This window comes from Triticum aestivum, chromosome 5B (genome assembly GCF_018294505.1).
Source record: "Triticum aestivum cultivar Chinese Spring chromosome 5B, IWGSC CS RefSeq v2.1, whole genome shotgun sequence".
In the NCBI taxonomy this organism is placed as follows: Eukaryota; Viridiplantae; Streptophyta; class Magnoliopsida; order Poales; family Poaceae; genus Triticum; species Triticum aestivum.
In genome coordinates this window covers 411247627-411319715 of record NC_057807.1, presented here as the reverse complement: position 1 = coordinate 411319715, position 72089 = coordinate 411247627, and the positions used below count along the sequence as shown (strand labels likewise).

General features: G+C 46.6%; 2 protein-coding genes across 2 annotated transcripts; one reads left to right on the top strand and one right to left on the bottom strand.

Annotated features, from left to right (window-relative positions):
• Nucleotides 1–12749: 12749 nt before the first annotated feature.
• LOC123116255 (cytochrome P450 76M5) lies at nucleotides 12750–14506 on the top strand. Its single transcript, XM_044537236.1, has 2 exons — nucleotides 12750–13690; nucleotides 13774–14506. Exons 1-2 carry the CDS (start codon nucleotides 12806–12808, stop codon nucleotides 14407–14409), a joined length of 1521 nt encoding a protein of 506 aa, XP_044393171.1. The 5' UTR covers nucleotides 12750–12805; the 3' UTR covers nucleotides 14410–14506.
• Nucleotides 14507–33181: 18675 nt separating this feature from the next.
• LOC123116254 (cytochrome P450 76M5-like) lies at nucleotides 33182–36831 on the bottom strand. The gene is made up of 2 exons (XM_044537235.1): nucleotides 35941–36831; nucleotides 33182–33861 (listed from the first exon to the last, which is right to left on the bottom strand). The coding sequence occupies exons 1-2, from the start codon at nucleotides 36829–36831 to the stop codon at nucleotides 33247–33249; spliced, it is 1506 nt and encodes a 501-aa protein (XP_044393170.1). The 3' UTR covers nucleotides 33182–33246.
• Between the last annotated feature and the right edge of the window lie 35258 nt (nucleotides 36832–72089).

Below are 72089 nucleotides of genomic sequence, written 5' to 3'. Positions count from 1 at the left end.
GCTTGTGTTGTATCTGTGGTTCCAATAGCCTTTGCTTCATCATTGCTTTTGCTTGATGTCATTGATGCTCGATGGCATCCTCATGAAATCTCTCGACAAATGTGTCGTGATCATCATCAACATTCTGAGCTATTCCAGGATATCAATCGAATTCGTGATGAGAAATACCATCCTTGCCCGTCATTGGTTTGTGTTATCATCGACAACATTCTTATCTCCCCCCAACACAAACTTATTCATAAATTTTGGAAATACATCCTTTTTGACATGTCGGTGGATTGCTGCTGAATCCTCGGCCACCTCCTCATATTTTCCTTGCTGAAATTATATGACTTATTTTATAAGTTGTTCCGGATGAATCCTTTTGTGTTTCCGAAGTCCGACCTTTACCTGTTGACCATATCGATGCTATCTTGAAGAATGAGGTGGTACTCAAACATCAACCAGAACATTGAAAGCACAATGCTAAATGTTTCTTGATTAGTTACCCTAACACCACTGTATGGGTAATATCATGATTCTTCCCTCTCCCCATTATTTAAATGCTTTTGAACTTGTTGTCCTATCATGTATATCCTGCTCCGCTTTTCCTTGGGAAGGATATACTCCCAACTCTTATGTGTAAATACATCTTCCTTTCCATTGGGTTGTTTGATTTGATAATCATATTTTTCCTTTCCATTGGTATGTTTAACCCTTCTTGTGATCTATATGATATAAGAAGTAATAATTCCCTGCTTAAGTAAACGCCTCGGTGTACAACTCTATCAGTAAGACCCCGTTACTATTGCTGATGACATTTCGGTAACCACCAATGGACGAGAACCTTGCCTATAGGTCCGCCTCATTCAACGTGCAGGAAAATGGTTCTCTTCGTCCCTCGCCCTTGGTACCAACATTGTTGCCAACATAACAGGCATGCTATTCTTTGACATGCCTCGCTATCATGGCCATGCAAGATGTTAGCGTCCTTCCTACTTTTGAACCACATGGTGGGCCCATAACCCACAGTTCCACAGGATTGAAACCTGACTCCTGTACATCCTTGATTCCGAAGTATCCTTTTTCATTTGCCTTCGTATGTAATTCATGAGCTACCTTCCTAGTGATCTATTCTAGTATCAGACGCAATAATTTTTGTTGTTATTGTTTCTCTGAACCCCTTTCCCCTTTTGATTAGGCATCGAATGATTGCCTGCCCGTTAAAACTTCTCATGGCACCTTCTGAAGGAAATATGCCCTAGAGGCAATAATAAAGTTATTATTTATTTCCTTATTTCATGATAAATGTTTATTATTCATGCTAGAATTGTATTAACCGGAAACATGATACATGTGTGAATACATAGACAAACATATAGTCACTAGTATGCCTCTACTTGACTAGCTCATTAATCAAAGATAGTTATGTTTCCTAACCATAGACATGTGTTGTCATTTGATTAATGGGATCACATCATTAGGAGAATAATGTGATTGACATGACCCATTCCGTTAGCCTAGCACTTGATCGTTTAGTATGTTGCTATTGCTTTCTTCTTGACTTATACATGTTCCTGTAACTATGAGATTATGCAACTCCCGTTTACCGGAGGAACACTTTGGGTGCTACCAAACGTCACAACGTAACTGGGTGATTATAAAGGAGTACTACAGGTGTCTCCAAAGGTACATGTTGGGTTGGCGTATTTCGAGATTAGGTTTTGTCACTCCGATTGTCGAAGAGGTATCTCTGGGCCCTCTCAGTAATGCACATCACTATAAGCCTTGCAAGCAATGTGACTAATGAGTTAGTTGCGGGATGATGCATTATGTAACGAGAAAAGAGACTTGCCGGTAACGATATTGAACTAGGTATTGGATACCGACGATCAAATCTCGAGCAAGTAACATACCGATGACAAAGGGAACAACGTATGTTGTTATGCGGTTTGACCGATAAAGATCTTCGTAGAATATGTAGGAGCCAATATGAGCATCCAGGTTCCGCTATTGGTTATTGACCAAGAATAGTTCTAGGTCATGTCTACATAGTTCTCGAACCCGTAGGGTCCGCACGCTTAAGGTTTCGATGACAGTTATATTACGAGTTTATGAGTTTTGATGTACCGAAGGAGTTCGGAGTCCCGGATGAGAATGGGGACATGATGAGGAGTCTCGAAATGGTCGAGACGTAAAGGTCGATATATTGGACGACTATATTCGGACTTTGGAAAGGTTCCGAGTGATTCGGGTATTTTTCGGAGTACCGGAGAGTTACGGGAATTCGCCGGGGAGTATATGGGCCTTATTGGCCCATACGGGAATAGAGGAGAGAGGCCTAAAGGAAGGAGGCGCGCAGCCCCCCTCTGGTCTGAATTGGACAAGGGGTGCGGCCCCCTTTTCCTTCCTCCTCTCCCCCTCTTCCCCCTTCTCCTACTCCAACAAGGAAGGAGGGAGTCCTAATCCCGGTGGGAATAGGACTCCCCTTGGCGCGCCCCTCCTAGGCCGGCCGCCCCCTCCCCCCTTGCTCCTTTATATGTGGGGGCAGGGGGGGCAGCTCTAGGAACAACACAAGTTGATCTACGGATCGTTCCTTAGCCGTATGCGGTGCCCCCCTCCACCATATTCCACCTCGGTCATATCATCGCGGAGTTTAGGCGAAGCCCTGCGCCGGTAGAGCATCATCATCGTCACCACGCCGTCGTGCTGACGGAACTCATCCCCGATGCTTTGCTGGATCGGAGCCCGGGGATCGTCATCGAGCTGAACGTGTGCTGAACTCGGAGGTGCCGTACGTTCGGTGCTTGGATCGGTCGGATCGTGAAGACGTACGACTACATCAACCGCGTTGTGCTAATGCTTCCGCTTACAGTCTATGAGGGTACGTGGACAACAATCTCCCCTCTCGTTGCTATGCCATCACCATGATCTTGCGTGTACGTAGGAATTTTTTTGAAATTACTACGTTCCCCAACAGTGGCATCCGAGCCTAGGTTTTATGCGTAGATGTCATATGCACGAGTAGAACACAAGTGAATTGTGAGCGATACAAGTCATACTGCTTACCAGCATGTCATACTTTGGTTCGGCGGTATTGTGAGATGAAGCGGCCCGGACCGACATTACGCGTACGCTTACGCGAGACTGGTTTCACCGTTACGAGCACTCGTGCTTAAAGGTGGCTGGCGGGTGTCTGTCTCTCTCACTTTAGCTGAATCGAGTGTGGCTACGCCCGGTCCTTGCGAAGGTTAAAACAACACTAACTTGACGAACTATCGTTGTGGTTTTGATGCGTAGGTAAGAACGGTTCTTGCTAAGCCCGTAGCAGCCACGTAAAATTTGCAACAACAAAGTAGAGGACGTCTAACTTGTTTTTGCAGGGCATGTTGTGATGTGATATGGTCAAGACGTGATGCTATGTTTTATTGTATGAGATGATCATGTTTTGTAACCGAAGTTATCGGCAACTGGCAGGAGCCATATGGTTGTCGCTTTATTGTATGAAATGCAAACGCCCTGTAATTGCTTTACTTTATCACTAAGCGGTAGCGGTAGTCGTAGAAGCAATAGATGGCGTAACGACAACGATGCTACGATGGAGATCAAGATGTCGCGCCGGTGACGATGGTGATCACGACGGTGCTTTGAAGATGGAGATCACAAGCACAAGATGATGATGGCCATATCATATCACTTATATTGATTGCATGTGATGTTTATCCTTTATGCATCTTATCTTGCTTTGATTGACGGTAGCATTTTAAGATGATGTCTCACTAATTATCAAGAAGTGTTCTCCCTGAGACACCACGTGATGATCGGGTGTGATAGGCTCTATGTTCAAATACAATGGGTGCAAAACAGTTGCACACGCGGAATACTCGGGTTAAACTTGACGAGCCTAGCATATACAGATATGGCCTCGGAATGCGGAGACCGAAAGGTCGAGCGTGAATCATATAGTAGATATGATCAACATAATGATGTTCACCATTGAAACTACTCCATCTCACGTGATGATTGGACATGGTTTAGTTGATTTGGATCACGTGATCACTTAGATGACTAGAGAGATGTCTGTCTAAGTGGGAGTTCTTAAGTAATATGATTAATTGAACTTAAATTTATCATGAACTTAGTCCTGGTAGTATTTTGCAAATTATGGTGTAGATCAATAGCTTGCGTTGTTGCTTTCATATGTTTATTGCGATATGTTCCTAGAGAAAATTGTGTTGAAAGATGTTAGTATCAATGATGCGGATTGGATCCGTGATCTGAGGTTTATCCTCATTGCTGCACAAAAGAATTATGTCCTTAATGCACCTCTAGGTGACAGACCTATTACAGGAGCAGATGCAGACGTTATGAACGTTTGGCTAGCTCAATATGATGACTACTTGATAGTTTAGTGCACCATGCTTAACGGCTTAGAATCGGGACTTCAAAGACGTTTTTTAATGTCATGGACCATATGAGATGTTCCAAGAGTTGAAGTTAATATTTCCAGCAAATACCCGAATTGAGAGATATGAAGTCTCCAACAAGTTCTATAGCTAAAAGATGGAGGAGAATCGCTCAACTAGTGAGCATGTGCTCAGATTGTCTGGGTACTTCAATCGCTTGAATAAAGTGGGAGATAATCTTCCAGATAAGATAGTGATTGATAGAATTCTCTAGTCACCATCACCAAGTTAGTAGAACTTTGTGATGAACTATAGTATGCAAGGGATGACGAAAACGATTCCCGAGCGCTTCGTGATGTTGAAATCAACGAAGTTAGAAATCAAGAAAGAGCATCAAGTGTTGATGGTTGACAAGATCACTAATTTCAAGAAAAAGGGCAAAGGGAAAGAAAGGGGAACTTCAAGTAGAATGACAAGCAAGTTGTCACTCCCATGAAGAAGCCCAAAGCTGAACCAAAGCCTGAAACTGAGTGCTTACACTGCAAAGGAAATGGTCACTAGAAGCGGAAATGCCTTGAATATTTGGTGGATAAGAAGGATGGCAAAGTGAACAAGGGTATATTTGATATACATGTTATTGATGTGTACCTTACTAGTGTTTATAGTAACCCCTGAGTATTTGATACTTGTTCGGTTGCTAAGATTAGTAACTCGAAACAGGAGTTACAGAATAAACAGAAACTAGTTGAGGGTGAAGTGACGATGTATGTTGGAAGTGGTTCCAAGATTGATATGATCATCATCGCACACTCCCTATACTTTCGAGATTAGTGTTGAACCTAAATAAATGTTATTTGGTGTTTGCGTTGAGCATGAATATGATTTGATCATGTTTATTGCAATACGGTTATTCATTTAAAATCAGAGAATAATTGTTGTTCTGTTTAAATGAATAAAACCTTTGATGGTAATACACCCAATGAAAATAGTTTGGTGGATCTCGGTCGTAGTGATACACATATTCATAATATTGATGCCAAAAGATGCAAAGTTGATAATGATAGTGCAACTTATTTGTGGCACTGCCGTTTGGGTCATATCGGTGTAAAGCGCATGAAGAAACTCCATAAAGATGGATTTTCGGAATCACTTGGTTATGAATCATTTGATGCTTGCGAACCGTGCTTTTTGGGCAAGATGACTAAAAACTCCGTTCTCCGGAACAATGGAACAAGCTATTGACTTATTGGAAATAATACATACCGATGTATGCGATCCAATGAGTGTTGATGCTCGTGGCAAGTATCGTTATTTTCTGACCTTCACAAAATGATTTGAGCAGATATGGGTATATCTACTTGATGAAACATAAGTCTAAAATAATTGAAAGGTTCAAAGAATTTCAGAGTGAAGTGGAAAAATCATCGTAACAAGAAAATGAAGTTTCTACGATCTAATCGCGGAGACGAATATTTGAGTTACGAGTTTGGTCTTCAGTTAAAACAATGTGGAATAGTTTCACAGTTCACGCCACCTGGAACACCACAACATTATGGTGTGTCCGAACGTCGTAACCGCACTTTATTGGATATGGTGCGATCTATGATGTCTCTTATCGGTTTTACCACTATCGTTTTGGGGTTGTGCATTAGAGACAACTGCATTCATGTTTAAAAGGGCACCATCTAAATCCATTGAGACGACACCGTATGAACTATGGTTTAGCAGTAAACCTAAGCTGTCGTTCCTTAAAGTTTGGAGTTGCGATGCTTATATGAAAAAAGTTTCAACCTGATAAGCTCAAACCCAAATCGGAGAAATGCGTCTTCATAGAATACCCAAAGTTAACTATTGGGTACACCTTCTATCACAGATCGGAAGGCAAGTTATTCATTGCTAAGAATGGATCCTTTCTAGAGAAGGAGTTTCTCTCGAAATAAGTGAGTGGGAGGAAAGTAGAACTTGATGAGGAAAGTTCACTACCAATTCCAGAAAATACTTTAATCTTTAAAAATTCATAGAAATTAAACCGTAACTCGGATGAAAATGTTTTCTATATGAAAGTTGCTTAGAAAAATCCAACGAATCCGAATAAGCGGTCCGTTCATCTGTCACATGCCCCTAGCATGCTGAACATGGAACTTTCCCCCTTAGGCCGTGTGTCTGACACAGGTCCAAAACCGGGAAAACATTCCCGGTTGACTTCCCCCCTCGCCAGTATCGTGTAGCACCACGTTAGAACACGTCTAGCTCTGCTTGTTGTCCTGTTATGCTATGTTTGCTTTATATTTACTGTTTCTTCCCCCTCTTCTCTCCGGTAGACCCCGAGACCGATGCTGCCCCTGTGATCGACTACGTCAACGACGACCCCTCCTTGCCAGAGCAACCAGGCAAGCCCCCCCCCTTTTTGATCATCCCGATATCGCCCATTCCATCTCTCATGCTTGCATTAGATTTTGCTACTGTTATTGTTTGCTCCTATTCTGATGCATAGCCTCCTTTTGTATCTGCTGTTATACCTTACCTGCTTATCCTAAACTGTTTAGTATAGGTTGGTTAGTGATCCATCACTTACCCCTACCTTGTCCTTGTTGCCCCTGCTTCATCATTGAAGACCCGATCAACGGGATTGAAGACCAGGCCCCGGCACCGCACATCACTTTCCCCTTAGTTGCTCGACACTGCTGGGTTACTATCAAGTGCCGAGGGTGAGACCTCTACATCACTTCTGATGTTAACCCTGTAGTGTAGCTAGTCGGTCGTGGTCATCGAGGGCGATTCCGCCTTAACCACTTCCGATATGACTCTGTCGTGCAACCCCTCAAGTGTGAACCTCGGGGGTGATTCCTCTTACGTTCACCTTGTTGATTACATCGAGTGGAATTCACCGGGGGTGATTCCTCGGGTTTTCCCCTTGATGTTTGAACACACGGTTACTATGGTTACTATGTTACACTAAACCATGTTACTAAAGACGGGTCGACCCTGAGGGGTACCTGCGCGAGCATAATTGCGAGTGATGTGGAGACGGGTTGACCTGGAAGGTGCCCGAGAGATAATTACGAGGCATGGTTGGGCATTCCTAGCCCTTGCCGCAAGTCCTCGAGACGGGGCAACGGGGTCACATCTTTCGTGAGTCTCTGCTTGTTACCGCGCGTTCCTAATCCACTACAATTTGGATATTTGATCCGAGGGGCCTCTGGCCTGATAGCACTAACCATCACGTGGGCATAGTATGGGCGTTCTGCGTCGTATACATCAGACGAAGCTTATTAGACGTCAGCGACTGAGCGGCGCGCGCCGGGTTGGACTGGTAAGCACCTACCTTTTTAAGGAGGTAGCTAGGTCTGCTCTCCGGCCGCGTTCGCAACGTGCAGGAGTTCCCGGGGAGATGGCCCATGACCCCTGGGGGCATAGGTTTAGTCCGTCGTGCTGGCCTCTCTATTAAGCCTAGGTCGGGTTGCGGCGTATTGTTTGGCCGAGGCCGGGCATGACCCAGGAAAGTGTGTCCGGCCGGAGTTAATCAAGCGTGGTGGGTAAGTTGTTGCACCCCTGCAGGGAAGAAAACATCTATCGATAGCCTGTCCTATGGTAACGGACACTCGGAGTTGTATCCCGATCGATACAACTAGAACTGGATACTTGTGATGAGAATTGGATTGTGATGACAATTGGATAGTATGGCTCTGGGATTGCTTTCTCGCAGGGAGTCGAGAAAGGATCTCTGGCCGAGGTTGATAACACTACTACTACTTTACTTTATGCTACTCTACTCCCTCCTGTTTGCTGCAAGATGGTGGTTTCCAGAAGATGCTAGTCTTCGATAGGACTAGGCCTTCTCTCTATTCTGGCATTTCTGCAGCCCAGTCCACATATACAGCCTTCCTTTGATAATGTTGCATATTTAGTGTAGATCCTTGCTTGCGAGTACTTTGGATGAGTACTCACGGTTGCTTTGCTCCCCCTTCCCCCCTCTTTCTTCTTTCTGGTTGTTGCAACCAGATGGTGAAGTCCAGGAGCCAGATGCCACCTTTGACGACTGCTGCTACCCAAGGGTGCCCACTACCACGTGACGGACGCTGACGACCAGGAGTAGTTAGGAGGCTCCCAGGCAGGAGGCCTTGCCTTTTCGATCGATGTTGTTTTTGTGCTAGCCTTCTTAAGGCAAACTTGTCTAACTTATGTCTGTTCTCAGATATTGTTGCTTCCGCTGACTCTTGTGTATTCGAGCCCTCGAGGCCCCTGGCTTGTAATATAAAGCTTGTATTATTTTAATTTGTGTCTAGAGTTGTGTTGTGATATCTTCCCGTGAGTCCTTGATCTTGATGTACACATTTGCGTGTATGATTAGTGTACGATTGAATCGAGGGCGTCACAGATGTGTTGTCTCGTTCGAAGGCTTGATCATGCTAACTTCTGTGTGAATAACATGAAGGGAAAAAGTTGTTGAAACAAATACCAGTAAGTTCTTTTCCAATGGCAATGATAATTTACGCACAACAGACAAGATATTTTATCGAGAGTGTCCTCGTAAATGAGGTTTAGGCTGCTGCCTCCATCCATAAGCACCTTGGTTAATCTGAAGCCGTCCACGATGGGGTCGAGGACTAATGCGGCAGGTGCTCGGCTGGTTCGCGCCCTTGGTTCATCCTCCGCATCGAAGGTGATCGGGGTGTCCGTCCAGGAGCTTGATGTTGTGACCTGGTGGACTTGACTGAGTTCTCACAGGGCTCTTTTTCTCTGATTATTCAAGGAGAAAGTTTCATAGATTGTTAGGACACTATTGTCATTGAGTGGGGGTGTTTATAATCCTCTACTGGGAGTTTGAAGGCGGAGTATGGCTTCACCACTCTTGGCAACCTGTCTAACAACCCAACAAGTTCGAAGCCTATGAGTTGAATTTGCGTTTAACATGGTCGAGTGTATGGGACATAGCTTGTCCAGTAGCTCGTCCAGGACCGATCTGGATCCGGTGAGGGATATGTTTCTTTTTTCAGCGGGCTCATGCTCGGGCGACTGCTGTGCGCATGCACGCTTGTCCCGGATTGCGCTTGACTATTCGGCGTGATTTGACTCCACACGCATTTGCTGTTCCTTCCAGGTTCTCTCCATGGCGCAATATTTGCGTACCAGGTCCGATAGATCGGTGAGGCTTTGCATGTGTCGACGAGCGAGGGTGTTTAGAATCCCTTCGTCTCAACAATTAGACCGAAAGGCCATAATTATGTCTTGGTCACGGTAGCTTGTGATTTATTCTTTTACTAAGAGGAATCTAGCCCAGTAGTGGTGGACCGTCTCTCCAGGCTGCTGCTTCACGTACATCAAATCCCAGATGTCCGGAGGACCCGAATTGTCTGGGGAGTACGCGACATGGGGGGTGGGTGGGAGAAGATTTCGTATTGCCCCAAGTTGTATGTCCGGAACTCTAGTGAGGGTATCTATGACCCCTGAAGCACTTCACATGTTGGGTCCGACATCCGCACCGTCAGCGGGCAGCGTCGGGGACTTGAAGTCATGTTTTGGACCGGCGTTTGGCTCTGGGCCTTCTTCGTGGCTTGAAGCCCGATTATTGATCCAGACGTAACTTGTTTTGAGCTTCGGCAATAGCGATCCTTCGGCCAATTCTTTAATGGTGGCGATGAGGTGCGTGACAGGCGGGGTGAGAATATCCCTGTTGTCGGGTTTGAGCCCAATCGGTCGTAGACCAAGGATTGACTGTCGGAGACTCCCATGGCCTGAATCTGATCTAGAAGATCGTTTGCGAACGAGAGGTCCAGCGGGTCCAAGCTTCCCGACTGTTCGGGGCTGATTCGAAGTGTGGCTGCTCCGGATTTGTTCGTGACAGTGTCCAAACGGTGTTCGACCGACGAATTGACAGAATTCGGGTCTAAGGCCAGGTTTCGTACATCGTCGATCTCCGTCTCCGAAGTCAAAGCGTCGGGATCGATGGGTTCCCAAGGGGAAACAACGACTTACCAAGAGTAAGATCTCCCCGGCAATCGGCGGCGAACTCTAGGCTCCCGAACCTGATTTTTTGATCGAGGGTGAAACTCCCATCCTGGCCTGGGGGGCTGGACGGATCAGTATGCGGCTCAATGCCGCCGGGCGCAAGAGCCCGGCCAGGAGATAAGACGTCCCTGACATCGGTGACCATCGATGCTTCGGCGATCTGACAACGGAACTCTCAATGAAAGCTCCAATGTAGGTGTCAAAATCGGCGGATCCCGGGTAGGGGGTCCCGAACTGTGGGTCTTGGATCGATGGGTAACAAGGGACGTAGAACACGATATTTACCCAAGTTCGGGCCCTCTCTAAGAGGTAATACCCTACATCCTGCTTGAATATATTGCTTGTGTATATGGGGGTTACAGAGTTGATCTACCTCGAGATTAGAGTAACTAAACCCTAACTAGTAGGATGGTGATTGTTCTCCTAGCCTCTATGGACTAATCCCTCTAGTTTATATAGACAACAGGGGTGCTAGGGTTTACAGATAGACGGTTACATCAAGGAAAGACCGAATCTTCCATCTTGACTTGGGGTACACACCAAGGCACAAAAGGTCTTCGATCCGGATACGATGCGGCCCAACAGTCTGGCCCACGTGAGATGGGCCGACACCCCGAGGACCCCCTAGTCCAGGACTCCCTTAACGACGATGGTGTTTCACCTCGATTCCGGTGACAACGACGGTGGACGAATGGGTTGGGCGTCTGGAATAAGGGCGGCAAAGGCCAAATGAGGTAACGCGGTAGCGGCGGGGCCGGCGGGCGGTCATTGGTGAAGAGGCAGTGGCGGGGGAGAGACGACACAACGCGCGAGACTTTGCACCGAGCGGTAGGGGCGGAGTAAAAATAGGGGTGGGATACACGAGGGAGGATAATTTACCCTCCGCTAACGCATGGGTGGTTCAGAGATTTTGGGGGCCCGGGGCGGAACTAGAGCACGGGGCCCCTTAATATAAACCTCTCTCAGGACATTTACAGATCACACATCAGTTTACGCAAATATGTTGCTATCTTAAAGATGCATATGCTTCTTCTAGTATGACAAGAACAATAGGCATCAATGCATACCTCTGGCCATCATCAACCCATCATGGGCCTCCTTATAAATGTTCTTCTTGACAATTATTTTTGCTTTTTGATGAAGAATTAGAACCATCTCCTACATACAATGAATGCAGTGAGTTAAATTTCATTAACTATATGAGAAAATCATTGAATAGAAATTTCAATAAATTCACTACATTACTTGTTATCATATGCAGGTCCAAATACATAAAAATCTAAGATGAATTTTTCTATGGAGAAGAATCATATGAATGCCTTTGAGATAGTGCCATCACAGCACCACTGCACAAAACCAAAATACTGATTATCTAGTTAACCAAACGTATTCATAAAGAGTTAGACACAACTTAGTGGTTAATCCCAATTCAGTAGACATCATCCCATGCTCCTAATTGTTGTAATCAAACAACAACACCATGGCTCCTAATTTTCGCTTGCAAAGCGAAGATCCTGTTCACGGTGACAACTGTTTGTTCCGCCTAGAGCAAGGAAGAGTATAAATCTCAAAATCCATACAGCCCTAGAGGATTCAATAAAAAAGAAGCAACAGGATCCGTACCAGAATCTGAAGACAAGCCTACTGGCGTGCTCCTCCGTCTCTACCCTGCGACACTGGCGGCGATGACCCTACGGTGATTGGGGAATGACGTGGGCGTTCGACCCTGGGGGGCCGACCGTGTGCAGGGCCAGGCCCAATCTCGGCATGTCGTGTGATCGCAAGAAAACAGCAGAACGTACGTACTGCAGCTACTGCTCCTCATGTGTCGTCTCGCCAGCTAACCTGCTGCCTCCCTACCTCGTGGGCCATGGCTATCGCAAACCTTAGGGGGGGCCTCCGGACCGGCCCTTTGCTAACGGCTATTGGGGATCGGCTAGGTGCATGTTAGAAGAGGAAAACCGAATTTATCCTCCTCTAACAATGGATAGGGGATCGGTTAGAGTTGCCCTAACTGAAATGGTATAAATATAATTATGTGTGCTAATAGAGACAAATCTAGATACATCATTTATCTAAGAAATTTGCACTCCAAGTTGGAACATAGAAAACTCGAATACTTACTCAACTTGTCTTCCACGACTTCTCAAAGCAATAGAAAACTGCATTGCCAAATTCATGTTCTCTTTCCCAACTTGATCGAAACAGCGCACGCTTTGCAACTTGCAACTATTGAAAATGTTTAATTTAGTACTTGGATGTTTGAACCTTGTGAAACAAGTTATGTGCAACCTTTTTATGTCACAAAATCGTGCAATTTTGCAAACATATGTAACTGAGATAGCTCGGAATCTTGGCAACGAAACCTTACAAGTCAAAATACATCTTCAGATCTTGTGTGTCATTCAGTCATGGAGCCCACACCCTTGTCAGCGTGCATCTCGCTGCTCTGTATCGCGCTGCTGTGCCTCCTATGGCACAAGTCAACGAAGCCCCCCGCCGGTGCGCCTGCACCGCCACCTCCGCCGGGCCCAACGCCGTTCCCGGTCATCGGCAACATCCCGGACCTGGTCCGCAGCGGCGAGCTACACCGCGCGCTCGCTCGCCTGTCGGCGTCCTACGGCCCCGTCATGTCGATGAGGCTCGGCATGGCGAGCCTCGTTGTGCTGTCGTCCCCGGCTACGGCGCACGAGGCGCTCCACAAGAAGGAGGGTGCCGTCTCCTCCCGGTGGGTCCCCGACAGCGCCAGCGTCATGGGCCACAGCGACATCTCCATGGTGTGGCTCCCGAGCTCCAGTCCGCTGTGGAAGCACCTGCGCACCGTGGCGAGCACCCTGCTATTCACGTCCCGGCGGCTCCGCGCCAGTCGCGCCATCCAGGAGCGCAAGGCCCGGGAGCTGGTTGACCACTTACACGCGTGCTCCGGGCGCCCGGTGCGCGTCGCGCTCCCTGTGTTCAGCGCCGTGCTCAACATGCTGTCTAGCGTTCTGTTCTCGGAGGACGTCGTCGAGCTGGGGTCGGTGTCCGGGCAAGAGTTCATGGAGCTCATCGCAGACTCTAGCGCGGAGACGGCCAAGCCGAACATCTCTGACTTCTTCCCATTCCTCAGCTCGCTAGATCTCAGCCGCCGCCGCCGCGCGGTCGCCGCGAATCTCAGTAGATTCTATCAGTTTTTCGACGCTGTCATAGACCGTCGGTTGAACAACGCCGAGAAGCCCGGCGACCTGCTGGAGTCGCTGCTCGAGCTCCCCGCCAAGTCCCAGCTCGAGCGGCCGGTGATCCGAGCTCTCCTAACGGTACGTCACATCTTCCGAGACGATCCACGACTCACGAAATTAAAGCTGTAACCGTAGTAATTAATCTTGCTGTCATGAACCAGGATCTGTTCATCGCTGGGAGCCACACGACCACGACCACGGTGGAGTGGGCGATGGCGGAGCTGCTCCGCAACCCGACCAAGATGGCGAAGGCGCGCGCCGAGCTCAGGGAAGCGTTCGGATCCGGCAACGCAGAGGAAGGTGACCTCGCCAACCTCCCGTACCTCCAGGCCGTGATGAAGGAAACGATGCGGCTGCACCCCCCAGCGCCGCTGCTGCTGCCGCACGAGGTGTCGGAGACCGGCGTGACGCTCGGCGGCTTCTCTGTGCCGAAGGGCGCCCGTGTCCTGATCAACGTGTGGGCCATCGGAAGGGACCCCGAGGTGTGGGCCGAGCCGGAGGTATTCATGCCGGAGAGGTTCTTGGACAGGGAGGTGGACTTCCGTGGGAGGGCGTTCGAGTTCATACCGTTCGGATCGGGGCGGAGAGCGTGCCCAGGGATGCCGCTGGCCGTGACGGTCGTGCCCATGGTGTTGGCATCGCTGCTCCACGAGTTCGAATGGAGGCTGCCGGATGGGATGGTGCCGGGTGATGTTGATCTCAGCGACCGGTTTGGCGCCGCGCTAGAGCTCGCCGTTCCTCTAAGGGCCGTGCCGGTTTGGACGAAAGGCGCGGAGGATTTGAGTTTTTCTTCGTGACGAACTCGTTACTCGCTGACTACTTTTTCTTGATTTATTTTCACCAATGTACTAAACATTTCACATTTGCATTCTTATTATAAGTGCACATTTTGTTCGTGTGAGTACTGTGTTGTAACTTTCTTTCATAGGAGGAGCTATGTTTATTTATGATTTTGTTATTAAAAAAAAGATCGGGGGCCAAACCGGTATGCACGCTCTAGCGGCCGAACCCACGCTCTCCACTCTCCACCCGACCGACCGCTGCCGCCACTGCCACCGCAGATCTGTCCGTTGACCGAGCTTGCCATGCCACTGTGTCGCGCCGCGTCTTATCGAGATGTCGTCTATCGCCATCTCCCCAAGGGAAATGACCATAACATCTCTCCATCTTTTCCAATATCGATGGGAGATCATGAAGAGGGGGATCCGATCTCGGACCCCATGGAGGATTTGGGGAAGCCCATGCCGCCAGGCCACCTGCCGCTAGCGGCGAGACTTCGCAGGATTCACAACATCATTAGGCGGGAGGAGGCGTATGATAACATCCCACTGGCCATGAAGCTTGCTCAGATCTATCGACATAAGGAGATGGAAGCGGAATAGAATTCAAGTACATGAAGAAATTAGAGTGATCTGTTGCACCACGCTGAAGGAGATGAGGAGGTTGCACATGGAGCCCCCCCCCCCCCCCCAACGTCGATCAACGAGATTCTTTTATGGGCAACCAGAAGGGACATGTCTTCGATTCTGGCAAGGAGGGAAAGGTGGTTGGATTTCTGTCATGGAAGGGAGCCGATGGAGGTTAGATGATGCTCATCACAACTATCTCATCAACAAGGGTAGTCCTCATGGATCATGTGTTTCTAGGGTTGATGTACCTAGGGTTTCAACTTTCTCCAATAGGCATACATGTTGGCAAGGGGGGGCTAGCTTTCCTACCTCGGTGGTGATAGATCCTTCACATTTGTCGTCAGTGAATCAGGATGTTAAGTTGCAGGATCCCCATCTGGATTGTTGGTTGTGTTGGCCAAGCGGGTCCTATGGCTATCTTCAAGAAGGGGAGGAGGACATAAGATTGAATGTAGGTGTGTATGATGATCAATCTAATGTTAAGCATGAGGATCATGTTACAAAATGTGCGGAGAATGATCCTTTGCATCCTCTCTTAGCAATTTCTGAAAATCTTTTGGGTAAGCTTCAGTCTCGTGATATCAGATTAAGGGGATTATACCTACCTGCCATAACAGGTGCTCTGAGAATGTGTTTTCCCAGAAGCATGAGTTTAAGTTGCAGCAAGTGATGGGGTTATGTACCTAGGGTAGGGTCATGGACCTGATCCAAGTAACTTACCCCAGGACATCCTTAGAAGAGGTCGCCTTCCAGTCGACCAACGAGGATTCACTCGACTGGCCTGAAGGACTCGACCACGAAGACTCACTCGACCACCAGGAGGTCAAGAGGCACTCTGCACTGCAACGGCCTGTAATCAAGTAGACTTTATGATAGTAAAGGCACTTTATGTGGGGCGTTACCAGTAACGCCCCAGACTTAACTCACCTTAAACCCTCTCCTACGTGGGCTGGCTGGGGTCCTGGCGCACTCTATATAAGCCACCCCCCTCCACAGGCAGAAGGGTTCGGCACCTTGCAGCTCATATACACATAATCCACTCGACCGCCTCCGGGCTCCGAGACGTAGGGCTGTTACTTCTTCCGAGAAGGGCCTGAACTCGTACATCCTTTGTGCTTACAACCTCTCCATAGCTAGGACCTTGCCTCTCCATACCTACCCCCCACTCTACTGTCAGGCTTAGAACCACGACAGTTGGCGCCCACCGTGGGGCAGGTGTTTTAGCGATTTTGTGGAGAAGTTGCGATTCTTCCGAGTACTTTCATCATGGTGTCTGCTGGAGTTTTGGTCGAGGGTCAAGAGATCCGTCTCGGCACTCTCACCTTCATCGCCGACGACTCCGCATGGCTCCAGGAGGCTCCACTCGACGTAGATGCGCTCCCCGTCCGTGGTGCGACGCATTTTCGCGCATTTGTCCGTGGCGTTCTGCTGCGGCAACCGTCGATCCAGTATCGGTCGACTCCTCCATCGTCCACCCTCCCGGTCTCCCGCCAGCGCAAGCGCTCAGGCCGGTCGAGGCTTCAGCGATGGGTGAGTCACGCGGTGGCTCGCCAATCGGCCACCACCCAAGTTGCGGCAATCGAGCCCAACGAATCTCTCTACGGTTTGTTCGATCAGTCGACTGGCTCCGTAGAGACTGCATCCGAGTGCGGAAGCAGTGATCCAGCAGCGGAAATCTTGATGGTCGACGGGCCCCACAGTCCTCCTGGCTTCGCCCGTGGTGGTGGAGCAGGTGACGGTGGCGACCCTGCACGAGGCTACGAAGAGTACCAGCCCGAGCCACTCGACTCTCTGCAAAGAGAGGAACTTCGCCGCAGGAACGAGGATCCCCTGCGTATTCCCATCGCAGGAGAAACCCCCGAGGCTCGTGCCTTGGAGGAGGCGCGTCTGGCCAATTTGGCCGAGCGCACTCCACTGGAGAACCTTCAGCGAGCACTCGACGAGCGCGCGCAGCAACGAGTTCCCGACACCAGTCGACGTCAACTCTTCCCGCCGACTCAGGTATATCGAACCCCAATTCAGAATTTAGCAGCTGCGGCCCGTATAGCAGAGTCCATCCAGCCTTCGCAGTCGGAAGCTGGCAGAGGTTTGCTGATGTCAACTCTTCCCGCCGACTCAGGTATATCGAACCCCAATTCAGAATTTAGCAGCTGCGGCCCGTATAGCAGAGTCCATCCAGCCTTCGCAGTCGGAAGCTGGCAGAGGTTTGCTGCAGATCAGGGATCTGCTCCGGGCAGCAGGAGATCAGAATTCAGCCGTGTCTCAGCCGCGCAACAGAATTCACAGTCGATCCATCACTGTGAATACGGTTCAGTCGGCTCACAGCCCCAGATCGCCTCCGCGGCGCGAAGGGCGCGAGAATCGGCGAGATCAATATGGCGACAGATTCGACCGAGATGATAGGCGTCGAGTGCCCTATTCCCCTCCGAGGGGTGGGTCTTACGCTCCTCGGCAGCCAGATGATAGGCGTCAGTACAGTACCGGGCGTAGGGTTCCAGTTGACCCTAGAGAACCAGGCTTCGACGCGCGGTCCATTATCGTGCAAGGGTTGGTCGACCGGAACAGAGCCCATCGAGGTGCACTCGATAGAGATGTACCCACAAGCAGTCGACTGCATGTTTCTGGTCCTGAATGTTTCAGCAGAGCTATCAGAGCCGCAGTTATTCCTCCCAATTTCAGGTTGGCAACAGGAGTCAGCAAGTTCACTGGTGAGTCTAAGCCTGAAACTTGGCTTGAAGACTACCGAGTGGCAGTTCAGATCGGTGGTGGGAACGACGAGGTGGCCATGAAACACTTGCCTCTCATGCTAGAAGGTTCTGCCAGGGCATGGTTGACTCAATTACCTCGTAGCAGCATTTACACTTGGGAAGATCTGTCCCGAGTGTTCATCAGAATGTTTGAAGGGACTTGCAAGCGACCAGCTGGATTGACAGAGTTGCAAGTCTGCGTGCAGAAAACTAATGAGACTCTCAGAGAGTATATTCAGAGGTGGATCACTTTGCACCACACTGTGGAGAGTGTGTCCGATCATCAGGCAGTCTGCGCCTTCAAAGATGGTGTCAAGAACAGAGAACTGAGTTTGAAATTTGGTCGAACCGGTGACATGACCTTGAGTCGGATGATGGAGATTGCTACCAAGTACGCCAACGGCGAAGAAGAAGACCGACTCCGAAGCGGCAAGCACAAGCCGAGTCAGCCAGAAAAAGGAAACACCAGTCGGAAACAGAAGCGGAAGGCTGAACCGGTAGCTCCTGGAGAGGCTCTGGCCGTGACTCAAGGAAAGTTTAAGGGGAAACCAAAAGGATCCTGGAATCCCAAGAAGGTAAAGGATAAAGAAGGGAACGACGTGATGGACATGCCATGTCACATTCACACGAAGAAAGACGAAGAGGGGAATATCATTTACCCAAAGCACACCACTCGCCAATGTCGACTCCTGATCCAGCAGTTTCAGGGAAAACAGTCTAAGGACAAGGAGAAGGAGTCGGACAAGGCCGAAGACAAGGAGGACAGTGAGGGAGGATATCCGCATATCAACTCCACTCTGATGATCTTTGCAGATGTGGAAAGCAGAAGTCGACTGAAAGTGATTAACCGAGAGGTGAACATGGTTGCCCCAGCAAAGGCAAATTATCTGAAGTGGTCTCAAACACCCATCACATTTGACCAATCTGATCACCCGACTCATATTGCCACCCCTGGGAGGCAAGCTTTGGTGGTCGATCCAGTTGTCGAAGGCACTCGACTGACAAAGGTGCTGATGGATGGTGGAAGTGGGCTGAACTTATTGTATGCAGACACATTGAAAGGTATGGGCATTCCGATGTCGCGACTGAGCACTAGTAACATGAGCTTCCATGGAGTTATACCAGGGAAGAAGGCCGAGTCACTCGGCCAGATTGCTTTGGACGTGGTGTTTGGTGATTCGAAGCATTTTCGCAAAGAAAAGTTGACGTTTGAGGTCGTGGATTTTCAGAGTGCATATCATGCCATTTTGGGGAGACCAGCCTATGCACGGTTCATGGCTCGACCATGTTACGTGTACCTCAAATTGAAGATGCCCGGTCCCAAAGGTGTGATCACTGTCACCGGTGATAGGAAAAAGGCAGAAGAGTGCTTTCAGAAGGGCTCCAAGATTGCCGATTCCCAGGTGACAGCAGTCGAGTTCGAAGAATACAAGCAAAACGCAGATCCGAGTGACTTGCTGCGATCCAAGAAGCCCGCCACAGAGTCTGCATTCCAGTCGTCCGGTGAGACGAAGCCTGTTCACATTCACCCGACCGACCCCGAAGCAGCTCCGACCCGCATCTCCACGACACTCGACCCAAAATAGGAAGAAGCGCTCATCCAGTTCCTCCGTGAGAACTGGGACATTTTTGCATGGAAGCCCGCTGACATGCCAGGTGTTCCCAGGGGGCTGGCTGAGCATCGCTTAAGAGTCGACTCATCTGCCAAACCAGTCAAAGAGCATCTTCGGCGGTCCGCCGTCCAGAAGAGAAAAGCCATTGGTGAAGAAGTGGCTCGACTGTTGGCGGCAGGATTTATCCGAGAGATATACCACTCTGAGTGGCTCGCTAATGTCGTCATGGTTCCTAAGAAGGACAAGTCGCTCCGAATGTGCATCGATTTCAAGCACATCAACCGGGCCTGCCCGAAAGATCACTTTCCTCTCCCTCGCATAGATCAAATTGTTGACTCGACCGCGGGATGCGAGAGGTTATCTTTTTTAGATGCTTACTCCGGGTACCACCAGATCCGTCTGTACGGGCCCGATGAGGTAAAAACAACTTTCATCACTCCATTCGGGTGCTTCTGCTATATCACCATGCCATTCGGCCTCAAGAATGCCGGAGCCACATTTATGCGAATGATTCAGAAGTGTCTACTCACTCAAATCAGTCGGAATGTGGAAGCTTATATGGATGATATTGTTGTCAAGTCACGAAAAGGTTCCCACCTGCTCGCTGACCTCGCCGAAGCATTTGCCAACCTCAGAAGGTATCATATCAAGCTCAATCCATCAAAGTGCACATTTGGAGTTCCCGGTGGCAAGTTACTCGGTTTTCTCGTTTCCGAACGGGGAATCGACGCTAACCCAGAGAAAATTGGCACCATTCTCCGAATGAAACGCCCTGTGCGAGTGCACGATGTCCAGAAGCTTACTGGATGCTTGGCCGCATTAAGTCGATTCATCTCACGACTCGGTGAAAAGTCATTGCCTCTTTACCGACTGATGAAGAAGGCAGACAAGTTCGAGTGGACTCCAGAAGCTGATGCAGCGTTTGCCGAGCTAAAAGCTCTGCTCTCCACCCAGCCGGTGCTTGCTGCTCCAATCAGCAAAGAGCCTCTGTTGCTCTACATCGCAGCCACATGACAAGTCGTTAGTACCGTGCTAACGGTCGAGCGGGAAGAAGAAGGAAAAGCTCTCAAAGTTCAGCGCCCAGTGTATTATTTGTCTGAAGTCTTGACTCCATCCAAGCAGAGATATCCTCATTATCAGAAGCTTGTGTATGGAATATACATGACCACAAAGAAGGTTGCTCATTATTTCTCTGACCATTCCATCACAGTCGTCAGCGACGCTCCACTATCAGAGATTTTGCACAACAGAGATGCAACTGGTCGAGTGGCCAAATGGGCGATTGAACTTCTTCCCCTTGATATCAAGTTTGAGGCAAAGAAAGCCATTAAGTCCCAGGCAATAGCAGATTTCCTCGCAGAGTGGATTGAACAGCAGCAGCCGACTGAAGTTCACTCGGAGCATTGGACCATGTTCTTTGATGGCTCTAAGATGTTGAATGGTTCCGGTGCTGGGGTTGTCCTGGTTTCCCCCAGAGGAGATAAGCTCAGATATGTGCTCCAGATTCACTTTGATTCCTCCAACAACGAGGCAGAATATGAGGCCCTCTTATATGGGTTGCGCATGGCCATTTCACTCGGCGTCCGTCGCCTGATGGTCTATGGCGACTCGGATTTAGTGGTCAATGAGGTGATGAAAGAGTGGGACGTGAGAAGCCCAGCCATGACTGGATACTGCAGTGCAGTGAGGAAGCTGGAAAAGAAGTTCGAGGGGTTGGAGCTCCATCATATACCCCGACTGAAAAATCAAGCAGCTGATGATCTAGCAAAGATAGGTTCCAAGAGAGAAGCCATTCCGAGTGGTGTGTTCTTGGAGCATATACACACTCCGTCAGTCAAAGAAGATCCTTTCACCGAAGAAACTCCACAGCCCAAGAGTGCCACAGATCCGACTGAAGTTGAAGTCCCAGCGGTGGTCGACTTGATCATGGAGGTTTTGGTGGTCATTCCCGACTGGACGATTCCGTATGTCGCATATATCTTGAGGAAAGAACTTCCGGAGGATGAGGAAGAGGCTCGACAGACCGTCCGTCGATCTAAGGCCTTTACCGTAATCAAAGGACAATTATACAGAGAAAGCGCGACTGGAGTCAGTCAGAAGTGCATAACACCAGAAGAAGGTCGACTCATCCTCAAAGATATTCACTCGGGGACCTGTGGTCATCATGCGTCCTCTCGGACCATCGTGGCCAAAGCATACCGAGCCGGATTTTACTGGCCCAAGGCAAATGAGATGGCAAAAGAGATAGTGGATAAGTGCGAGGGATGTCAGTTCTACTCGAATATGTCGCACAAGCCTGCGTCAGCTTTGAAGACCATCCCACTCGTCTGGCCTTTTGCAGTCTGGGGGCTGGACATGGTCGGTCCTTTGAGAACAGGACGAAGTTGCTTCACGCATGTACTGGTGGCAGTCGACAAGTTCACCAAGTGGATCGAGGCTAAACCAATCAAGAGCCTTGACACCGGTACTGCTGTTAGCTTCATCAGGGAACTAATATTCAGATATGGAGTCCCGCACAGCATCATTACGGATAATGGGTCGAACTTTGACTCAGAGGAATTCAGAGCTTTCTGCGACTCCCAGGGCACACGGGTCGACTACGCATCAGTCGCCCATCCGCAGTCGAATGGACAAGCAGAGCGAGCTAATGGACTGATTCTTAAGGGATTGAAGCCTCGACTGATGCGTGATCTCAAACACGCGGCTGGAGCTTGGGTCGACGAACTTCCATCTGTACTCTGGGGACTGCGGACCACACCTAATCGGTCGACCGGAAGAACTCCATTCTTCTTGGTCTATGGAGCTGAAGCAGTCTTGCCGAGTGATCTTCTCCACAATGCTCCTCGAGTTGAAATCTACAACGAAGCAGAGGCTGAACAGGCGCGGCAGGACGCAGTCGACCTTTTAGAGGAAGAAAGGGAGATGGCTCTGATCCGGTCGACCATCTACCAACAAGATTTGCGCCGTTTCCACGCCAGAAATGTGAGAGGTTGAGCCTTCCAGGAAGGGGATTTGGTTCTCCGAGTGGATCAGCACAAACCACACAAGCTTGCTCCTTCTTGGGAAGGCCCCTTCATCGTCACCAAGGTCCTCCACAACGGGGCGTACCGTCTTTACAACGTCGAGCATAATATCGATGAGCCCCGAGCTTGGAACGCGGAGCTACTCCGCCCATTCTACACTTAAGTTTTATCACTCGGATGAGTTGCAATAAAGTACTTTTGTAGTTCATGGACCTCAAAATAATAGTGTCATAGTCCCTCCATAATTTTTGTCACTTTTTATTTTTGTCCACATAAAATTCCCCCTCAGTGGGTGACTTAGCTGCGAATCCGTTTCGCCTAAGTTTGTAAAAATCCTACTGAGTGGTGAGCCAGACTCCCACTCGGGGGCTTAGCCGCGAATCCGTTTCGCCTAAGTTTATCAAAATCCTACCGAGTGGTAAGCCAGCCTTTCACTCGGGGGCTTAGCTGCAGTCCAAGGACTCGCCTAAGTATAAAAATCCTACCAAGTGAAGAGCAACCCTCTCACTCGGGGGCTTAGCTGCAGTCCAAGGACTTGCCTAAGTTATAAAAATCCTACCGAGTGAAGAGCAACCCTCTCACTCGGGGGCTTAGCTGCAGTCCAAGCACTCGCCTAAGTTGTAAAAATCCTACCGAGTGAGGAGCAACCCTCTCACTCGGGGGCTTAGCTGCAGTCCAAGGACTCGCCTAAGTTATAAAAATCCTACCGAGTGAAGAGCAACCCTCTCACTCGGGGGCTTAGCTGCAGTCCAAGCACTCGCCTAAGTTGTAAAAATCCTACCGAGTGAGGAGCAACCCTCTCACTCGGGGGCTTAGCTGCAGTCCAAGGACTCGCCTAAGTTATAAAAATCCTACCGAGTGAAGAGCAACCCTCTCACTCGGGGGCTTAGCTGCAGTCCAAGCACTCGCCTAAGTTGTAAAAATCCTACCGAGTGAGGAGCAACCCTCTCACTCGGAGGCTTAGCTGCAGCCCTGTGCTCGCCTAAGTTATAAAAATCCTACCGAGTGTAGAGCAACCCTCTCACTCGGGGGCTTAGCTGCAGTCCAAGGACTCGCCTAAGTTATAAAAATCCTACCGAGTGTAGAGCAACCCTCTCACTCGGGGGCTTAGCTGTAGTCCAAGCACTCGCCTAAGTTATAAAAATCCTACCGAGTGAAGAGCAACCCTCTCACTCGGGGGCTTAGCTGCAGTCCAAGGACTCGCCTAAGTTTATCAAAATCCTACCGAGTGGTAAGCCAGCCTTTCACTCGGGGGCTTAGCTGCAGTCCAAGGACTCGCCTAAGTTATAAAAATCCTACCGAGTGTAGAGCAACCCTCTCACTCGGGGGCTTAGCTGCAGTCCAAGCACTCGCCTAAGTTATAAAAATCCTACCGAGTGAAGAGCAACCCTCTCACTCGGAGGCTTAGTTGCAGTCCAAGCACTCGCCTAAGTTATAAATCCTACCGAGTGAAGAGCAACCCTCTCACTCGGGGGCTTAGCTGCAGTCCAAGCACTCGCCTAAGTTGTAAAAATCCTACCGAGTGAAGAGCAACCCTCTCACTCGGAGGCTTAGCTGCAGTCTAAGCACTCGCCTAAGTTATAAAAATCCTACCAAGTGAAGAGCAACCCTCTCACTCGGGGGCTTAGCTGCAGTCCAAGCACTCGCCTAAGTTATAAAAATTCCACCGAGTGAAGAGCAACCCTCTCTCTCGGGGGCTTAGCTGCAGCCATGTGCTCGCCTAAGTTATAAAAATCCTACCGAGTGAAGAGCGACCCTCTCACTCGAAGGCTTAGCTGCAGCCCTGTGCTCGCCTAAGTTATAAAAATCCTACCGAGTGGTAAGCCCGACTTCCACTCGGAGGCTTAGCTGTGGCCCAGTGCTCGCCTAAGTGGACCGTAGGATAAGTCGATTGCAATAAAGGCGCCTTGCTTTGAACCTGCAAAAGACATTTCGAGCCGAAGGCAATCGTATTCAAGCACCAAATTCAAGTTTGAATCGACATCTAAAGGAACCGAAAGTGCTCAGGCATCAAGCCCGTTAAGGTTTGTCGGTTACAATTCCACTCGGCATACCGAGGCAAATTTAAAGTATCGAGCCAGAAGAAGTTTTTTACCCCTCCTGTGGAGGGCTGGAAGGTGCAACGAATTCATCAAGGTCAATTCCGTCGGCGATCCGAGTGGCAGCTGCAAGGAAAGTTTCCATAAAGGACCTGAAGTCGTGCTTCTTGGTATTGGCCACCCGAAGGGCCGCCAGCTTCTCTTCTCGCGCATCTTTGCAGTGGACTCGGGCCAGACACAGAGCGACATCTGCACCACACCGAGCCGAGGACTTCTTCCACTCCTGCACTCGACCAGGAATCGTGTTCAAGCGAGCCATCAGCGTCTCAAGGTCATTCTGAAGTGTCTCCTCAGGCCAGAGCGTCGAGTCGATGCGAGATGTGGCGGCCTTCAGCCTTGCGAGATAGTCCACGACAGCTGCAACACGAGACTCCAGTCGGAAAATATCCATGGCAACTTCGTCGTTCACCGGAGAATTGACGGGGTCGAGGTTTGGCTCCAGTCGGCTAGTTTCTTCTTCAAAGTTTTGACAAAATTCTGCAAGGGTGATCACTAAGTCAAGAGGATGGTCGAATGGAAAAATCACGATTGGAAACGTCTGCCAAGCATAGAGATTTACCTTCAAGCATAAGAAACAACTTCTTGGCAAGTCCACTCAGGAAAGCCTCCAGATCAGTTTTCTTCCCAGTCAATTTGCTGACTTGGTCGGTCAGGGCAGCTTTATCAGTTTTCAGTCGACTGATCTCCTTGTTGGCAATCCCAAGAGCAGCTTTCAGATTGGCATTGTCTTGCTCAAGCTTGGTGACTGAAGCTAACTTCTCGTCAGCAAGCTTGGTCTTCTCAGCTAGCTCAAGGTCTTTCTTCTGTTGGGCCTCCCTTACCTTACCTGCAAGTTACAGCAAGATCAGATTTTGAAACAAGCAAGGGAAAAAGCAATCGTCGGGGTCTCACCAAACATACCTTCGGTCTCCTCCTTTGCCTTTGTCAGCTTCTCCTGAACCAGCTTCAAGCTCAGCTCGACTTGAGTATGTTTTTGTTCCAGCTCTGAGTAGCGAGCCACAAGATCACAGGAGTTCTGCGAAGAACCAATCGACTAAATGTCAAATATAATTCACTTCCGAGTGAAAAAGGGAAAAACACACGTTTCTAAGACTACAGCCAAATACAAGCATTCGACCGTAGTCTCGGGGACTACACCCAGTGGGTGCACTCAGCGTGCCCCCACTAATCCTGGTGAAGACAAAGTCGACCAGTCGACCTCAAAAAAAAAGTGCGAGATGCATTCTCTAAGACTGTGATCAACTGCAAGCAGTCGACCACAGTCTCGGGGACTACACCCAGTGGGTGCACTCAGCGTGCCCCCACCGGTTTGTGAAATCCAGTCGACCAGTCGACTGACAGAAAGATCGACATCATAAAGCCTAAGGCCGACTACCAACAGTCGACCTTAGCCTTGGGGACTACACCCAGCGGGTGCACTCAGCGTGCCCCCGCTAACACGGAGTTTATTCGACACACCCAGTGGGTGACTACTATAAATTCCGGAAAAGAAAAGTTTTTGGTAGCATATCCAACAGAACAAACAGCGGTCGACTGACCTGGACATTGCTTTGGAGGGCAGAACTGGCGTCATAAGCTGCCTGGCTCGCGTCCCGGATGGTCTTCAGCTGCTCCATCATGAGTCCCGCCTGGCGTATTGCCTCCTTCGCTGCGCCAGCTTGGTCCTCTGGGACGTGGTGCGTCGTGAAGAGGGAGGGCTGCTGAGCACTCGTCAGTGGATTTGCGAAGGACACCGTGTGTCGAGTGGTGTTCTCTTCCTCCACAGTCAGAATCTCAGGCGCCGTCACATCCTGAGGCACCTTACTGGCGGACGCTTTCCGACTCCTCCTGCGTGCCAGTGGTTCTTCATCCTCGTCATCATCAGGAAGATTGATAACAGTATTGGGTGGAGCTGCGGAGAAGAATCAGGATCAGAGATCGCGAGTCAGTCGACTAAGAACGGAGTCAAGAATACAGTACCTGGGTTCGAAGTTGCTGCATCCTCCATCTCGTGGTCATCAGCCCGAGCTGAGGTTTCAGAAGTAGCAGCACTGCAACTCCAAAGGATCAGTCGACTAGCTTTAGCGTCGACCAGAGACAAAGTTCACACAAAATGAGAAGATTCAAACGACACAATTACCCTGATATGGTGGGGATGGACACCTTCATCTTCGGCAGGAGCTTGGTCGGCTTTGGCGGAGCCCCCCTAGGCTGCTTCGGCGCCTTTTCAGTCGGCGCTGGAGAGGTGGTCCTAGGGCGTTTGGTCGACTGCGTCGCAACCCCCTTGCCACGTTCAGTCGAAGGGTCGTGGACGAGCTTCGACCGCCTTTCCGAGCGCGGTGGCACGACCTCCTCCTCTTCCTCCTCGTCTTCGGCGTCATCATCATCGCCATCGTCATCATCATCGTCGTCGTCGTCCCCTGCAACATCCGAGTCCCATTCTTCCTCGTCCTGGCTCTCGCCCCCACTCGCCTCACCCTCCTCAGTCGGAGTTTGTGCCCCATTGGGCATCGAGTACAGCTCGGTGAGGGCCTTGCAGATACCAAGACAATGATCAGTCGACCGGTCGGCGGAGTAGACAGAGATGAATGCGACAAGAATGCAGTGGAGAGCAGGGCAAGTGTACCTTATTTGGATTGCTGTTGTGGTCGAGTGGAGGAATCCTTCTGGCTCCGCGTGGGTTGTCCTTGTTTCCGGTGACGGCTGCCATCCATCTTTCCAGAGTGACATCGTCGACTGCTTCTGGGTGGACTCTAGTCTCGTCTTCGGTCCCACAGTACAACCACATGCAGTGGCTCCGGAACTGGAGGGGCTGGATGCGACGCCTGAGGAAGACCTCCAGGAGATCCATGCCCGTCACTCCCTCCCGAACCAACTGCACCACGCGCTCCATCAACATCTTCACATCAGATTTCTCCTCCGGGATCAACTTCAGAGAGGAGGGCTTGTTCACTCGGTCCATGGTAAACTGCGGAAGTCCACTCGACTGCCCCGGCGTCGACTGGTCCCGGCAGTAGAACCAGGTCGACTGCCAGCCTCTGACTGACTCGGGAAAGGTCATGGGCGGGAAGGTGCTCTTGTTCCTCACCTGGATGCCCAAACCCCCACACATTTGGACGACTCGGGTCTTTTCGTCGCCTGGACTCGCCTTCTTCACGGTCTGAGAGCGACACGTGAATATATGCTTGAACAAACCCCAGTGCGGTCGACAGCCCAAGAAACCCTCACACATGGACACGAATGCAGCAAGATAGGCAATGGAGTTTGGGGTAAAGTGGTGGAGCTGCGCTCCGAAGAAATTCAAGAAGCCACGAAAGAAAACACTCGGCGGCAAGGAAAACCCACGATCAACATGGGTGGCCAAAAGCACACACTCACCCTCTTCTGGCTGAGGCTGCCACTCCTTCCCCGGAAGCCTCGCAGCTCCGTGGGGGATCAAGCCCTCATTGGCCATGTCGAGAATGTCATTCTCAGTGATGGTCGACTGGATCCAGTCTCCTTGGACCCAGCCTTTCGGCAGGCGGGATCTGGACGAGGACCCTCCACGGCTGGTGGATCTCCCCTTCGCCTTCTCCGACGCCGACGCCTTCTTTGCACGCTCCAGCGCCGCCGTCTTCTCCTTGGCCATGGTCGCCGGCGAGATGCGCGAAGGGAAGTGGTGCGGAGGCGAGAGCGAGCACGCTGGGCGGGGAAGAAGGAAACAGAGAGAGAGAGAGAGAGAATGCTGAGGCGCAGCACAGGAATCCTCACCGGGCACATTTATAAGGTCCCTTCCGAGTGGATGACAGGTGGGCCCGGTCGATCTAATCATATCTGGAGCAGTTATGCAGACGGGATACGTGGCGAAAAGGGCGGCGCGGAGATCGAGGCGTCCATGCCCCGTCCCATCCGAACGCCGCGGTCCGCCCCGCTTCGCGCGCGTCCCCAAATTTCGCATCCCGCGGAATCCGCGAACAGCAAATCAGTCTGTCAGGCGCGGTGTTTCCGGCGGTCCGTCGCTCGGAGATCGTCGAAGCCTGAAAGATCACTCGACGCAAAAACAGAATGGATCGAGTCGACTGAAGGCAAGTTGCTTCCTGTCGACGAAGAGATTCTTTGGTCCAGAACAGCGCACAACCAGAGCGCAAAGGTTAATCGGAAACGACATCAACTCCTTCTTCACTCGAAGCCTCAATCCATTCGGGGGCTAATGATGGGGTTATGTACCTAGGGTAGGGTCATGGACCTGATCCAAGTAACTTACCCCAGGACATCCTTAGAAGAGGTCGCCTTCCAGTCGACCAACGAGGACTCACTCGACTGGCCTGAAGGACTCGACCACGAAGACTCACTCGACCACCAGGAGGTCAAGAGGCACTCTGCACTGCAACGGCCTGTAATCAAGTAGACTGTATGATAGTAAAGGCACTTTATGTGGGGCGTTACCAGTAACGCCCCAGACTTAACTCACCTTAAACCCTCTCCTACGTGGGCTGGCTGGGGTCCTGGCGCACTCTATATAAGCCACCCCCCTCCACAGGCAGAAGGGTTCGGCACCTTGTAGCTCATATACACATAATCCACTCGACCGCCTCCGGGCTCCGAGACGTAGGGCTGTTACTTCTTCCGAGAACTGCCTGAACTCGTACATCCTTTGTGCTTACAACCTCTCCATAGCTAGGACCTTGCCTCTCCATACCTACCCCCACTCTACTGTCAGGCTTAGAACCACGACAGCAAGCTTGTGGGATTTCTACTCCTGTGATGGTTGTGAATCATGTGTATTCTCAACCATTATAGGAGGCTGGGGAGAATGTGATTTCAAAATGGTCAACAAGGTTTGCCACATTGTGGTTTGCTAAAGAGATGATGGTTTTTGATCATGATGGCTTGCTTATGTTGCAAGCCGGTACATGGAGAATCCAATTGTTGATGCTGCCGACCATCGCTGCCTCCTCGCTTCCCGCCATATGGTGAGCTTGCGGGGAGGGGGAGGGGTAGATCTGATGGGTATGGGAGAATAGATGGTGACGGAAGATGGGAGGAGAATCAATGACAGAGGTCCGAGGAATGGCGGTGTGAAGAGGATAGGATGGCCGAAGGGAGAACAAGGCAAGAGGAAAGACTTTGTATTGAGGGTAGGCACGAAATGGAAGAGTGTAAGGCGGATGAGGCTAGACAGTTGGAATTGAAGCGCAAGGAGGATAAATTGGCTACTGGAGAAATGGCTCTGACTGAGGCATAGCGCAAGGAGGATGATATGCATGTGGCTAAGGATCTTTAGAGCCATAGACCTGAATTTGCTGTAGCTACGTCTATTTTCGGTTGGTGAAGAGGCGAGTCTAGTTTATTTTGCGGCCATGACTATCTTATCCAAGGAGTGCTTGCTATATTTATGGCTATTGCAAGTAAGTCTAATGCTAATGTTGATCAACGTCCACTCTTGCCCCCTCCCTCTCTCCAAAGAGTTGTCCTATGCTACGTTTGGTAGCTAACCATGGTTGGTTAGTCCAATCCGGAGAGGATTCTTCGTCTCCTTCAAGGTGGTAATGCATTTCGGATTGTCGGTAGACGTTGAGTAGTGGGCATGGGCCGCCCTACTGCTGTTGGTCCTCTTCTGTCCTCCATATCTAAACCTGGGAAGAGGCATGACACCATCACACATTTAAGCCCATTGGCTAGGATGAATTCTCACTAACCCATCTTCAAAACTATTGGTAACTCTTTAAGCCCATTGGCTAGGATGAATTCTCACTAACCATGTACATGGACTTGATTTATACTGAACCGGTTATTCGGTCACTTCATATATCGAAAACCAAAGTCTCTTCTAAAGATTTAGATTTAACATGGTTTGTACATAAGGGTGTGATCCTTAGGGCATCTCCAACGGTAACCAGCAAATTTCCTCCTGCATCCGTCCGTGGACGGGGGGGCCAGTCCACGGACATGGATGCGGGAGGCTGCCATCCGACCATAGCCGCATACATTTCAAACTCTTTTCAACAAACCGGACGAGATTCGCGCAAACAAGGCCGAATTTCACATAAACATGACGGATTTGATAAAATCACGATGGATTTTCGTTACATTTCGAACATTTAGAACAAAAAAAGTGACCCAACCCTAAACCTATTCTACAGCGGCGGCCGTCGGCGTCCAAGCCCATGTCGTCCTCCATCCGTCGTCTCTATGAGCACCAACGATAAGACTGATGAAGTGAAGGTACGGTCTCTGGCGAGGAAGATTAGAACATGGGAGATGGACCGTCCCACTTGGACACAAGCCCTGCCGCCTCCTGTGACCTACTCATTCTCGGAGGAGTCTGTGACCTATCCGTCGCTGGTGGACGTTAGGTTCATGATGGAAATGGTGGCGCCAACACTGTTGTCGTCCCATCGGGCACCTGATGGTTCGTTGGCGGCGTGTAGGAGGCACAGCTGGCGTTGTTCTCGTCAGCAATTGCCTGGAACTGCGCCTCCGCGGAAGATGCTTCCTAGCGAGCGACGGCTTAAGCGCAGATGACAACGTAGATGGCACGCTGCTCCACGATGAAGTTGGGGTTCGCCGAGGCCATGGCCTCCTCGATCGCCCGCTCGCCGTAGATCTGGCTCTCCGTCAGCCGGTGCTGCTCCAGGAGGAACAGGTTGTACCGATGTTCCTCCTGCGCCTACTGGAACACCAATAAAGGCATCGACGCGGGCTGCACCTCTGCCATGGCGGCATTGTAGTGCGCCTGCACCTGCTCCATGGTGAAGCCGCGCGTGCATAGGAGGCACGGGAGCAGGGTGGTGTTGTCGGAGTCCATCATGGTGTTGTCCTTGTCGTCGGAGACCTCGGGCGAGCTGGCCGGCAAGCCGGCCTCGATCTTCCTGGCATGACGGCTTTGCCACGCGGCGGCAAGGACGGCCACGGTGTGCTTCATCTCCATGGAAAGGCTCTCCCACGGAGCTTCACCGCCCGCGGTCATTGCAGATGCAGTGCAAGGGAGGAGGATGGGGAGGGAGGGGCTTGTAGTGTGGTTTGGAGAGCTGGGTGTGGCCGCCTTTAAATAACTGATCCCGGTGAGGCGAGGCATCAGGGTGCGTCAATGCGCGGCACCGAAGTGGGTTTCTCGGCCAGAGAGTCTTCTTAATGGCGGCATACGGACAAACAACGACATTGAACAGGCGTGGTAGATATCCATCATGTCCCGTCCTGTCACGCGTCTCCGGCATTGAACATGCGCGGACACCGGAGACGCGTCGCAGGTGGTGAAGCTCCGCGGGAGCTCGGCGGAGGTAGTGAGAGGTCGCGTCCACCCTGAGCCGTCTCAATGTTGGGCGACCCAATGTACAGTGGCATGAATACGGGCAGCTGGCGCCGGGCAGGAATGCGCGCAAGCGAGGTAGAAAGGGTTTTGGTGGGCCAGGGGTGCCAGAAACGGGTGTGGGATTGGTCTAGACACCCGCAAAGCCCCTCCCCTGCCCCCTATTTGTCTCCGGTTTGCAGGAGAAATCAAGTCGGGACCGCGTCGCAAACCGATACATGCCTGTGTTGGATGGCTTCTGCTATCCGGGCAGCGCGATCCGAAAGCATGAGGAGGTTTGCTGGTTGGCGTTAGAGATGCACTTACCAAGGGTAATTTGGCAAAATGTAGGTGTGAAGGTAGTGTGTTGTTTATGTGACCATGAGGAAACAATTCAACACTTATTTCATTGCCCACTTGCCAGGCTTATGTGGCGAACAATACATGTGTCTTTTAATGTACCGCCACCTACTAGTATATCAAATTTGTTTTGTAACTGCTTAGGTGGGGTGTAGCATAATATTGCGATACTAATCATGTGGGAGTTTGTGCTTTGGGCTATTCAAAATTGTCGGAATGATCGTGTGTTTAACAGAGCAAAGATTCAAAAAAAATTATTTACAGGTTATCTACAGAGCATCGTGTTCATATTACATCATGTGATAGTGAGGAAGCTTATGGCCAATGGATGCAACTGTGGGGGACGGTAGTACGAGCTACATAGAACAGGTCTGGATGACGGTCTAATAATAGGGTGTGTATGCAGACATTTTCGTCCTATATTTTTTATTTTCTTTTACTGGAGCTTAATACTTGGAACTTCCTAATAAATGATTGTGTGTATCGATTGGTGTAAGGCCGAGGCAATCTTTCTTTTCGGAAAAAGTTATATTTACTGTTTAATCTATGCAGTTGGACCTTACTATTTCTTTTAACACAGTACAGCCGCTGACCCGCATATAAATGCACATACACTCATCCTCGTGAATGCACGTACGCTCACCCTATCCTTATGAGCACCTCTAAAATACTGAGCCGACATCGTACTTTGGGATGGTCACCATAGAAGCCTACATAATCAAAGGGAACGTCCCTTCCACTAAACAAACATCGTCAGAAAGACTGAAATAAACTTAGAAAAATGTGAGCACCAGTGTCAAGTCTAGAACTTAAATATTAATGGGCTTGTTCCACCATAAAAACTCTAATCATCTAAGCTAGGCTTAGTTCACACTCGGCCCTTTGCTGATCTACGTGTCAAGCCGAAGCTTGCACTGAATTAAGATTTATCCTTCATTGGCGTCACTTAGTATTTTTACATGACTGTGATCACTTGTCTCACAGTTTAGTATTTTTACATGACTGTGATCACTTGTCTCACAGTATCACCTAAGGATGGTTTTCAAATCAACCTGAAATCAAATAGCCGCAGTGACCATGTGCGCCTTGCGTGCATAATAAGACTAATTAAGCAGGACATCGGTGCAACTCTAACTACTAGAACAACGGCACCGGCACGGCCTTGAGTGGCGTGACCATTTTGAGCGATGTGCCGAACCGGCCCCTAACATCGACGTCGCATGGCTGCATCCCGTCGGGCAGTCTCCACTCAAACGCGTGAAGTACGGACGCGAGGATCAGCGTCACCACCCTCGTGGCCATGGGTGTCCCAGGGCACGCCCTCTTCCCTGCCCCGAACGGCATGAACTCCCCCTGGTCCTTGCGCCGGAAATCCATGTCCGCCCCTAGGAATCTCTCAGGGATGAACTCCTCGGGCTGTTTCCACAGCGCCGGGTCGCGCATTATGGCCCATAGGTTGACGATCAGCTTGGTGCCCTTGGACACCGCAAAGCCGCCGACCTCGGCGCCATCAGCCATGGCCTCGTGCGGCATCAGGAGCGGGCTCGGCGGGTGAAGCCGCATGGTCTCCATCACCACAGCGCGCAGGTATGGCATCCTGCCGACGTCGGACTCGTCAGGGTGCTGCTTCGAGCCGAGAGCTTCCCACAACTCGGCGCGAACCTTTGACATCACGGCCGGTTGCCGGAGTAGCTCGGCCATCGTCCACTCCACTGTGATCGAGTTAGTCTCCGCCCCTGACACGAACAAGTCCTGGAGGCACAGAATATTTTTCTTGTTAGTTTAGGTCCCTGACACGAACAAGTCCTGGAGACACAGAATATTTTTCTCGTTAGTTTAGGTCACTTTGAAGTGTTAGTACAAACATCCGATGAAAGAGGCGGTGCCTAAGGATTCACTTAGGCATGCTTACACGTAGGCAATGACGAACCGCCTTGCGTAGGGTCTAATTGGAAGTCTATGTCAAATGAATCATATTTCAATGAAAGTTGTTGTAGTTTACTTATTTATGTGCTCTAAATTAATATATATACACATATAATATCATGAACACGTCGCTGATAGTTAAAACCATATGACTGCCTAAGCCACGCCTAGGGAGCTTAAGCGTCACTTAGACGACACAAGGCGAAGGCCGAACTCCAGGCTTAGTCCTGGTGCTCTTTCAACCTCGATACAAACCGTTAATATCATTCCCTAGATGTGATAGATGTCTAATTGCATAATTAATATAGATGGAGTGCGTATCCTCCAACTGCATGAATAATGATTAGTCAATGTTGATAGGTCAAATGATCGACTTGGGCACGATAGCGGCCGCTCTATCCACTAGACCACTAGCACAAGTCTACATATTTGATATCTGGCAGCCTACGCACGTGCACTTGACATAAGAAACCAAAGAAACAAAACCTTGATCGATCACTGCCCCAATTAAATCTCTAAAGATAAGAGGTGCCCCGTGAGGGGAGTAACGTGTAAGGGCACCGGCAGTTTATCCAGTTACATGCCTGATGACTCATATCTTTGATATACAATTTCACATTTTTCTTTGAGTTGGCACCATTATATTTTGTATATGTACGAAAATCCTAGATGGAGGAGGAGCTCCATGGAGCTCTTTATTGAAAACATAAGTTTCGGAATGTTCTGAAAACAATCACACGTCCTTACGGATGTATACTATATGTGTGAAGGTGATATACATTATAGTGAGAGTACATTAAAAATGGTAATATCGTGATTTTGGGCCTCCTTTGATTCTTTGTTTTATTGGAATCTCATAGGGATTTCATAGGATAGAATTTTCAAAGGAAAATTTTGTATTGAGCTCTTTGGTTTGTAGGAATGGGTTCCTATTCCTATGTAGGATAAATTTCAATCCTTCACACTTTATAGAAAAAATTAGCCTAAACTCAATGGAAAAATCCCTATCCTATGCATCAAATGACATCTTTTTTTACAGGAATTGAGATGCATGTCATCTCACTTCCTATGAAGTTCCTATTCCTACAATATTTCTATCCTATGAACCAAAGAGGCCAAAAGTTTTAAATAGTACATGCACTGTTCATCATTAAAAATGCGTGAACTTGTCATTTTGTGTAGTTCTCACCATATTTTTTGGATTTTTTTGAAACTTCAAAAGGTGATTTTTAATTTTTTTTGTTTCAAAAAAAGAGCTCCGTGGATCTCGTCCTCCAAAATGCCCTACTCATACGAGTACTACAATACTAGTAAACTAAAAGCTACTCCTCCGTTCCTAAATATTTGTCTTTTTAGAGATTTCAAATGGATTATCACATGTGGATGTATATAGACAAATTTTAGAGTGTAGATTCACTCATTTTGCTCTGTGTGTAGTCATTCTTGTTGAAATCTCTAGAAAGACAAATATTTAGGAACGGAGGGAGTACATGACATATTTTTCTATGACAATGTTATCATTTCCATCTAAACCATATGTGAACTATAAAAAATAGAGATGTTTGATAATTGCACTATATCTACAGAGTGCATCAGATTACATCGAAGAAACTAAAAGAAACTTCAATAAAAAGATCCTCGATATAGTACACCGTTATATTGAAGTTTTTTTTTTGAGCCATCGTCTCTAGTTTCACCTTTTGCAACTGATTTTTTTGCTTTTCTTTGACCTTTTTGCAACTGATTCAGATGATAATTTTCGCACGGTGCAAATTTGCCCGAGAAGATATTATCCTTTGGATTGTGGAGTACTTTTTGTACGGACACAACACCATTTAGTATTAGGTTACGAGCATATAGTGGCTAGCTAAGTACTCCTAGTATGAAAATGACTTACGTACGTACCGAAAGAAAGCAATTGAGAGCCTCGAGGCTGAGCTGATCCACCGAGTGAAGCTGGAGTAGGACGTCTAAGAAATCATCTTTCCTTTCACCTTCGTATTTCATACGGCGGCCGATGATCGGGTCGAAGAAGTCATTGAACCGCCTCAGGTACTGTGTGGTGCGCCGGCGGCGGCCCTGCAAGTCTAGCGCGGAGAGCACCGGGAAGAGGTCCGACAAGTTGGGCTTGGTGAACTCCTCCACCATGCCCCTGATGAGCACCTCCAGTTCCTGCGCGCGGTCCGAGCTCATATCGGCCACATCCTCGGAGAATAGCACGTTGGACACAAGGTTTAGCACGCCGGAGAACACGACACGGCCGACGTCCACCGTCTCGCCGGCGTGATGGGCGCGTAGGCTGCCGACGAGCTCCCTCACCTTCACCTCCCGCACAGCCCGCGTCGCGTCGAGGCCGCGCGCCGAGAAGAGGTGGTTGGTGCACACGGCGCGGAGGCGCTTCCACAGCGGGCTGGTGCACGGCAGCCACACTATGGAGCGCTCGTGGTTTCCCAGCGCGCGCCCGGCGTCGGTGATGGACCGCGCGGCCAGGAGGTGGTCGTACTTCTGCAGGATGTCGCGGGCGCCAGACGCGGACGAGGCGACGATGGCAGTGGTCGTGCCGAGCTTCAAGGACATGACGGGGCCGTACACCCCGGCGAGCCTTGCCAGGGCGTGGTGCGGTTCGCCTTGCAGGTGGAAGATGTTGCCGATGAAAGGGATTGGCGCCGGGCCCGGCGGCCGTCGGGCATTGCTGGAGCTCGTCTTTGGGTTGTGTCTGCCACAGACGAAGACTTTGTAGAGGATGCAAGAGGCGGCCGAGGCGTAGAGGAGCCATAGTACAGTAGAAGTCTCCATTTTAATTCGACACTTAGGAAGTTAGGATGCTATGGCAGTCGGTGGAATCAGCTGAGCAGTATGCACGGTCTTATATAGCGGCCGAAGCATAATTTTCTGAGATGTATGCATAGACTAACCAGTACATATACAAATTACAAGAAGCAGAATCACTAATCTTGGACGTCATTGTTCCTTTAGTAATATAAAACATCAACACACATTTAAGTTTGCCGAACTCCATTAGCAATCAACCAGAGGCGTACGTGATAAAGCCACAGACATCCTCCGATTCTCCAGATCCAGCAAATCTCATGCTATTACTCCCGCAATGTTAGCTGCAAATGGCATCCATCCATGTTACCTGTGCAAAGCCACTAGTGTTTGATTACGGACACGGCTCTGACTTTTTATGGTAGGAGCATGTTCCCCGGCCGCCCACCCAACCGCCCACCGGAGGATTCCCGGGCGTGATTGGACGGATGGTGTAATGCTGGACTGGCTCCCGTCTGGTGTGCACGAACACGGTGGCGAATACAATACGAGCTCGCCCACCGCCCAGAAGGTGGACTAGCTCCAAGTTTTGCGCGAGCGGCGCGGCGCGGTGTTTTTCTTTTTGAAAAATCATATCGCTGCCAGTCTCGCGGAGCCGACCAGAGAGCGGCCTCGGTGATTGAGCGGAGCCGACGGCCGGCAGACGTGTCGCCTTGCCAAGGGCGACACGCGAGTTGCAGTTAAACAAACCTCTCTCTCTCTCTGACTCTTCTTCCGGCGAGGGTAAGTATACTCGGGCCCTGTGTGGGACTTGGACGCGAAGGAAGGGTTAGGAGAGTGACAGTAAAACCAAAAGATTAGCGGATAGGAGTGTGACATAACTAGATAATCCACTTGCCCTAGTTGAGTTTTTCCATTGCTAAGAAGCCGGATTTAGAAAATCCGGCAATGTACACGCACGCGGGCGTGGGCAGACGCGTCGAGAGCAACGCCGGATGACCCCTCATTTCTCATGCAAAACAGTCACACACCTTAAATCCGAATCTTCAACTCACACAAATCCATCCACGCCCATCATGCATGTGAATGTCAGTCCCTCACCCCACCAAACCAAAAAAAAAAACATGTGAATGTCATACGTAAATAAATATTCATTAGCAAAGAAAATACATAGTTCGAACATAAAATGTATTTTAGGTGCCCAATTCAAACATTAGCCTTTTGGTTTTCATTCTGAGTCTACATATGCTCCACAAGATCATTGAGTAATTGCATGTGCACCCGATGATCTCAAAGATTATGATTCATCTGTAGAAATTTCGCAACCTGATCTGCTTCTTGATCTTCCGGGATGGGGACTTACTCCCCAGGCGCTTCAAAATCATTGGTTTTGGCTACCCCATCACCCTCATCCTCGACAATCAAATTGTGCAAAATGACACAACATGTCATCAGCTGCCACAAAGTCTTTGATCCCCACATCATTGCAGCTCCACGAAAAATTCCCCAACGAGCTTGAAGCACTCCAAATGTCCTCTTCACATCCTTTCTAGTTGTTTCCCGCACTGTTGCAAACTGGCTTTGTTTCTTTCCTTGGTGATCAGATATGGCCTTCGCAAAAGCCGCCCACTGAGGATAGTTACCATCAGCAAGATAGTACCCCGTGTTGTAGTCATGGTCATTGACAGTGTAGTTGCATGGTGATGATTCCTCATTGCAAAGTCTCCTGAACACGGGAGATCGCTAAAGCACATTGATGTCATTGTGAGAACCACGGCCATTCCAGCGAAAACATGCAAAATCCATAAGTCATGTGATGTCACTGCTTTCAGTATGATGGTGACCTCTTTGGTGTGACCTTAGTACATTCCGCGCAAACCTTTGAGCGGTTCTGCCATTGCCAATGCATGCAATCAATTGAACCGAGCATACATGAAAAGCCTCTTGCCTCTCCAATATTCATCAACTTTTCTGCATCCTACATATTTGGTTCTCTTAGATACTTTACTCCAAGCACCTGCACCACGGTGTGGGCAAACCTCATAGTAGTCTTTAGGCATGTGCTCTCCCTCATCCGGACCATCTCACCAGCAGCGTCGACAGCAGTACCAAGTGCAAGCATCCTTATGAAGTAAATATGCCCTAGAGGCAATAATAAAGTTATTATTTATTTCCTTATTTCATGATAAATGTTTATTATTCATGCTGGAATTGTATTAACTGGAAACTTAGTACATGTGCGAATACATAGACAAAACATAGTGTTCCTAGTATGCCTCTACTTGACTAGCTCGTTAATCAAAGATGGTTATGTTTCCTAACCATAGACATGTGTTGTCATTTGATGAACGGAATCACATCATTAGGAGAATGATGTGATGGACAAGACCCATCCGTTAGCTTAGCATCATGATCGTTAAGGTTTCATTGCTACTGCTTTCTTCATGACTTATACATGTTCCTCAGATTATGAGATTATGCAACTCACGAATACACTTTGTGTGCTACCAAACGTCACAACGTAAAAGGATGATTATAAATGTGCTCTACAAGTGTCTCTGAAGGTGTTTGTTGGGTTGGCATAGATCAAGATTAGGATTTGTCACTCCGTGTTTCAGAGAGGTATCTCTGGGCCCTCTCGGTAATGCTCATCACTATAAGCCTTGCAAGCATTGTAACTAATGAGTTAGTTGCGGGATGAAATATTACAGAACGAGTAAAGATACTTGCCGGTAACAAGATTGAACTAGGTATGATGATACCGACGAACGAATCTCGGGCAAGTAACATACCGATGACAAAGGGAACAACGTATGTTGTTATGCAGTTTGAACGATAAAGATCTTCGTAGAATATGTAGGAACCAATATGAGCATCCAGGTTCTGCTATTGGTTATTGACTGGAGACGTGTCTCGGTCATGTCTACGTAGTTCTTGAACCCGTAGGGTCCGCACGCTTAACGTGCGATGACGATTGGTATTATGAGTTTATGCGATTTGATGTACCGAAGGTTGTTTGGAGTCCCGAATGTGATCACGGACATGACGAGGAGTCTCGAAATGATTGAGATATAAAGATTGATATATTGGACGACTATATTCGGACTCCGGAATTGTTCCGGAGAAGTTTCAGATAAAACTTGAGTGCCGGAGGGTACCGGAAACCCCCGAGGGAACTAGTGGGCCTATGGACCTTAGTGGAGAGAGAGGAGGGCCGCAGGAGGGCTGGCCGTGCGCCCCCCTTGAGTCCAAATAGGATAAGGGAAGGGGGGCGGCACCCCCCTTTCCTTCTCCCTCTCTCCCTCTCCTTCCTTCCCCCTCTCTCCTTCTTGGTGGAAACCTACTAGGACTTGGAGTCCTAGTAGGATTCCCCCTTTGGGGGCGCACCAAGGAGGGCTGGCCGGCCTTCCCTCTCCTCCTTTATATACGGGGGAGGGGGCACCCCATAGACACAAGTTGATCAAGTTGATCTTTTAGTCGTGTGTGGTGCCCCCCCTCCACAGATTTCCACCTCGGTCATATCATCGTAGTGCTTAGGCGAAGCCCTGCGCTGGTAACTTCATCATCACCGTCACCATGCCGTCGTGCTGACGAAACTCTCCCTCGACCTTAGCTGGATCTAGAGTTTGTGGGACGTCACCAAGCTGAACGTGTGTAGATCGCGGAGGTGCCATACCTTCGGTGCTAGGATCGGTCGGATCGTGAAGACGTACGACTACATCAACCGCATTATCATAACGCTTCCGTTTTCGGTCTGCGAGGGTATGTAGACAACACTCTCCCCTCTCGTTGCTATGCATCACCTAGATAGATCTTGCATGATCGTAGGAAACTTTTTGAAATTACTGTGTTCCCAACAGTGGCATCAGAGCCAGGTCTATGCGCAGATGTTATATGCATGCGTAGAACACAAAGAGTTGTGGGCGATAATATTCATACTGCTTACCAGCATGTCATACTTTGATTCGGCGGTATTGTTGGATGAAGCGGCTCAGACCGATATTACGTGTACGTTTACGCGAGACTGGTTCTACCGACGTGCTTCGCACACAGGTGGCTAGTGAGTGTCTGTTTCTCCAACTTTAGTTGAATCGAGTGTGGCTACGCCCGGTCCTTCTTGAAGGTTAAAACAGCACACTTGACGAAAAATCGTTGTGGTTTTGATGCGTATGTAAGAACGGTTCTTGCTAAGCCCGTAGCAGCCACGTAAAACTTGCAACAGCAAAGTAGAGAATGTCTAACTTGTTTTTGCAGGGCTTGCTATGATGTGATATGGTCAAGGCATGATGTGATATAATTATAGTATGAGATGATCATGTTTTGTAACAAAGTTATCGGCAACTGGCAGGAGCCATATGGTTGTTGCTTTATTGTATGCAATGCAATCGCCATGTAATTGTTTTACTTTATCACTAAACGGTAGCAATAGTCATAGTAACAATAGTTGGCGAGAAGACAATGATGCTACGATAGAGATCAAGGTGTTGCGCCGGTGACGATGGAGATCATGACGAAGCTTTGGTGATGGAGATCATGAGCACAAGATGATGATGGCCATATCATGTCACATATTTTGATTGCATGTGATGTTTATCTTTTATGCATCTTATGTTGCTTAGTTCGGCGGTAGCATTATAAGATGATCCCTTACTAAATTTCAAGGTATAAGTGTTCTCCCTGAGTATGCATCATTGCTATAGTTCTTCGTGCTGAGACACCACGTGATGATCGGGTGTGATAGGCTTTGTGTTCGCATACAACGGGTGCAAGCCAGTTTTGCACACGCATAATACTTGGGTTAAACTTGAAGAGCCTAACATATGCAGATATGGCCTCGGAACACTAGAGACCGAAAGGTCAAGCGTCAATCATATAGTAGATATGATCAACATAGTGATGTTCACCATTGAAAACTACTCCATCTCACGTGATGATCGGACATGGTTTAGTTGATTTGGATCACGTGATCATTTACATGACTAGAGGGATGTCTATCTAAGTAGGAGTTCTTAAGTAATATGATTAATTGAACTTTAATTTATCATGAACTTAGTCCCGATAGTATTTTGCAAATTATGTTGTAGATCAATAGCTCGCGTTATAGCTTCCCTATGTTTTTTATATGTTCCTAGAGAAAACTATGTTGAAAGATTATAGTAGAAATAATGCGGACTGGGTCCATAATCTAAGGTTTATCCTCATTGCTGCACAGAAGAATTATGTCCTTAATGCACCGCTAGGTGACAGACCTATTGTAGGAGCAGATGCAGACATTATGAACGTTTGGCTAGCTCAATATGATGACTACTTGATAGTTTAGTATACCATGCTTTACGTTTTAGAATCGGGACTTCAAAGACGTTTTAAAACGTCAGAGACCATATGAGATGTTCCAGGAGTTGAAGTTAATATTTTAGACAAATACCCGAGTTGAGTGATATGAAATCTCCAACAAGTTCTATAGCTAAAAGATGGAGGAGAATAGCTCAAGCAGTGAGCATGTGCTCAGATTGTCTGGGTACTACAATCGCTTGAATCAGGGGAGTTAATCTTCCAGATGAGATAGTGATTGACAGAGTTCTCTATTCACCATAACCAAGTTACTGGAACTTTGTGATGAACTATAGTATGCAAGGGATGACGAAAACGATTCCCGAGCTCTTCGTGATGCTGAAATCAACGAAGGTAGAAATCAAGAAAGAGCATCAAGTGTTGATGATTGACAAGATCACTAGTTTCAAGAAAAGGGCAAAGGAAAAGAAAGGGAACTTCAAGTATAATGGCAAGCAAGTTGTCACTCCCGTGAAGAAGCCCAAAGCTGGACCAAGGCCTGAAACTGAGTGCTTCTACTGCAAAGGAAATGGTCACTGGAAGCGGAAATGCCCTGGATATTTGGTGGATAAGAAGGATGGCAAAGTGAAAAAGGCTATATTTGATATACAAGTTATTGATGTGTACCTTACTAGTGTTTATAGTAGCCCCTGGGTATTTGATACTTGTTCGGTTGCTAAGATTATTAACTTGAAACAGGAGTTACAGAATAAACAAGACTAGTTGAGGGTGAAGTGACGATGTGTGTTGAAAGTGGTTCCAAGATTGATATGATCATCACCGCACACTCCCTATACTTTCGAGATTAGTGTTGAACCTAAATAAATTTTATTTGGTGTTTGCGTTGAGCATAAATATGATTAGATCATGTTTATTGCGACACGATTATTCATCTAAGATAGAGAATAAATTGTTATTCTATTTACATGAATAAAACCTTCTATGGTCATACACCCAATGTTTATGGTTTATTGAATCTTGATCGTAGTGATACACATATTCATAATATTGATGCCAAAAGATGCAAAGTTGATAATGATAGTGCAACATATTTGTGGCACTACCGTTTGGGTCATATCGGTGTAAAGCGCATGAAGAAACTCCATAAAGATGGACTTTTGGAATCACTTGATTATGAATCATTTGATGCTTGCGAACCGTGCCTTATGGGCAAGATGACTAAAACTCCGTTCTCCGGAACAATGGAACGAACTAGTGACATATTGGAAATAATACATACTGATGTATGCGATCCAATGAGTGTTGATGCTCATGGCAGGCATCGTTATTTTCTGACATTCACATATGATTTGAGCAGATATGGGTATATCTACTTAATGAAACACAAGTCTGAAACATTTGAAAAGTTCAAAGAATTTCAGAGTGAAGTGGAGAATCATCGTAACAAGAAAATAAAGTTTCTATGATCTGATCGTAGAGGAGAATATTTGAGTTACGAGTTTGGCCTTCATTTAAAACAATATGGAACAGTTTCACAGCTCACGCCACATAGAACACCACTGCGTAATGGTGTGTTCGAATGTCGAAACCGCACTTTTATTGGATATGGTGCGATCTATGATGTCTCTTACCAGGTTACCACTATCGTTTTGGGATTGTGCATTAGAGACAACTGCATTCAGTTTAAATAGGGCACCATCAAAATCCGTTGAGATGACCCCTTATGAACTGTGGTTTGGCAAGAAACCAAAGTTGTCATTTCTTAAAGTTTGGGGTTGTGATGCTTATGTGAAAAAGCTTCAACCTAATAAGCTCGAACCCGAATCAGAGAAATGCATCTTCATAGGATACCCAAAGGAAACTATTGGGTACATCTTCTATCACAGATCCGAAGGCAATATCATTGCTAAAAATGGATCCTTTCTAGACAAGGAGTTTCTCTCGAAAGAAGTGAGTGGGAGGAAAGTAGAACTTGATGAGGTAATTGTACCTTCTCCCAAATTGGAAAGTAGTTCATCACAGAAATCAGTTCCAGTGATTCCTACACCAATTAGTGAGGAAGCTAATGATGATGATCATGAAACTTCAGATCAAGTTACTACAGAACATTGTAGGTCTTCCAGAGTATGGTCCGCACCAAAATGTCACGGTAATCCATTCTGGAATTCATGTTACTAGACCATGATGAACCTATGAACTATGAGGAAGCGATGATGAGACCAGATTCCGTGAAATGGCTTGAGGCTATGAAATCTGAGATGGGATCCATGTATGAGAAGAAAGTGTGGACTTTGGTGGACTTGCCCGATGATCGGCAAGCCATGGAATATAAATGGATCTTCAAGAGGAATACGGACGCTGATGGTAGTGTTACTATCTACAAAACTCGACTTGTCACAAAAAAGTTTTTGACAAGTTCAAGGAGTTGACTATGATGAGACTTTCTCACCCATAGCGATGCTTAAGTTTGTCCGAATCATGTTAGCAATTGCCGCATTTTATGATTATGAAATTTGGCAGATGGATGTCAAAACTGTATTCCTGGATGGATTTCTTGAAGAAGAGTTGTATATGATGTAACCAGAAGGTTTTGTCGATCCAAAGGGTGTTAACAAAGTGTGCAAGCTCCAGCGATCCATTTATGGACTGGTGTAAGCCTCTCGGAGTTGGAATAAACGCTTTGATAGTGTGATCAAAGCATGTGGTTTTATACATACTTTTGGAGAAGCCTGTATTTACAAGAAAGTGAGTGGGAGCTCTGTAGCATTTCTTATATTATATGTGGATGACGTATTGTTGGTTGGAAATAATACATAATTTTTGGATAACATAAAGGGATACTTGAATAAGAGTTTTTCAATGAAAGACCTCGGTGAAGCTGCTTACATATTGGGCATCAAGATCTATAGAGATAGATCAAGACGCTTGATAAGATTTTTTCAATGAGTAAATACCTTGACAAATTTTTGAAAGAGTTCAAATTGGAACAGTCAAAGAAGGAGTTCTTGTCTGTATTACAAGGTGTAAAGTTGAGTAAGACTCAAAGCCCGACCATGGCAGAAGATAGAAAGAGAATGAAAGTCATTCCCTATGCCACAGTCATAGGTTCTATGAAGTATGTTGTACTGTGTACCAGACCTATTGTGTACCTTGCCATGAGTTTGGAAAGGGGGTACAATAGTGATCTAAGAGTAGATCACTAGACAGCAGTCGAAATTATCCTTAGTGAGGACTAAGGAAATTTTTCTCGGTGATGGGGGTGATAAAGAGTTCGTCGTAAACGCTTATGTTGATACAAACTTTTACACCGATCCAAACTTAGTGAGAGACTGAAGGAAATATGCCCTAGATGCAATAATAAAGTTATTATTTATTTCCTCATTTCATGATAAATGAGGGAGTCCTGGACTAGGGGGTGTCCGGATAGCCGAACTATCATCATTGGCCGGACTCCAAGACTATGAAGATACAAGATTGAAGACTTCGTCCCGTGTCTGGATGGGACTTTCCTTGGCGTGGAAGGCAAGCTTGGCGATACGGATATGTAGATCTCCTACCATTGTAACCGACTCTGTGTAACCCTAGCCCTCTCCGGTGTCTATATAAACCGGAGGGTTTTAGTCCATAGGACGAACAACAATCATACCATAGGCTAGCTTCTAGGGTTTAGCCTCCTTGATCTCGTGGTAGATCTACTCTTGTAATACCCATATCATCAATATTAATCAAGCAGGACGTAGGGTTTTACCTCCATCGAGAGGGCCCGAACCTGGGTAAAACATCATGTCCCTTGTCTCCTGTTACTATCCGCCTAGACACACAGTTCGGGACCCCCTACCCGAGATCCGCCAGTTTTGATACCGACATTGGTGCTTTCATTGAGAGTTCCTCTGTGTCGTCGCTCATAGGCCCGATGGCTCCTTCGATCATCAACAACAACGCGGTCCAGGGTGAGACTTTTCTCCCCGGACAGATCTTTGTATTCGGCGGCTTTGCACTGCGGGCCAATTCGCTCGGCCATCTGGAGCAGATCGAAAGCTACGCCCCTGGCCATCAGGTCAGATTTGGAAGTTTGAACTTCACAGCCGACATCCGCGGAGACTTGATCTTCGACGGATTCGAGCCACAGCCGAGCGCGCCGCACTGTCACGATGGGCATGACCTAGCTCTGCCGCCGGACAGTGCCCTGGAGGCCGCACAAGAATCCGCTCCGACCCTAAACTCGGAGCTGACTGCGCCGATCGAGGATGGGTGGCTGGACACCGCCTCGGGGGCTGCTACCTCTACGGCGATGGAGCCGAATATTGACCCTGTCCCTTGTGAAGCTCGTGACTCCAAGGCGCCGGACTCTTCTCCGGACCTTGAACCTTCCGCACTCCGGCCAATCAAATCCGATTGGGCGCCGATCATGGAGTTCACCGTCGCGGACATCTTTTAGCACTCGCCTTTCGGCGACATCCTGAATTCGCTAAAATGCCTCTCTTTATCAGGAGAGCCTTGGCCGGATTATGGCCATGTCAGTTGGGATGCGGACGGCGAAGAAACTCAAAGCCCACCCACCACCCACTTCGTAGCCACTGTCGATGACTTAACCGACATGCTAGATTTCGACTCTGAAGATATCGACGGTATGGACGACGATGCCAGAGACGACCAAGAACCAGCGCCCACAGGGCACGGGAAAGCCACCTCAACTCACGATATATATATGGTGGATACACCCAAAGGAAGCGATGACGAGGAACAACGGGACGCTGGGAAGGAAAATTCCCCCGAAAAACAGCCGAAACGGCGATGCAAGCGCCGCCCAAAGTCCCGCCTTGACAACGGCAGCACCCATGAAGACCCAGCCATAGAGCAGGGCGAACCAGTGGATGACGAACATGCCCCCAAGCAACCATCCGAACAGGATGAATTGGATAGGCAACCCATCTCCGACGAAAACAACAGTCCGGATGATCTCACGCCGGACACATCGTTGGAGCAGAAGAACCTCCACAAAAGGCTCGTCACCACTGCACGAAGCCCGAAGAAGCAGAAGCGGAAGCTCAAAACAGCGGAAGACGTACTCAGAATGAGATGGAGCAAAGTACTCAAGACCGCAGACAAATACGGCGATAGTCGCCAAGCAAAGAGCTACCCGAAGCGCAAACTACTGCCCGAATTTGACGAGGAGGCCGTAGAGCCCCAAAAATCAAAAAACAAAGAGGCCGCCCGGTCGGATAAACGACCACATGACAAACAAAGAGTGGCAAGCGGCGCCGCACACAAGCCTGCACGTGATCCACATAAGGATCCTCGCAAAAAGGATGGCCTGGTCAGATCCATCTATGGGCCAAGAAAGCAAGCTCCAGAAGGTAACACAACACGTCGAGTATTTGAAAATCACGGCACACCCAAATACAGGGGCGCCGCACCCCCCCTATGTTTCACCGATGAGGTGCTGGATCATGAATTTCCAACGGGATTCATGCCCGTAAATATAGAGGCATACGACGGAACAACAGACCCCGGAGTCTGGATTGAGGATTACATCCTGCACATACATATGGCTAGAGGAGATGACCTCCACGCCATAAAATACTTACCCCTCAAACTCAAAGGGCCAGCCCGGCACTGGCTCAAAAGCGTCCCAGAAAATACCATTGGAAGTTGGGAAGAGCTCGAGGACGCATTTCGGGCAAATTTTCAGGGGACTTATGTCCGCCCTCCGGATGCAGATGATTTAAGTCACATAACTCAACAGCCCGGAGAGTCAGCCCACAAATTCTGGAACAGGTTCCTCACCAAAAAGAACCAGATAGTCGACTGTCCGGACGCCGAAGCCTTAGCAGCTTTCAAGCATAACGTCCGAGACGAATGGCTCGCCAGACACCTCGGCCAGGAAAAGCCAAGAACAATGGCTGCACTAACAAGCCTCATGACCCGCTTTTGCGCGGGAGAGGATAGCTAGCTGGCAAGATGCAGCACCAGTGACCCAAGTACATCCGAGGTCAGGGATGGAAATGGGAAACCACGGCGCAACAAGGACCCGCCCCAGACTAAAGGAAATGGTCCAAAGAGCACGGTAGTCAACGCCGGATTCAAAAGCTCTCGGCAGAACAACAAAAAACTGCCTCTCAAGGAGAACAGCGACGAGCTGCCAACCTAAACAAAATCTTCGACAAGATATGCCAAATTCACAATACCCCCGGGAGGCCTGCAAACCATACCCACAGAGATTGTTGGGTCTTCAAGCAGTCCGGCCGACTTAACGCCGAACACAAGAGACTAGACACACCAAGTGAGGACGATGACGAACCTCACGAGCAGAGCACCGGAAAACAAAAGGATTTCTCACAAGAGGTCAAAACAGTAAATTCACTTCAAGTGACAATAGGAAAAAATAGGACGACGCCCATTAAAGTACGCACCGCATGGTCCACCCCAGCGGAGTCCCGACACTGGATGTCAAAACCAATCACTTTCGACCATCAGGATTACTCCGGGAGTATCCGGAACGCAGGATGGACTGCTTTGATATTAAATCATGTAATCAGCGGACTACAATTTACACAGGTCCTAATGGACGGCGGTAGTGATTTAAACCTGCTATATCAGGATACAATCCGCAGAATGGGGATAGACCCAACCAAAATACGCCATAGCAACACTTCCTTTAAAGGAGTGATGCCAGGCCAATATGCCCATTGTACGGGCTCTCTGCCACTAGAAGTTGTGTTCGGCTCATCCGACAACTTCCGTCGCGAAAAGTTAATCTTCCACATCACCCCATTTAAAAGTAGCTATCAAGCACTATTGGGACGTGAAGCTTTAGCCCGCTTCAACGCAATACCGCATTACGCATCTCTTACACTCAAAATGCCCGGTCCACGCGGCATCATCTCATTAAGGGGAAACTTCGAGTGTTCCTTGAATACGGAAGAAAGTGAGAGTGCCGTGACAGCCACACACTAATCTGGCTTTACCGATCAAAAGCCCCTTAACAGGTCATTCAAACCCCGGACACGGTTAAGCGAGTCCGGTATAAATAAACAAGGGACTTACTAGCCGCGTACCCCTTTACAAGGGGCTCCACGCATGCACAAAAAGAGACAATAAAGCTCAATTTTATTCACTCTTTGAATTACACTCCGTTTATTTCAAAATACATCTTTCGCACGGACTCTTTTTCAACTAAGTTCTTCTCTTTTACAGATAAACACCGCGTGACACCTGTCCAGGATACGGCACAATGGAGACACAGGCGCAGACGTGCAGCAGGGTCCCGATGCAAGGATTCTTTTTAGATTAAGACCCTGCGTAAACCTTTTTTACTGTCTCTTGTTTATATACATCCCCCGGGTTTTTGCTATACCGAGGAGGAATCTGGCGTTTTGGCATCGGCCGCGTCAGAAATTTTTGCACGTACCTGGACACTAGGGGCTTAGGGCATTGTTCTGCCCGTTTTCATAAAGACCGAATACCTTAGGGAGTGTTCGGCGTCTCGAGTTAGGCCTTATATGCATCAGCTCCGAATCATGTCTTTGGTCAAATGTTGGGTTTGCCCGGCTCCTGTGTTTTGCTGCCTTACGTTCCGCTCTATCGGCTAACGCGGCACCAGGAGAACTACTGCGATTGTGCCCCGGTTCGCCCAGGTGAGCACCTCAGTAGAGAAAGCCGAAAACTGACTGTCATGATATAGCGAGAGACTGGCCAACCACTCGATCGACCACCGGAATGTTTAGAATTCCTCCGCTTTAACGAAGGACCGTTTCCCGGTCAGGCACATACGCGCCCCGAAATTCGGAGAGCGCAGTGCCCCTAGGGGCTATATAGTAGCCCCACCATCGAACTCCTATGGCTAAGTGAAAGTGATAAAGCATTATAGTCTGGTTGCCTAGTTTGCTACGCTATCACCTCCTTCACAGGACCAAGACATTGGATTAAGTGTGAAAATGCGCTTTTTTTGCAAACACCCCCGCACTATGTGCGTGGGGGCTGAAGCCGAGGACTGCCATCTTTCAGGTTATATACACATATACGTTAACGGCCGCACATGAGGTACTCCAACACTTGAACTCCCAAGTATAAAAAGGCCTTATATTATATTCGAAACATGGTTTCACAAATCATACATGTCATTGGAACATAACGTTTTTCGAGCACTGCGACTCTATTAAACGAGCGCCCGGCAGGACTTCCTCAAAATAGTGCTCGGCTGGTAATCGGCTTCTGTCCGAGTCCTGGGATGCAACATTGGTGGCCTCCATCTCCGCCCAGTATGTTTTGACACGGGCAAGAGCCATCCGTGCACCCTCTATGCATGCTGACCGCTTCATCGCCTTGATATGCGGCACCACATCAAGGAACTGTTGCACCAAGCCAAAATAACTCTTCGGCTCGGGCCTTTCCGGTCACAAATGAGCCACAACATCCTTCATGGCAAGTCCGGACAACCTATTCAGCTCAGCCCATTCGGCTAACTGATCGGTTAATGGAAGTGGACGCTCCGGACTATGGAATTGCGACCAAAAAAGCTCTTCCATTCCGTGATCCTTTTGGCCCCGGAAGTGTGCGACCGCGTCTGCGGCACTCGCCGCCAAATTCAGATAAGCATCCTCCGCACCCCACAACTGGCCCAACTGAGCATACTCCGGATCCGTGAATTTCCTTCGCAGCAGAAAAGGCTTTCCAGCCGCAATATCCCCGGCCTGACGTAGCTCATCCTTTATAGCCCTCATCACGGAGCGGGCATCCTTGGCTTCAGCGGTGGCCTTCTTCAGGTCCTCTTGCTCCGCTCAGTGTTCTCTTTCAAGAAACTCATAGCGGTCGGTAGCATCCTTCAGCTTCACGGCCACTTCGGCCATTTCCTCCCTGCTTCGGCAGTGAGCAGCCTGTTCGGCTTTTAGCTCTTCGGCCGCCTTCAAGGCAGCCGCATTACTTTTTCTGGCTTGCTCCTTGCCTCGGGCAAGCTCCGCCCGAAGGTCCTCCATAGCAGCGGCGCCATCTGCATTAAGCATGGATGTTGTAAGGCACGAGCGTCAAGCTCCCTTACAAGGCGTCTGCGGAGAAGCCACATACCTTGTGACTCGTCAAGTCGCTTATTGACTAGCGCAATGTCCGCATCTGCAACGTCAGGTTGCCGCTTCAGTTCGGCAAATCCATCAGTCCGGCTGGCCACCGAACGCTCCGCCACCTATATAGGAAAGGCGATATCTTACAACTGAGATTATGATCCTCGGCACGCTGTCACCTTTGACAACGTACCGAGTCTCAGGGGCTACTATCTATATAGGGCGCATTCTATGCGCAAAACTGTCAAAAGGTATATCATTTTTCGCGTACCTCAAACCCCGTCAGTAAACTTCTGACGGCCTCATGCAACCCGCTCTCAGTGGATGAAATCCTTTCAATCATCGTACTCATTAACGTACGGTGATCTTCTGAGATAGACGCCCGCCCGAGCAGATCCCTCAGCTCCTCCGGCCATACACCAGTTGGTGCCGAACTCACCGGCCCCGCCGGACTCGGGGAGACCCTCCGCGATGATACCTCAGGGTCGTCCGCCCCACCTGACGGTGTGGCAGATGGAGGTGTTTCGCTCTCCATCATCTCCGGACGAAGATCCCCCAAAGATGAGCTCTGCTGAGAAGGGCTGAGATCCGAACTACAAGGTAAAACTTCGGTTATCTTCAGAAATAAAAATTGGGATGTCCCTTATTACAAAACTCCCCTTTCTACTTGTGGCTCGCTGGAGGGCTGATTCCCTTGGGGAAACAATGCGGCCGGGGCTTCTCCTGGCGCAGGGCCCTCTGCTGAAAGATTTCTTCCCCCGCTTTGAGGCCTTGGCCTCCAGATCTTCAGAAGCGGTCCTCCTCTTCCCCTGGAAGGAGGGATTCTCGTTGCCCCCTTTCTTAAGAGCCTCCCTAACGGAGGCGGTAGTTTTCCTGTTTTCCCCTTCGCCCTCTTCCGAAGGCACAACCTCCAGCATCTTGATTAACACCGGATCCGGCGTGATCTCAGGGAGGGGGGCCGGACACCGTATCAGTTTTTCTTTTGCTATCCACTCCTGTTCAAGGGATAGCTGGTTAAAGGGCAAGTTTATGATAAATGTATGGACAGCATGTCTGGGCACAGGACTACTTACTTGAGTATCCAGGCGATTGCAGCTCAGGACTGCGTCCTCGATCAGGTCCGGACACATCTCTTGTGATCCAAAGAACAGTTTATACATCTCCACGGGCGTCGCGCCCATGAAGTATTGGAGAGCTCGCGGTCCCTCTGGATTGAATTCCCACAGGCGGAGGGGGCGACGTTTGCAGGGCAGAAGGCGCCGAATTAGCATGACCTGCGCCACCACAACCAGATTGATCTTCCTTTCTTGGAGGTCTCGAATACGGCCCTGCAATAATGGCACGTCCTTGGATGGCCCCCAGTCACGCCCTTTGTTGACCCATGACGCTAGCCGTTGTGGAGGGCCCGAGCGAAAGGCAAGCGGCGCCACCCATCTGGTGCCCCTGGGAGCGGTGATGTAGAACCACTCCTGTTGCCACAAACCGAGCTCCTTTTGAAAAAGGCCCTCGGGCCACTGAGCGTCGGCTCTCTTGCTTATAATTGCCCCTCCGCACTCTGCCTGCCACTCCTCAATCATCTTCGGCTCCACGTCGAAGGTCTTGAGCCACAATCCGAAGTGAGGAGTGGTGTGGAGGAAGGCTTCACATACGACAATGAACGATGAGATGTGGAGGATGGACTCCGGATCCAAGTCATGGAATTCCAGCCCATAGTAAAACATGAGCCCCCTCGCGAAGGGATCCATCGGGAAGCCTAAACCTCGACGGAAGTGAGACACGAACACCACGCTCTCACCAGGCTCAGGAGTGGGAATAACTTGCCCTTGTATGGGCAGCCTATGCGAAATTTTGCCAGTTAGATACCTGGCATCTCTCAGCTTTAGCACATCTTCTTCCGTGACGGAAGAGGGCATCCACCGGCCCTGTAGGTCGGAGCCGGACATTGTCGAAGGTCCGAAGTGCCTGAATCTGGAACCTTGGGTGTTGGAACTCGAGGTGAGGGGTGGATTCGATTGAAGATTAAAGAAAAGGAACAGGCCTTGGTCTCGCTATAAAGGGGTTGAATACCAAGAGCCGTCCCCGTAACCGTTTGGGACTAGCCTTCGATGGAGGGGACGAGCCAGCGGGCGCGGTTGGGTTACCCACGCCCGTATTGATGAGAATCCCGGAATAAGGGGACACAATCTCTGCTTTGACAAGACGTGCCAAGGAAACCGCTTCGCTAAACGCGCTGAGGTGGAACAATGAAAATGATTCGAGTAAAGGCTTGGCCGTGATGTGACGTCATGCCATGAAATACGCCAGCAGATTGAACTTGTGAATATTATTCTCTCCACGGTGGAATGTGGAATTTATTTTGCATAGCCGGACACTATCCTGGTGTTCAAAATCTTCTACGGATTATTCGGAGAAGGAACTCGCCTTGCAATGCAGAAGACAATATGCGTGCCAGACTCATCGTCATTGAAGCCTGGTTCAGGGGCTACTGAGGGAGTCCTGGACTAGGGGGTGTCCAGATAGCCGAACTATCATCATTGGCCGGACTCCAAGACTATGAAGATACAAGATTGAAGACTTCGTCCCATGTCCGGATGGGACTTTCCTTGGCGTGGAAGGCAAGCTTGGCGATACGAATATGTAGATCTCCTACCATTGTAACCGACTCTGTGTAACCCTAGCCCTCTCCGGTGTCTATATAAACCGGGGGGTTTTAGTCCATAGGACGAACAACAATCATACCATAGGCTAGCTTCTAGGGTTTAGCCTCCTTGATCTCGTGGTAGATCTACTCTTGTAATACCCATATCATCAATATTAATCAAGCAGGACGTAGGGTTTTACCTCCATCAAGAGGGCCCGAACCTGGGTAAAACATCGTGTCCCTTGTCTCCTGTTACCATCCGCCTAGACGCACAGTTCGGGACCCCCTACCCGAGATCCGCCGGTTTTGACACTGATAATAAATGTTTATTATTCATGCTAGAATTGTATTAACTGGAAACTTAGTACATGTGTGAATACATAGACAAAACATAGTGTCCCTAGTATGCCTCTACCTGACTAGCTTGTTAATCAAAGATGGTTATGTTTCCTAACCATAGACATGTGTTGTCATTTGATGAACGAGATCACATCATTAGGAGAATGATGTGATGGACAAGACCCATCCGTTAGCTTAGCATCATGATCGTTACAGTTTCATTGCTACTACTTTCTTCATGACTTATACATGTTCCTCAGACTATGAGATTATGCAACTCCCGAATACCGGAGGAACACTTTGTGTGCTACCAAATGTCACAACGTTAAAGGGTGATTATAAAGGTGCTCTACAGGTGTCTCCGAAGGTGTTTGTTGGGTTTGCATAGATCAAGATTAGGATTTGTCACTCCGTGTGTCGGAGAGGTATCTTTGGGCCCTCTCGGTAATGCTTATCACTATAAGCCTTGCAAGCATTGTAACTAATGATTTAGTTGCGGGATGAAGTATTCCGGAATGAGTAAATAGACTTTCCGGTAACGAGATTGAAATCGGTATGATGATACCGACAATCGAATCTCGAGCAAGTAACATACCAATGACAAAGGGAACAACATATGTTGTTATGCGGTTTGACCGATAAAGATCTTCATGGAGTATGTAGGAACCAATATGATCATCCAGATTCCGCTATTGGTTATTGACCAGAGACGTGTCTCGGTCATGTCTACATAGTTTTCGAACCCATAGGGTCCGCACACTTAATGTTCGATGACGATTGGTATTATGAGTTTATGTGATTTGATGTACCAAAGGTTGTTCGGAGTTCCAGATGTGATCACGGACATGATGAGGAGTCTCGAAATGTTCGAGACATAAAGATTGATATATTGGACAACTATATTCATACTTCGGAATTGTTTCGAAGAAGTTTCTGATAAAACTGGAGTGCCGGAGGGTTACCAGAACCCCCCGAGGGAACTAGTGGTCCTCGATGGGCCTTAGTGGAGAGAGAGGAGGGATGCGGGAGGGCTGTCCGTGCGCCCCCTTGAGTCCGAATAGGACAAGGGAAGGGGACGGTGCCCCCCTTTGCTTCTCCCTCTCTCCCTCTCCTTCCTTCCCCCTCTCTCCTTCTTGGTGGAAACCTACTAGGACTTGGAGTTCTAGTAGGATTCCCCATTTGGGGGCACACCAAGGAGGGCTGGCTGGCCTCCCCTCTCCTCCTTTATATACGGGGGAGGGGGGCACCCCATAGACACAAGTTGATCAAGTTGATCTTTTAGCCATGTGCGGTGCCCCCCTCCACAGATTTCCACCTCGATCATATCGTCATAGTGCTTAGGCCAAGCCCTGCACCAGTAACTTCATCATCACCGTCACCACGCCATCGTGCTAGCGAAACTCTCTCTCGACCTCAGCTGGATGTAGAGTTTGTGGGACGTCACCGAGCTGAATGTGTGCAGATCGTGGAGGTGCCGTACCTTCGGTGCTAGGATCGGTTGGATCATGAAGACATGTGACTACATCAACTGCGTTGTCATAATGCTTCCGCTTTCGGTCTATGAGGGTACGTAGACAACACTCTTCCCTCCCATTGCTATGCATCACCTAGATAGATCTTGCGTGATCGTAGGAAACCTTTTGAAATTACTGCGTTCCCCAACACCTTAGAGAAGCCTTGCATTTCTGCTTAGCAGAGAATGATAGTTGTTCGCAACAATCTCTCATGAGCTTGAAGTCGTCATCGTGTGCATCCACCCCCCCTTCACAATGCACAAGAACAATGGATGTGTAGAGATAGTTAAGTTGGGATCAAAGTAGTCATTGTAGAGCAACTATGCTCTAGATACCCTATCATGGTTCGGTTCTCTTCTCCCTTTGATCGAGCTCTTGAAATTGAGAATGTGTTCTACCTCCCGGTTCATTTCCTATTGGATGATCATGAGCATCGTCATCTCCACTTCTTCATCTAAATCTGATGAACCAAAGAACTTATTTTGAATCATTTCATCAAATATTGTTGGTTCATACTCCTCATTTGACGAACCATTGGATTCCATCATTTTGCCTACAAATAAATCACCAAAAATTGGTTGGACAATGTGTCAAACACACAACGAGAAAGGTGCATACCGGGAGTTGTTGGACGTACCACGGTGGCATCCGGGCCAGCGACGATGTTTGCGGTGGAGATAACAGACGGGAGGGCCGTTGTGGTGGTGCTAGCATGTGACGCCCCCATTTATAATCGTGCACTAACCACACACACATCATGCACGATCACGAATGGTGACTCACGTCAATATCACAATACAATCTACGACACAAAAGATAAGCATAAAACTTTAGATTACAAGCTAGGGCCAAGAGGACCCATAATACATAAGTCATCACAACAAATATATTTTGAGTATATACATAGTTAGAAAAGTTTTCCTTAAGAAGGTTGAGCAATGCTACCTCTTGAGCACTGCATTGGTTTTCCCTTCAAGAGGAAAGGGTGATGCAGCAAAGTAGCGTAAGTATTTGCCTCAATTTTGAGAACCAAGGTATCAATCCAGTAGGAGGTTCCATGCAAGTCCCTCGTACCTACACAAACAAACAAGAACCTCGCAACCAACGTGATAAAGGGGTTGTCAATCCCTTCACGGCCACTTGCGAAAGTGAGATCTCATAGAGATAATAAGATAAGATAAATATTTTTGGTATTTTTAGATATAGATTGGAAAGTAAAGATTGCAAAACAAAGTAGAGTGGAAACTTATATGATGGAAGATAGACCCGGGGGCCATAGGTTTCACTAGTGGCTTCTCTCAAGATAGCATAAGTATTATGGTGGGTGAACAAATTACTATCGAGCAATCGATAGAAAAGTGCCTAGTTATGAGATTATCTAGGCATGATCATGTATATAGGCATCACGTCCGCGACAAGTAGACCGACTCCTGCCTACATCTACTACTATTACTCCACACATCGACCGCTATCCAGCATGCATCTAGAGTATTAAGTTCATAAGAATAGAGTGACGCATTAGGCAAGATGACATGATGTAGAGGGATAAACTCAAGCAATATGATATAAACCCCATATTTTTATCCTCGATGGAATAATACAATACGTGCCTTGCTGCCCCTGCTGTCACTGGGAAAGGACACTGCAAGACTGAACCCAAAGCTAAGCACTTCTCCCATTGCAAGAAAGATCAATCTAGTAGGCCAAACCAAACTGATAATTGGAAGTGACTTGCAAAGATAACCAATCATACATAAAAGAATTCAGAGGAGATTCAAATATTTCTCATAGATAAACTTGATCATAAACCCACAATTCATCGGATCTCGACAAACACACCGCAAAAAGAGTTACATGAAATAGATCTCCAAGAAGATCGAGAAAAACATTGTATTGAGATTCAGAGAGAGAGAAGAAGCTATCTAGCTAATAACTATGGACCCGAAGGTCTGTGGTAAACTACTCACAACTCATCGGAGAGGTTATGGTGATGATAGAAGCCCTCCGTGATCGATTCCCCCTCCGGTGGAGCGCCGGAAAAGGCTCCAAGATGGGATCTCACGGGTACAGAAGGTTGCGGCGGTGGAAATAGGGTTTCGTGGTGCTCCTGGATGTTTTCGGGGTACGTAGATATATATAGGCGAAGGAGTTCGGTCAGGGGAGCCACGAGGGGCCCATGAGGATAGGGGCGCGCCCACCCCCCTAGGGCGTGCCTTGCACCCTCATGGCCGCCTTGGCTACTTCTTGATGTCCACTCCATGTCTCCTGGATTGCGTTTGTTCCAAAAAGACCGCTCCTGAAGGTTTCATTCCATTTGGACTCCGTTTGATATTCCTTTTCTTCGAAACACTGAAATAGGCAAAAAAACAGCAATTCAGGTTGGGCCTCCGGTTAGTAGGTTAGTCCCAAAAATGATATAAAAGTAAAAAGTAAAGCCCACAAACATCCAAAACAGGTAATATAATAGCATGGAACAATCAAAAATTATAGATACGTTGGAGACGTATGAAGCATCCCAAGCTTAATTCATGCTCATCCTCGAGTAGGTAAATGGTAAAAACAGAATTTTTGATGTGGAGTGCTACCTAGCATATTTCTCAATGTAATTTTCTTTATTGTGGTACGATTGTTTGGATCCAAATGATTCAAGATAAAAGTTCATATTAACATAAAAATAGTAATACTTGAAGCATACTAACAAGTAATCATGTATTATCAAAATAGCATAGCCAAAGAAAGCTTATCCCTAAAAAATCATATAGTTAGGATATGCTTCATTTTCATCACACAAAATACTCCCATCATGCGCAACCCCGGTTTCAGCCAAGCAATTGGTTCATACTTTTTAACACGCTTAAGCCTTTTCAACTCTCACGCAATACATGAGTGCAAGCCATGGATATAACACTATATGTGGAATAGGATGGTGGTTTTGAAGAAGACAAAAGGGAGAAGATAGTCTCACATCAACTAGGCGTATCAACGGGCTATGGAGATGCCCATTAATAGATATCAATGTGAGTGAGTAGGGATTGCCATGCAACAGATGCACTAGAGCTATAAATGTATGAAAGCTCAACAAAATAAACTAAGTGGGTGTGCATCCAACTTGCTTGCTCACGAAGACCTAGGGCATTTTGAGGCAGCCCATCATTGGAATATACAAGCCAAGTTCTATAATGAAAAATTCCCACTAGTATATGCAAGTGACAACATAGGAGACTCTCTATCATGAAGATCATGGTGCTACTTTGAAGCACAAGTGTGGAAAAAGGATAGTAACATTGTCCCTTCTCTCTTTTCTCTCATTTTTTTGGTGGGCTTCTTTGGCGTTTTTTTTATTTGGGCTTCTTTGGCCTCTTTTATTTTATAAAGTCCTAAGTCTCATCCTGACTTGTGGGGGAATCATAGTCTCCATCATCCTTTCCTCAGTTTGGGACAATGCTCTAATAATGAAGATCATCACACTTTTATCGATTTACAACTCAAGAATTACAACTCAATACTTAGAACGAGATATGACTCTATGTGAATGCCTCCGGTGCAATAAATCAAGAGTGACATGTATGAAAGAATTATGAAGGTGGCCTTGCCACAAATACGATGTCAACTACATGATCATGCAAAAGCAATATGACAATGATGGAGCGTGTCATAATAAACGGAACGGTGGAAAGTTGCATGGCAATATATCTCGGAACGGCTATGGAAATGCCATAATAGGTAGGTATGGTGGATGTTTTGAGGAAGGTAAATGGTGGGTGTATCGTACCGGCGAAAGTTGCGTGGCATAATAGAGGCTAGCAATGGTAGAAGGGTGAGAGTGCGTATAATCCATGGACTCACATTAGTCATAAAGAACTCATATACTTATTGCAAAAGTTTATAGCCCTCGAAGCAAAGTACTACTACGCATGCTCCTAGGGGAAGGGTTGGTTGGAGTTAACCATCGCGCGATCCCGACCTCCACACATAAGGAAGGCAATCAAAAGAGCACCCCATGCAACAAATTTGATACACAACTTTTACCATACGTGCATGCTATGGGACTTGCCAACTTCAACACAAGTATTTCCCAATTTCATAATTACCCAACTAGCATGACTCTAACATTACCACCTTTATATCTCAAAACAATTATCAAGCATCAAATTGATCATAGCATTTAATGCACTTTATATGATAGTTTTTATTATACCCAACTTGGATGCCCATTATTCTAGGACCAATTTTATAACCATAGCAAATACCATGCTGTTCTAAAAAACTCTCAAAATAATATAAGTGAAGCATGAGAGATCAATAATTTTTACAAAATAAAGCCACCGCCGTGCTCTAAAAATATATAAGTGAAGCACTAGAGCAAAACTGTCTAGCTCAAAAGATATAAGTGAAGCACATAGAGTATTCTAATAAATTCCGAATCATGTGTGTCTCTTCCAAAAGGTGTGTACAGCAAGGATGATTGTGGTAAACTAAAAAGCAAAGACTCATATCATACAAGATGTTCCAAGCAAAACACATATCATGTGGTGAATAAAAATATAGCTCCAAGTAAAGTTACCGATAAACGAAGACGAAAGAGGGGATACCTTCCGGGGCATCCCCAAGCTTAGGCTTTTGGTTGTCCTTGAATTATCTTGGGGTTCCATGGGCATCCCCAAGATTAGGCTCTTGCCACTATTTATTCCATAGTCCATCAAATCTTTACCCAAAACTTGAAAACTTCACAACACAAAACTCAACAGGAAATCTCATGAGCTCAGTTAGTGCAAGAAACAAAAAACACCACTTAAGGTACTGTAATGAACTCATTCTTTATTTATATTTGTTTTAAACCTATTGTATTCCAACTTCTCTATGGTTCATACCCCCCGATACTAGCCATAGATTCAGCAAAATAAGCAAACAACACACGAAAAACAGAATCTGTCAAAAACAGAACAATCTGTAGCAATCTGTAACTTTTGTGTACTTCTGGAACTCTAAACATCCTAGAAAAATAGGAAGTCCTAGGAAATTTTTTTATTAATATAATTAAAAAATAACCAACTAAAATCACATTTCTGTGATTTACTAAAGTTATTCTCGTGCGTGCAAAAGTTTCTATTTTTCAGCAAGATCAAATTAACAATCACCGTAGGTTATCCTATAGGTTCTACTTGGTACAAACACTAATTAAAACATAAAAACACATCTAACCAGAGGCTATTTGGATTATTTATTGAATAAAAGCAAGGAAAAATATTGGGTTGTCTCCCAACAAGCGCTTTTCTTTAAAGCCTTTTTAGCTAGGCATTGATAATTTTAATGATACTCACATGAAAGATAGGAAATGAAGCGCAAAGAGAGCATCATATAGCATGTGAAAAACACATCTAAGTCTAACATACTTCATATGCATAGGCATATTATAGGCAAACAAATTATCATAGCAAGCAAAAACTAGCATATGCAAGGAAGCGGAAAGAAACAATAGCAATCTCAACACAACGAGAGGTAATTTAGTAACATGAAAATTTCTACAATCATATTTTCCTCTCTCATAATAATTACATGTGGGATCATAAGCAAATTCAACAAAATAGCTATCACATAAAATATTTCAACATGATCCACATGCATGCAAAGTTGACACTCTTCCAAAATAGTGGGATTAACATTAACTAAAGTCACGACCTCTCCAAACCCACTTTTATCAAAAAATTCATAAGATTGAACATTCTCCAAATATGTGGGATCTAAAGTTGACACTCTTCCAAACCCACTTTCAATATTATTGAAAACACTATTATCAATCTCATAATCATCATGGGGCTTAAATAAATTTTCAAGATCATAAGAAGAATCACCCCAATCATGATCATTGCAACAAATAGTAGTCATAGCAAAACTAGCATCCCCAAGCTTGAGGTTTTGCATATCATTAACACAATTGACATTAAGAGAATTTATAAAACATCATTGCAATCATGCTTTTCATCGAAGTAACTATCAAGTATGGGTGCAATAGTAATGATCTCATGTTTAACATAAGGAACTATAGCAAATTCATCTTCATAAATATTGGCATCATGGCCACAAGAATAGCAAGCATCATGTTCATCAAGGGATATTTCAATCAAATCATCGGAATCATAATTATCCATAGATTCATGCATATCATTATTTTCTTCAGAAGCAACATTCATTCATTCAATAAATTGTTTGACATAGACATTATGAGCATAGTTATCATAGCAATATTTAAGTATGTCAAAATTTTCAGATTTGTGGAGAGTAATATCATACTTTTCAATCAAAGAAGCAACTTCATAAGCATCCTTAAAAGAAACAAATTCTTCAATTTGTTCGATATCATAGTAATTATAAACGCCCTTTGCATAAGAAGATAGTATTTCATTTTCATTAGACTCACATAGGTAGGGAAAGTGTTTTTTAAGGTTCTTAGAGCACCAAGTAAAATCATAAATTTCACAAAGATTCCAAGCATAACACAACAATCTATTTATTTGATCCCATAAGAGTCTCCCTTTTTCAGACAAACGGTGACGCACAAAATGAGCATGCTCGTCTAAAGATTTCCCATCAACTAGGCTAGTTGGGGTTTCAGCACGAGCACAAATAGGCCGAAGATGATCCAAGTAGAACACTTTAAGTGGATCCATATCAATAGATTTTTAGCAAGCAAAGATGCAAGCAAATAGAAAGCACATGGAAACACAAACAAAAAGGCATGCGGGAAGAAGGCAAAGAAAAGGCAAAGGTGAAGTGGGGGAGAGGAAAATGAGAGGCAAATGGCAAATAATGTAATGCGAGGGATAAAGGTTTGTGATGGGTACTTGGTATGTCTTGACTTATGCGTAGATCTCCCCGGCAACGATGCCAGAAATCCTTCTTGCTACCTCTTGAGCAGTGCGTTGGTTTTCCCATGAAGAGGAAAGGGTGATGCATTAAAGTAGCGTAAGTATTTCCCTTAGTTTTGAGAACCAAGGTACCAATCCAGTAGGAGGCTCCACGCAAGTCCCTCGTACCTACACAAACAAACAAGAACCTCACAACCAACACGATAAAGGGGTTGTCAATCCCTTCACGGACACTTGCGAAAGTGAGATCTGATAGAGATAATAAGATAAGATAAATATTTTTGGTATTTTTATGATATAGATTGGAAAGTAAAGATTGTAAAATAAAGTAGATTGGAAACTTATATGATGGAAGATAGACCCGGGGGCCATAGGTTTCACTAGTGGCTTCTCTGAAGATAGCATAAGTATTACGGTGGGTGAACAAATTACTGTCGAGCAATTGATAGAAAAGTGCATAGTTATGAGATTATCTAGGCATCATCATGTATATAGGCATCACGTCCGCGACAAGTAGACCGACTCCTGCCTACATCTACTACAACTACTTGCTACATCTTGAGCTTGCGTTGGTTTTCCTTGAAGGGGAAAGGGTGATGCAGCAATAGTAGCATAAGTATTTCCCTCAGTTTTTGAGAACCAAGGTATCAATCCAGTAAGAGGCTCCTCAAAAGTCCCACGCACCTACACAAACAAACAAGAACTCACAACCAACGCAATAAAGGGGTTGTCAATCCCTTCAAGGCCACTTGCGAAAGTGAGATCTGGTAGAGATAATATGATAAGATAAATATATTTTTGGTATTTTATGATATAGATTGGAAAAGTAAAGATGCAAATTAAAGTAAATTGAAAGCTTTATATGATAAGAGATAGACCCGGGGCCATAGGTTTCACTAGTGGCTTCGCTCAAGATAGCATAAGTATTACGGTGGGTGAACAAATTACTATCGAGCAATTGATAGAAAAGCGAATAATTATGAGATTATCTAGGCATGATCATGTATATAGGCATCACGTCCGTGACAAGTAGACCGACTCCTGCCTGCATCTACTACTATTACTCCACACATCGACCGCTATCCAGCATGCATCTAGAGTATTAAGTTCATAAAGAACAGAGTAACGCATTAAGAAAGATGACATGATGTAGAGGGATAAACTCACACAATATGATATAAACGCCATCTTTTTATCCTCGATGGCAAGAATACAATACGTGCCTTGCTGCCCTGCTGTCACTGGGAAAGGACACCGCAAGATTGAACCCAAAGCTAAGAACTTCTCCCATTGCAAGAAAGATCAATCTAGTAAGCCAAACCAAAATGATAATTCAAAGAGACTTGCAAAGATAACTTGATCACACATAAAAGAATTCAGAGGAGATTCAAATATTTCTCATAGATAACTTGATCATAAACCAACAATTTATCGGATCTCGACAAACACACCGCAAAAAGAGTTAATCGAATAGATCTCCAAGAAGATCAAGGAGAACTTTGTACTGAGATTCAAAGAGAGAAAAGAAGCCATCTAGCTAATAACTATGGACCCAAAGGTCTATGGTAAACTACTCACAACTCATCGGAGAGGCCTTGGGGATGGTGTAGAGGCCCTCCATAGTTGATTCCCCCTTCGGCGGAGCGCCGGCGAAGGCTCCAAAATGGGATCTCGCGGATACAGAAAGTTATGGTGGTGGAATTAGGTTTTCGTCGTCGTTTCTAATGTTTTCGGGGTACATAGGTATATGTAGGAGGAAGAAGTAGGTCGGTGGACGCTCGAGAGGGCCACGAGAGTGGGGGGCGCGCCCACCTGTAGGGGGCGCGCCGGGTACCCTCGTGGCCGCCTCCCTTGTTTCTTGACTTCCACTCCAAGTCCTCTCGATCATGTTTGTTCCAAAAAGATCGCTCCCGAAGGTTTCATTCCGATTGGACTCCGTTTGATATTCCTTTTCTTCGAAACACTGAAATAGGCAAAAAAAACAACAATTCAGGTTGGGCCTCCGGTTAGTAGGTTAGTCCCAAAATGATATAAAAGTGTAAAGTAAAACCCAAAAACATCCAAAATGGGTAATATAATAGCATGGAACAATCAAAAATTATAGATACGTTGGAGATGTATCAAGCATCCCCAAGCTTAATTCCTGCTCGTCCTCGAGTAGGTAAATGATAAAAAACAGATTTTTTGATGTGGAAAGCTACCTTAGCATAATTCTCAATGCAATTTTCTTTATTGTGGCATGAATGTTCAGATCCAAATGATTCAAAATAAAAGTTCATATTGACATAAGAAATAGTAATACTTCAAGCACACTAATCAAAGCAATCATGTCTTCTCAAAATAACATGGCTAAAGAAAGTTCATCCCTACAAAATCATATAGTTAGGCTATGCTTCATTTTCGTCACACAAAAATGCTCCCATCTTGCACAGCCCTGATGACAAGCCAAGCAATCGTTTCGTACTTAAATAATCTCAAACGTTTTCAACTTTCACGCAATACATGAGCGTGAGCCATGGACATAGAACTATGGGTGGAATAGAATATGATGATGGAGGTTGTTTGGAGAAGACAAAAAAGGAGAAAGTCTCACATTGATGAGGATAATCAACGGGCTATGGAGATGCCCATCAATTGATGTCAACATGAGGAGTAGGGATTGCCATGCAACGGATGCACTAGAACTATAAATGTATGAAAGCTCAACAAAAGAAACTAGTGGGTGTGCATCCAACTTGCTTGCTCACGAAGACCTAGGGCATTTGAGGAAGACCATTGTAGGAATATACAAGCCAAGTTCTATAATGAAAAATTCCCACTAGTATATGAAAGTGACAACATATGAGACTCTCTATATGAAGAACATGGTGCTACTTTGAAGCACAAGTGTGGAAAAAATATAGTAACATTGCCCCTTTTTATTTTCTTTTTTTGGGGGGCCTTTCTTTTTTTATTTGGCCTTTTTTGGCCTTCCCTTTTTTTGGGGGGGGGGGGACAATGCTCTAATAATGATGATCATCACACTTCTATTTATTTATAACTCATGAATTACAACTTAATACTAGAACAAGATATGACTCTATATGAATGCCTCCGGCGGTGTACCGGGATGGGCAATGAATCAAGAGTGACATGTATGAAAAATTATGCATGGTGGCTTTGCCACAAATACGATGTCAACTACATGATCATGCAAGGCAATATGACAATGATGATATGTGTCATGATGATGAACGGAACGGTGGAAAGTAGCATGGCAATATATCTCGGAATGGCTATGGAAATGCCATAATAGGTAGGTATGGTGGCTGTTTTGAGGAAGATATAAGGAGGTTTATGTGTGATAGAGCATATCGTATCACGGAGTTTGGATGCACCGGCGAACTTTGCACCAACTCTCAATGTGAGAAAGGGCAATGCATGGTACCGAAGAGGTTAGCAATGATGGAAGGGTGAGAGTGCGTATAATCCATGGACTCAACATTAGTCATTAAGAACTCATATACTTATTGCAAAAATGTACAGGTCGTCAAAAACCAAGCACTACGCGCATGCTCCTAGGGGGATAGATTGGTAGGAAAAGACCATCGCTCGTCCTAGACCGCCACTCATAAGGATGCACAATCTAAGAACACCTCATGTTTGAAATTTGTTACACAACTTTTACCATATGTGCATGCTATAGGACTTGCCAACTTCAACACAAGAGTTCTTTAAATTCATAATCACCCAACAAGCATGACTCTAATATCACTACCTCCATGTCTCAAAACAATTATCAAGTATCAAATTGATCATAGCATCCAATTCACTTCCTATGATAGTTTTTATTATACCCAACTTGGATGCCCATCATTCTAGGACCAATTTAATAACCATAGCAAATACCAGTTGTTCTAATAGACTCTAAAAACAATATAAGTGAAGCATGAGATATTAACAATTTCTACAAAATTAAGCCACCGCCATGCTCTAAAAGATATGAGTGAAGTACTAGAGCAAAACTATCTAGCTCAAAAGATATAAGTGAAGCACATAGCGTATTCTAGTAAACTCCAATCAAGTGGGTTTCTCCCAAAAGGTGTGTACAGCAAGGATGATTGTGGTGATCTAAAAAGCAAAGACTAATATCATACAAGACGCTCCAAGCAAAACACATATCATGTGGCGAATAAAAATATAGCTCCAAGTAAAGTTACCGATAGACGAAGACGAAAGAGGGGATGACTTCCAGGGCATCCCCAAGCTTAGGCTTTTGGCTATCCTTGAAAATCTTGGGGTGCCATGGTCATCCCCAAGCTTAGGTTCTTGCCACTCCTTATTCCATAATCCATCAAATCTTTACCCAAAACTTGAAAACTTCACAACACAAATCTCAACAGGAAATCTCATAAGCTCCGTTAGTGCAAGAAAGAAAAACCACCACATAAGGTACTGCAATGAACTCATTCTTTATTTATATTGGTGTTAAACCTACTGTATTACAACTTCTCTATGGTTCATACCCCTACATACTAGCCATAGATGCATCAAAATAAGCAAACAACACACGAAAAACAGAATCTGTCAAAAACAGAACAGTGTGTAGCAATCTGTAACTCTCGAATACTTTTGGAACTTTAAAAATCCTACAAAAATAAGAAGTCCTGGTAAATTTGTCTATTGATCTACAGAAAAAATAATCAATTCAAAAGCACGTTTATGTGCATTACTAAAATTATTTTTGTGCATGTAAAGTTTCTATTTTTCAGCAGAATCAAATTAACTATCACCATAGGTTATCCTATAGGTTCTACTTGGCACAAACACTAATTAAAACATAAAAACTCATCTAAACAGAAGGTAGATGAAAAATTTATTACTAAACAGAAGCAGAAACAAAAAAACAAAAATAAATTGGGTTGCCTCCCAATTAGCGCTATCGTTTAACGCCCCTAGCTAGGCATAAAAGCGAGGATAGATCTAAGTAGTGCCATCTTTGGCACTCAATTCATAAGTAGCTCGCATGATAGATTCATAAGGTAATTTGACTTTCTTTCTTGGAAAGTGCTCCATGCCTTTCCTTAATGGAAATTGGAATCTAATATTCCCTTCCTTCATATCAATAATTGCACCAATCGTTCTAAGGAAAGGTCTACCAAGAATAATAGGACAAGAAAGATTGCAATCTATGTCAAGAACGATAAAATCTACGGGCACATAGTTCCTATTTGCAACAATAAGAACATCATTGATCCTTCCCATAGGCTTTTTAATGGTGGAATCCGCAAGGTGCAAATTTAAAGAGCAATCATCAAGATCATGGAAACCTAGAATATCACATAAAATTTTCGGAATCGTGGAAACACTAGCACCCAAATCACACAAAGCATAACACTCATGATCTTTAATTTTAATCTTTATAGTAGGTTCCCACTCATCATAAAGTTTTCTAGGTATAGAAACTTCCAAATTAAGTTTTTCATCATAAGATTGCATCAAGGCATCAACAATATGTTTGGTAAAAGCTTTATTTTGACTATAAGCATGAGGAGAATTCAACACGGATTGCAACAAGGAAATACAACCTTCTAAAGAACAATTATCATAATTAAATTCCTTGAAATCCAAGATAGTGGGTTCAATGCTATTTAAAGTCTTGACCTCTCCAATCCCACTTTTACCAAATTTAGCATCAAGATCTAAGAACTCCGAATCATTGGGACGCCTTTTAACTAAAGTTGACTCATCTCCAGTCCCATCATTATTAAGATTCATATTGCAAAACAAAGATTTAATAGGGGACACATCAATAACTTTTAGATCTTCATCATTATTTTCATGGAACTAGAAGAACACGCCTTTACAAAGCAATCTTTCTTAGCACGCAATCTAGCGGTTCTTTCTTTGCACTCATCAATGGAAATTCTCATTGCTTTGAGAGACTCATTGATATCATGCTTAGGAGAAGTAGATCTAAATTTCAAAGAATCAACATCAAGCGAAAGTCTATCAATGTTCCTAGCCAAATCATCAACTTTAAGCAATTTTTCTTCAAGCAAGGCATTAAAATTCTATTCAGAGATCATAAATTCTTTAACACTATTCTCAAAATCAGAGGGCGTCTTATTAAAATTACCATAAGAATTATTGTAGGAATTTCCATAATTATTAGAGGAATTACTAGGGAACGGTCTAGGATTAAAGTTTCCTCTATAAGCATTGTTACCAAAATTATTCCTACCAACAAAATTCACATCCATAGGTTCATTATTATTCTCAATCAAAGTAGACAAAGGCATATCATTGGGATCAATAGAAGCACTCTTAGTAGCAAACAATTTCATAAGTTCATCCATCTTTCCACTCAAAACATTAATTTCTTCTATAACATGCACTTTTTTACTAGTCGATCTTTCGGTGTGCCATTGAGAATAATTAGCCATAATATTATCAAGGAGTTTAGTAGCTTCTCCTAAGGTGATTTCCATAAAAGTACCTCCCGCGGCTGAATCTAAAAGATTTCTAGAAGCAAAATTCAAGCTGGCATAAAATTTTTGTATGATCATCCATAAATTCAAACCATGAGTAGGGAAATTGTGAATCATCAATTTCATTCTTTCCCAAGATTGGGCAACATGCTCATGATCAAGTTGTTTAAAATTCATAATATCGTTCCTAAGAGAGATGATCTTAGCGGGAGGAAAATACTTAGAGATAAAAGCATCTTTGCACTTATTCCATGAATCAATACTATTCTTAGGCAAAGACGAAAACAAAACTTTAGCACGATCTCTAAGTGAAAATGGAAATAACTTCAATTTAACAATATCATTATCTGTATCTTTCTTCTTTTGCATCTCACACAAATCAACAAAGTTGTTTAGATGGGTAGCGGCATCTTCACTAGGAAGGCCGGAGAATTGATCTTTCATAACAAGATTCAGCAAAGCAACATTGATTTCACAAGACTCAACATCATTAAGAGGAGCAATCGGAGTACTAAGGAAATCATTATTATTGGTATTGGAAAAATCACACAATTTAGTATTATCTTGTGCCATGGCGACAAGTAATCCAACACACAAGCAAACAAAAAGGCAAGCAAAAGAGAGAGGAGATTGGGAAAGAGAGGGAGAATAAGAAGGCAAGGGTGAAGTGGGGGAGAGGAAAACGAGAGGCAAATGGAAAATGATGTAAGTGCGAGGGAGATGAGTTTGTGATGGGTACTTGGTATGTCTTGACTTGAGAGAAGACCTCCCTGGCAACGGCGCCAGAAATCCTTCTTGCTACGTCTTGAGCTTGCGTTGGTTTCCTTGAAGAGGAAAGGGTGATGCAGCAATAGTAGCGTAAGTATTTCCCTCAGTTTTTGAGAACCAAGGTATCAATCCAGTAGGAGGCTCCTCAAAAGTCCCACGCACCTACACAAACAAACAAGAACTCGCAACCAACGCAATAAAGGGGTTGTCAATCCCTTCAAGGCCACTTGCGAAAGTGAGATCTGATAGAGATAATATGATAAGATAAATATATTTTTGGTATTTTATGATATAGATTGGAAAAGTAAGGATGCAAATAAAAGTAAATTGAAAGCTTTATATGATAAGAGATAGACCCGGGGGCATAGTTTCACTAGTGGCTTCTCTCAAGATAGCATAAGTATTTGGGTGAACAAATTACTGTCGAGCCATTGATAGAAAAGCGAATAATTATGAGATTATCTAGGCATGATCATGTATATAGGCATCACGTCTGTGACAAGTAGACCGACTCATGCATGCATCTACTACTATTACTCCACACATCGACTGCTATCCAGCATGCATCTAGAGTATTAAGTTCATCAAGAATAGAGTAACGCATTAAGAAAGATGACATGATGTAGAGGGATAAACTCATGAAATATGATATAAACCCCATCTTTTTATCCTCGATGGCAACAATACAATACATGCCTTGCTGGCCCTGCTGTCACTGGGAAAGGACACTGCAAGATTGAACCCAAAGCTAAGCACTTCTCCCATTGCAAGAAAGATCAATCTAGTAGGCCAAACCAAACTAATAATTCGAAGAGACTTGCAAAGATAACTTAATCACACATAAAAGAATTCAGAGGAGATTCAAATATTTCTCATAGATAAACTTGATCATAAACCCACAATTCATCGGATCTCGACAAATACACCACAAAAAGAGTTACATCGAATAGATCTCCAAGAAGATCGAGAACTTTGTATTGAGATTCAAAGAGAGAGAAGAAGCCATCTAGCTATAACTATGGACCCAAAGGTCTGTGGTAAACTACTCACAACTCATCGGAGAGGCCTTGGGGATGACATAGAGGCCCTCCATGGTCGATTCCCGCTCCGGTGGAGCGCCGACGAAGGCTCCAAGATGGGATCTCGCGGATACAGAAGGTTACGGCGGTTGTCGGTGTCAAAACTGGTGGATCTCGGGTAGGGGGTCCTGAACTGTGCGTCTAGGCAGATGGTAACAGGAGACAAGGGACACGATGTTTTTACCCAAGTTCGGGCCCTCTCGATGGAGGTAAAACCCTACTCCTGCTTGATTAATATTGATGATATGGGTAGTACAAGACTAGATCTACCACGAGATCAGAGAGGCTAAACCCTAGAAGCTAGCCTATGGTATGATTGTTGTTCGTCCTATGGACTAAAACCCTCTGTTTTATATAGGCACCGAAGAGGGTTAGGGTTACACAGAGTCGGTTACAATGGTAGGAGATCTACATATCCGTATCGCCAAGGTTGCCATCCACGCCAAGGAAAGTCCCATCCGGACACGGGACGGAGTCTTCAATCTTGTATCTTCATAGTCCAGGAGTCCGGCCAAAGGTGATAATTCGGCTATCCGGACACCCCCTAATCTAGGACTCCCTCAGTAGCTCCTGAACCAGGCTTCAATGACGACGAGTCCGGCGCGCATATTGTCTTCGGCATTGCAAGGCGGGTTCCTCCTCCTAATACTTCATAGAAGATTTTGAACACAAGGATAGTGTCCGGCTCTGCAACATAAGTTCCACATACCACCGTAGAGAGAATAATATTTACACAAATTCAATCTGCTGACGTATTCCGTGGCATGACATCACACCATGGCCAATCCTTTATTCGAATCATTTTTACTATACCACCTTAGCATGTTTAGCGAGGCGGTTTCCTTGGCACGTCTTGTCGAAGCAGAGATCGTGTCCCCTGATTCCGGGATTCTCATCAATACAGGCGTGGGTAACCCAACCGCGCCATCAATTACGGCGCTTGGGAGATAAGCGAGTTTTACCAGGCTGGTGGGGACGCATAGCTTCGTCCGTCCATATAAGGGGATAAGGATCCACTTTTTCACACACGCCTTCTTCCTCCTTTGCTCATCCATTTCCGCGCACTTGAGCTCCAGCGCCCAAGTCCGCACATCCCACCTCAACCTTCTCAAGCCATGTCAGGAGCGGGAGGCAAGTGGATGGCCTCCTCCGTCACGGAGGGGCACATCAAAAAGTTGAGGAAAGCCGGATACTTGCACAACGACATTGCGCACCGGCTTCCACACGAGGGGCAGCTCGTCCCCACCCCCAGGCCCCATG

What these genes read in the sequence shown, in the direction of transcription:
- LOC123116254 (XM_044537235.1), bottom strand. Translation starts at nt 36,831, where the DNA reads ATGGAGACTTCTACTGTACTATGGCTCCTCTACGCCTCGGCCGCCTCT. An exon ending in CTCTCAATTGCTTTCTTTCG is followed by an intron (nt 33,862 to 35,940) that starts GTACGTACGTAA and finishes CTGTGCCTCCAG; the next exon opens with GACTTGTTCGTGTCAGGGGC.
- LOC123116255 (XM_044537236.1), top strand. Translation starts at nt 12,806, where the DNA reads ATGGAGCCCACACCCTTGTCAGCGTGCATCTCGCTGCTCTGTATCGCG. An exon ending in TGATCCGAGCTCTCCTAACG is followed by an intron (nt 13,691 to 13,773) that starts GTACGTCACATC and finishes GTCATGAACCAG; the next exon opens with GATCTGTTCATCGCTGGGAG.